This window comes from Periplaneta americana, chromosome 16 (assembly GCF_040183065.1).
Source record: "Periplaneta americana isolate PAMFEO1 chromosome 16, P.americana_PAMFEO1_priV1, whole genome shotgun sequence".
Taxonomy (NCBI): Eukaryota; Metazoa; Arthropoda; class Insecta; order Blattodea; family Blattidae; genus Periplaneta; species Periplaneta americana.
This window is the reverse complement of record NC_091132.1, coordinates 133,847,144-133,919,232: the sequence shown is the minus strand read 5'-3', so window position 1 is coordinate 133,919,232 and position 72,089 is coordinate 133,847,144.

The window sequence follows — 72,089 nt, the reverse complement described above, 5'->3', positions numbered from 1 at the left end:
CGCATTGAACATTTCTAATTTAGGGAAATTGAGTTTGTCTGTTTTCTCGAGGTTCTTTTGTGTCATCTTGAGCTGTGGCCTTGCGCAATAGTAATGAAATGCTGAGAGATTTCGACATTTGATGTCATTTTGATTAAGATCTGAATATGTATATTCAACGATAAAGGTACATCTTGATGTCGACCTGGTTGGCAAGTTGGTATAGCGCTGGCCTTCTATGCCCAAGGTTGCGAGTTCGATCCCGGGCCAGGTCGATGGCATTTAAGTGTGCGTAAATGCGACAGGCTGATGTCAGTAGATTTACTGGCATGTAAAAGAACTCCTGCGGGACAAAATTCCGGCACATCCGGCGACGCTGATATAACCTCTGCAGTTGCGAGCGTCGTTAAATAAAACATAACATCTACATCTACATCTTGATTACACAACTTTTAACACTATATCACTTTGGAAAACGTATTATATGTGTTTCGTGTGTTAAATTTTATGTTACCTTGTTAACATTTTCGGCCTGCTATTGGCCATCATCAGAACTGGTTGTTGTTGGTCTTGGGGCCTTTTGTTTTGTTTCCTGTGGGGGTATATTTGTGTAGTGTAATGTGGAATCAAAGAGTGTGTATTCTGAAATTGAGTTGTGTGTTGAGAATTTCATTTGGATGTGTTTTTGTGTGTTTATACCCATATATCATATTATTGTAGTGTGTTTAGTTAATTTCTAGCTCTTTGGTTGGATGTGTAGAATTTTTATGTCCGTGTTGATGTCTCTGTATGTGTGGTTAGCATTTGTGATGTGTTCTGCATATGTGGAAATTAAATTACAACATCGCATACAGAGTAAATAATACTCTACAAAAACATCTTAACACACATACAACACACAGAAACAAATACAACCACACAGGCGTATACAAACTCAAATGTAACGCCTGCAACTTCTACATAGGACAGACAGGCAGATCATTTCAAACACGTTGCAAAGAACACATCACAAATGCTAACCACACATACAGATAAATCAACACAGACATGGAAATTCTACACGTCCAACCAAAAAGCCAGAAACTAAACACACTAGAACAATATTAAATATACAAAAACACATCCAAATGAAATTCTCAACAAACAACTCAATTTCAGAACACACACACTCTTTGATCCCACATTACATTACACAAACACATCCCCACAGGAAACAAAACATAAGGCTCCAAGACCAACAGCAACCAGTTCTGATGATGGCCAATAGCAGGCCGAAACATGTTAACAAGGTAACATAAAATTTAACACGCGAAAGACATATACTGTAATACGTTTTCCAGAGATAAAAATACTTCAATAACAGTGAGTAATAAAATGAATCATGGCGTATCTCCGTGTAAAGAACACTCTTATAGTTTCATGTGCTCAGTTCTAGCGAGAAATAAATATATGTAGATGCAATAAAGCTTCTAAAACTTTTTCGTTGACTTATGCGTGACTTTAACATCCTAGATACATTGAAAAATACTATCATTATGTCATAAGATTTGTAGATCTTCATACATGTTTGTATGGCTACCATGGGCGGCCGGGTAGCTCAGTTGGTAGAGCAGCTGTCTACGGACTGGAAGGTCCGGGGTTCGATTCCAGGTGGTGACAGGATTTTTTCTCGTTGCCAAACTTTCAGAACGGCCGCGAGGTTCACTCAGCCTCCTATAAAATTGAGTACCGGTTCTTTCCGGGGGCAAAAGGCGGTCAGAGCGTGGTGCCGAACACACCACCTCATTCTAGTGCCGAGGTCATGGAAAGCATGGGGCTCTACCTCCATGCCCCCCCCCCCAAGTGCCTTCATGGCATGTTACGGGGATACCTTTACCTTTACCTTTTTTACCAGATTTATACTGATTAGACAGTAACAGCTAATAAGCCAGATATTCCAGTTCATCATTAGGTACAAATTCATGTGATATACACGATGTTTCTATTCCATGCTGTTAAGTGTGTGAGGAAAATGAAAATCTTCTTGAATGTAAGAAATGGACCTCAACTTGCAGTTAAGATGGGTTGAATGTGGTACGTAAACGTGATTGTCATTTATAAATATTATACCGAAGGTTAGCAAAAAAAATTTGAACCTCTAAAATAAGAAAATTATGGGAATCACAAGGCATTATGATCAGTTCACATAGAGCATAGATTATATTCTCAGGAAAGTGTTGTAAAAATGAATTTTCGAATGTAGACCTACTCTATGGAAACTAGATGAGTCGATAGGCCTATATTTTGTGAAATTAAGATGCAAAGATGATGATTCAATTCAATTTATTTTGGCCATTAGACATGCAGTTTTAGGCTTCGTCAGACTACATTGAAAAACCTATAAATACATTTTTAAAAACACTAAGAAAAGAAACAGTAAAATTTAAATAATATAGTGAAAACATGAAATAATTTGAAACTTTTAAATTAAAGAAAACTAACTAAATTGCAATTAAACTTATTTATTAAAAAACAATTTCATACAAATTTGTGTTGAAAAACTCAGCAACAGAATAAAAAGGATTATTTAATAACCAATTGCAAAATCTAGTTTTGAAGCTATTGATTGGTAATTTATAATATTGTCTGGGGAGCTTATTATATAATTTCATCCCCATAATTAAAAAGTTTGTGTTGCTCTTGTGTAGCTTCCAAGACGTTAAGTCCATTGAGACCATGTCCATATGACTTATGTTCTCTAATATTTTTGTCCATTTCATTTATGTCCACATTTTATGTGCGTCCATTTTTTTTGGGTCCATAACTGTTATGTCTACATTTATTTAAGTCCACTTTCATTTAAGTCCACTTTAATTTATGTGCACTTTTATTTATGTCCACTTTTATTTAAGTCAATCCCTTTTGTATCACTAGAAGATGTTCAGGCTGTTTTTGATAGCCTTATAGATAATATTGAGCCTGATATAATGGATTTAGCATTGTACATGAAAAGAACTTACATCCGAGGAACACCTGCTCGAGGATGAAGAATAAGAGCAATACCACCTAGATTTGCACCTGAAATATGGGACACTTATAACCAGGTTTTGGCAGGACAACATCGAACAACTAACGTAGTCGAGGGCTGGCACAACCGCTTTCAGAAACACATCGTCATACATCACGCGTCGGTCTAGAAAATCATGGAATTTTTCAAGAAAGACCAAAGGAATAATGTATTATAATAGCTAATCCATTTGTTTGGCGGGCATTTGAATGTGCGACTCTCTATTAAAAGATCGTACCTAAAAAATTTAAGTCGCGTAGAAGAGATTGTTCGGAATTACATCAGAACTTACTTCAAAACTATTAGTTATCATCTGAAGCTATATGAAGATGAACAGGCAGAAGAGATTGAGTATGGAATTGAAGTAAATTTGTAGATGGAGATAATATATTGTAAAATCATGTAGTGGACGTAAAAATGTGGACATAAAATTTGTGCAATTGGATTAAAATTAAGTGGACATACACTTCACTGGACATATATTTATGGACATAGTGTAATGGACTTTTATGTAATGGACGTAATAAAATGGACATTAAAATTGTGGACATTATAAAACGGACCTAACGTCTGTGTTTCCTTGTGTAATCTACAATATGGAATATTAATTTGTTCACTATTTCTAATTTCATGATCATGTATATTGGCCACTAAGGAGTAACTGTCGATGTTTTGTCGAGTGTAAAGTACTAGATCACATATAAACAAATTTAAGATTGTTAAAATCCATGATTGTCTGAAAATTGGCCGACATGTTCCATATAGTTTGATTTACATAACATTCTAATGGCTTTCTTTTGTAAAATCAAGACACTTCCAATTTTGGTTCTATTTCCCCAGATGATGATGATGATAATAATAATAATAATAATAATAATAATAATAATAATAATAATAATAATAATAACAGCATTTTATCTACTCCGTGGCAGATTAGGGTTAGCAGTGTTTCATAAATATGCACATAGTTTTAATGATATCTCACAGCTTAATGTGTCACATCTCCATTCGACCGCAACACACAAGCTGCAAGCTGCCTGTGTGTTAGTAATTGATAGTTGGTTTAACGCCTTTGTGCTCTGGAGCTAATCTGTATAAGGTGATGATGGAAGTAACACTCGGTTTCTAAGAGGGATTTAGGTACCGCAATTAAACGGCACGAACAGCTTTAAACCAGCCATTCATAAATTGTGAACAGTTATTGCTAATGAAATGGTTTCCATTCTATTTTTTTCTTTCCTTCTTCAAATTTTTCTTTAATTCATTTCTTCATTCCTTTCTTTAGCCTATTACTTTCATTTCCTTATTTATTCCTTTTTCCTTTCCTTACAATTTTCTATCGTTTTATTTTTTCTCTATTCCTTCTCTTCTTCTGTTCTCTCCTCCTTATATTTTTTCTAATTATTTGTTTTTCCTTTGGTTTTATTAATGTTTTACCACAGTCTAATATATACAGTCACGAAGCTCAAAACGTAGTAAATATGCATCCATAGATAGTTGCTAACCAATAAGATCGCTAATATCGCCTCATTACAGACAATGCGAAATAGTACCGGTACAGTCTATTGTTCCTAGCACCCTCATAACTTAAACTTCGTGACTGTAATATACTAGACCAGGAGTCGTCATCTGAGTGCACTATGGTGCAGGCACAGTTTGCTCGCTAGCTCATTTCTATCCCTTAGACATCAACTGTGCACAGGAGTTGGGGGGAAGGATTCAGGCGTCCATTCACTTGTTCAACCCTTTTAATCACTCTCTAATAATTATAATGAAAATAAAGACGGAAGAAGCATGTACTCAATTTATTTTAAGAGGAACTGTGTAATAAATAAATCACTTTTCACTTTAAGACAAGAAACAAGTTGTATGTTTCCGTTGTGTATTGTAAATGTTTTGAAAGTAAATATATATATATATATATATATATATATATATAATATTAAAATAATTGAGAACTTACAGACCTATAATGCATTTTCATTGTTACAATAGTACATTATGCAACGAGCGTATAATGGTAGTAATTAAGACGCGAGTATGTCTGTTTATGAAACGAGCGCAAGCGAGTTTCATAATTTTCATACGAGCGTCTTAATTACCATTATAGGCAAGTTTCATACGACTTTTTATGCTCGAACATATTTCTAACTTGAAATTATTCATAAGTATTCATGTTATAGTTATCTAAGTGAAGAGCGAAACTGACCTTCTAAATTGTGAGATGTGCGCAGACGCGAAAGTATTGATTTTTTCCGAGGGACGACTGTCATTGACCTTGATATAATCTAGAGAATAACATAAACATTAGTATTGATATAACCTGGAAATTGATTTAGAATTGAAAAACGAGATGACAAATTGAATTTGTTTGAATATTATTTACAATTAACGCTAATTATTATAGTACCAGAACATAACCTTGTGCGACAATATTGGATTTCCAGCCTCCGTGATGTTTCGCTAATTGTCTTTCGATTGCATATCCGAGAATAATCGATACTTGCGGTTTTATAATGGTACAATGGTGATTTCTCATTGGCTGAACAACTGAACTATAATGAATAGGTGTACTTTAATGAGGTGCATTAAAGGGCTACTACCAGGTGTATAATTACTAGCTACATTTCGGCATGGTCGAGCATAAAATATTAAACAAATCGAATCCATTAGTAGTATTTAAATCATGTCGTCCTATTCCTTTGTTCAAGTGTCGTCAATAAAATAAAATTAATTATCCATTTTTTATCTGACACTATATATCACAAAACCAATTATTATTTGTTATTATATATAACATATGAAACATATTACAAGACTGAAGTAGGCCTAAATTATTTTATTACAATGTAAATAACAAATGATAAAAATTATTTTCGCTGATCTTTAGCATTGGTTTTCCTGGATTTTTTAATTCGTTTTTCTCTCACTAACTGGTCAAAGTTAGGTGTCAATCCTCGTGTAGAACACAATCGAAGAAGACATTGTAAATTATGGTCAGAAAGTTTGGTTCTGTAATGGCTTGGCTCGACGCACAGCACACTAGTACCTCCTCAGCTAGCGTTTCGGCGCTCCGAACTAATATGCAGGCCAGTTGACGATGGCTGTGCTAGACTGTGGTTTTACTATATTGTATTGCCTTATTCGTTCTTCTATACTTTTCTTATTTCTTTATTCCAATTTCTTGATTTCATATTCTTCTTTTATTCTTTCTTCTTTTACTAGTTCTCTTGCTTTCTTCCTTTTACTCTTATTTCTCATTTTCTTTGTGACCTTTTTCTTTGTCTCTTACTGTCGTTTTTTCTTTCATCTTCATTCCTTTCTCGTACCGTGTTTTAAAAACATATTGCAACTGCCTACACTACATAATTGAGCTTTCGTTAGTTCTTTTTCTACAATCATTGAAGGAGAGAAGGTCGAATTTTGGTAGATGAAATGAAAGTGTCCTAGGATAAAACTTTTCAAATATCTTTGTCCATCACAAATTGCCCTTTTGATTCACCGAAACTTGAACTCGAGATTCCAACGTCGATAACAGATACAGTAGCAAGTTCTGTTAGCTGTGGGTCGTTACGTATTTCACATGTACCCTAAACTATTGTACTTCACTGCTTCGTTTTGCAGTTTGTTTCATAAATTAACGGCAGTTCTGATAAAACATGCAAAACATTGAATTATGATTTATACTAAGCGAGTTAGCGTCTGGTTTCATTTTGAATTGCGTGGGCTTTGGTACTCGGACGCAATTTTTATTTCATACTGCTGGCTATTGTCACCGGCGATACAGCAGCTGGAGTTATTGTACGAAATGAAAGGAAGTCCCATTACAGCCGGGATGAAATTTGTATTATAAATGCCGTGTTAATTAAAACACACATAAACATACAATTTGTTCGATTGAGACCCACAGCTGCATGGTGCAACAAAACCCGGTCGCCATGTTGCCATATCTAACAATGACTAATGACGGTTCCAATTTAATAAAGACCACGTCTTTCTCTAAATATGATGAACAATGAGGAGAATCCCTTGTTTGTACACTATGCATTTTCTGTAAATTGTTACTGGTAGAGCTCGTATAAATACCACTGAATTGTGTTTTCCGTCTCTCTTAGCAATGACCTCCACGTGTAATATGGAGTGAACATGTTTTTTTTTTCGGGTTACATAATAGCTAATTGGATAGTTCCAGTGACTACTCATTCTGTCAGTGAGTTTTTTGATGTCTCCTATAGCATAATAGTACATTATGCAACGAGCCTATAATGATAGTAATTAAGACGCAAGTATGTTTGTTTATGAAACGAGCGCAAGCGAGTTTCATAATTTTCATACGAGCGTCTTAATTACCATTATAGGCAAGTTTCATGCGACTTTTTATGCTCGACCATATTTCTAACTTGAAATTATTCAGAAGTATTTATGCCTACTTTATTTGTATCTGACAGAAGATCGGAAGTGACCTTGTTCATAGCTCGTGAATTGTGAGATGTGCGCAGACGCGAAAGTATTGATTTTTTCCGAGGAACAATAATGTCATTGACCTTGATGTAATGCAGAGAATGTATAACCTGGAAATTGATTTAGAATTGAAAAACGAGATGACAAATTGAATTTATTTGAATATTATTTACAAAAAACGCTAATTGTTATAGTAACAGAACATAACCTTCTGCGACAGTATTGGATTTCCAGCCTCCGTGACGTTTCCCTCGTCTTTCGATTGCATATCCGAGAATAATCGAAAACCTGAACTTTAATGAATAGGTGTACTTTAATGACATGCATTAAAGGACTGCTACCAGGTGTATAATTACTACATTTCGGCATGGTCGAGCATAAACGTAAATAACCGTCATAAGTTCTGTTATGCCTTCATGGGTGAAGAAAGAATAATACTGAAACTGATCAGGAACAGAAAAATAAATTGGCTGGGCCATTGGCTAAGAAGAAACTGCCTATTGAAGGATGCACTGCAAGGAATGGTGAGACTATCAGACGATAGACAACATTAGGATACATAGATCGTATATGGACACTAAGAGGAAGATGGAAAATCTATACTAATAATATATCTGTAGCCGAAATTTTTCTGGTAATTTTCGATTTTCTAAATATAATTGGTCCTAACTATATAATTAACCGCCCTGAAACCGAAAATCGCTTTTTTGAAATTTTTGTTTGTATGTCTGTCTGTCTGTCTGTCTGGATGTTTGTTACCTTTTCACGTGATAATAGCTGAACCGATTTATATGAAAAGTGGAATATAAATTAAGTTCGTTGTAACTTAGAATTTAGGCTATATGGCATTCAAAATATTTTATTTAAAAGGGGGGCTATAAGGGGGCTTGAATTAAATAAATCGAAATATCTCCCTTATTATTAATTTTCGTGAAAAATATTACATAACAAAAGTTTCTTTAAAACTAATTTCCGATAAGTTTTATTCCATGCAAAATTTTGATAGGGCTGATATTTAATGAGATAAATGAGTTTCAAAATTACAATAACAACGCCATCTAAGGCGGTGTAATGAAATAAAAAAACAAATGACTTCGTCTATAAGGGGCCTTGGACAACAATAATCGAAAGCTTTGAAACATAGCCTACAGATAATGTTTCTGTGTTTGTATGAAGTAAAATCGGAAGCTAAATTATTCGATTTGTATAATTAATTATTCATTTACCATTGGAAAGTGTAGTTTCTCTAGATGGACATAATGCTATGATGTTATTACAGTAACTTCTGAGTGAATCGAGGACAGGTAAGATTAAAATAGCTTCTTATGCACAGAAAACTTGATAGGCATTCGTTTCCTGTATTTCCTAAAATAATTTTAATGACCAAATGAGTGGTCTCTGGATCAAAATGATCGTATTTTAATTTTTTAAATACAATTTAAATTAAGTAACATAATAAACGATTTATCCTTCTATCAAACACGAATGTTCCCTGGATCAAATGTCCTATTTTAATTATGTAATTACTTTATATTTATTTCTCACGGGTGCAGCGGAGCGCACGGGTACGGATAGTAAGAAATATATTAGAGAATGCTGGATTTGTTGCCCTTGGATAGAACACTATGAATGAATGAATGAATGAATGAATGAATGAATGAATGAATGAATGAATGAATGAATGAATAATCATTGATTTTTCTGTCAAGCATGACTTTACGTTGATGCTACTAATTCTTCCTATTCAATATGATACCACAGTTTAGTATATACAGACACGAAGCTTGAGTTGTGAGGGCGCTAGGAACAATAGACTGTGCCGGTACTATTTCGCATTGTCTGTAATGAGGCGATATTACCGATCCTAGTGGTTAGCAACTATCTATGGATGCATATTTACTTCGTATTGAGCTTCGTGACTGTATATACTAGAATGTGATGATACTTTGTGCTCCATAATACTACAGTCACGAATAAAATTGTATTTTATTCTTGAAGTGAAGCGCCATTGTGCGTCTTTAATTTCAAATTGTGACACATTTAAAGAATTATGTTAATTCGAAGTAAATTAACCGAAATAAATAAATGTGAACAAAATTCGTCCAATAGTTTACGAACAATCTCTATACACAGACAGAGGATCCAAATCGAATTAAGAGCCTTAAAATTCTGTAGTGTCCCTAAAATACGAAATAATTTTTTTTTTTTTTTTTTTACGAAAAGGTGATATTTCCTATTTAAAGGAAGTGCAGGGACATCATTTTATTTTTACTAAAATTTTTAATATTAACCTAGCTATACCTTTTGATTAACGGTTGAGAACCGGAAACACCGTCTGCTACCCTTTCCAAGGCTGGAGTTCGAAGACATTGGCATAAAATACTAGAGGGAAGAAATGTAGTTCATCCATTTACGTAAACTAATAAATATCGCAATTTTGCGTATGATAATTTTCATTAGGTTTTTTTTTAATCAAAATACAGTACAGTATTAACAATAAGTGTTTTTACTCACGAACCGAGTTAATCCATGCGAACGAATTCATTATGCAGTGTATATTATACTGTCTACAGCACATTAGCGTACAATATAGAGAGTGAATTTAAATTGAAAAATAATTACAATATGGATATTTAAACTCATTTTGGAAAATGTTGACCATTCATTTTGATACAGGATTCAGTTCTTTTGTCCATATTATAGCACTATAAACTATTGCATCTAATTCCAATTACCAGTTTCGTCCTTCGTACTAGTTAAAATAATTCTGTACCTACTCTATAAAAGAGTACCTTACGTACTGTAAATTCAATCTTCATTTCTGCCCGACCCGCACAGATAAAATTATTCAGACATACTATCTATTGTCCGTCCAAGTGGTTATTGTCGCAGGATCGTAGAAAGTGGGGAAATCAGGTGACAGTTAATTACTTAACGAGGCCCTTTTATTTAAGTTATTTTAAACAGTTGTATAATATTACGTAGATGTCCAATTCCTAACAGAAATTAATGTTTTCAGAAAAGATCCAAGACAGCCCAGCCACTAGCCTTTACAGAGGGGCGAGCAGAAGCAGGTGCGGGAAATCGGGATGCGACATAGGCAAACGGACGACAGTACCGGTACCTGTGCGAAAATATTCAATATTGAAAGCTCTTTCGTCACTGGAAAACGCGAACATATTTCAGGAAGTACTATAGTCACTAACTCAGTACTCTGTACTGTATGCGGCCTTGGTTCTATGTGGAGGACAGTTGAAACTTCGTTAGTAGATGGTAGTGGGAGTGGAGTGCATTCAAAAACTCAGGTAAAATAAAAATTGAAGTAAAAATAAAATGATGTCCCCGTATAAAGAGAAAGCAAAAATTTCAAAACTAAGCTAATTAGAAGAAAATGCATAACACATAATAAAGTACGTTCATAAAGCATTTAAATACTCATATTTTGTCCTGGAACGCAAGGTGTTAAAATGTTATGAACTTATGAGACTTCCTGATGACTTGGTTAGCATGAAAGTTATTTAAGGCAACACAGGACAAACTGAACAGAAGTGGAAGAGAAATAAATCTTCACTTCTTCCCTCGGGATCGAAAGTGGGTTCACTAGCTTTATAGCCGGAACCGCTACCATTTGAACCACAACGTTAAACATTAAAAACATCTCGCTGTTAAATATACAAGTTTAGTGAAACGGACAGGCGTCATGAAAATGGCAGAGGAGCAACTCTGTAACGATCGACAGTACATTCTTGTGTAATGGCTTTCATTGAGAATGGTTATAATAAACATAAATGCTTATGAAATGAATAGTATGCAATATTTCGGGGGACCAGCTGAATTCGCCAAATGTTTATAAAGTTGAATGGTAAATTCGTGGCATTTCAGAGATCATCGGGCCATCAATAACGTGTCGAAACAATTCAGAGAATTTAAAGTGCTCGCATTAAGTACTGAGGATGAACAGTATACAATATTGTTAGGGTTATAATATTTATTTATTGATATTAGGCCAGTTTATTGGTTACAGTAACTGTGTCATATAGTTTTAATCATCTTCCATCATACTGTAGTTGAAGAAATAGTGGAAGGCTTACATCATCTTTGATATCGAAGCACGTTTCCTCCCGACTATTCTGCTTCCTAGCATTTTTATTCTACCATTGCTTCACTGTCGTCATTCGAGTTATTGTATGCGACGTGAGTACAGTATATTGTTAAAAGAGGACGTTAAATAAAGAAGTAGAATTGACACTATTATCTTAAGTTTCTGAACAAGCTTATCATTTGTAATTGAAAAGGGACGTTATTCTTATCATTTCGAATATCTTATTGTAGTTTAAATGGGACGTTAATATTATCGTTTCTAAATATCATCTGTAGTTTAACAGAATTGTTAAGCCTAATTTAACGTTCCTGAATATCATTAGTTTAAAAGGGACGTTAATCTTATCGATTCTGGATAGCACCTGTTGTTTGAAAGGGAAGTTAAAACTTATCGTTTGAGATTATCAGCTGTAGTTTAAAAGGGACGTTGATGTTATCGCTTCTAAATACAGTCAACTCCGGATTTAGTGAACTTTTGCGGACTTGCATATTTCGTTCACTATATCCGAGGTTCACTAAATCCAAAGTGTCTCTCCCCTAACCTTAAAAAAAAAAAAAAGGAATGAATGAAATTGTGAACACGAAAATGAAATAGTGTACAGTAATAAAATATTTCATTTTTGTGGAATCTATTACACTGCATACCGTACTGTATACTGTTATTAACAGTTGCTTTACTTAAACTATGCTGTCGACTCATGTCCGCTTGCGAAAGACCACTTTCAATGTCACTTATAATATTCGCCTTATCTTTCAAAGAAAACACTTTACGCTGAGACATTTTTATATAGTACATTCACTGTTCGAACACTAGAATCAGACTGATCAGGTAGAAATGACAAACGCTGTTATGGTGTGACTGCGTACTCTGCTTTGGAATTTCTCGGGTCACTTAATGGAAACTGGGAGGAGATTGATGGAGTTTGAAAGCCATCAGAATCTGACCTTCATTTATGCCCTGGACATAATGTCCGTCCTCTTTTAATTAAAGAAGTCAATTTCATTTTTCGTTGTTTCGATGCTATCTGTCATAATGGAAATTTTCTGAGAACAAAAGGCGACACTTTGACGGTGAAAGATTAAAAATAACAGTAGAGTAGTGTGACTGAGAACAGAATGGCAACCTTCGACGGTGGAGTGAGGCAAGGTCGTCATGCGTTGCCTGGATTTAGAGTACAGCTCATTGCCTAGGAATCACTAATCCTACCTTTGTCCTTTGACTAAAGGAGAAACTTAGAATGTTGTTCTCAACACATTCTTTCAATTTTATACAAGAAAGTCTGACTTCAAGTAAGAATTTGTCAGATACAACTCTTGTAACTTCAATTTTTAATGTTCACTATAACCGAAGCGACGGTTCACGAAACACGGAAATATTAATGTAGACCTACTTTTTAATATATACGGGTCGGGATCAATGATTTAGGTTCAATATAGCCCAATGTTCACTATAACCAAGCTCACTATATCCAGAGTTGACTGTATAACCTGTAATTTAAAACCGACATTAATTTTAGGCGCTTCTGTATATTTGTATTTTAAAACGGACTTTGAAACATATAGTTTCTGAATATCATCTGTAGTTTAGAAGAGCCATTAATGCTATTTCTTTCTGAATATATTCTGTAATTTAAAAGGGATAGTAATGTTATGGTTTCTGAATATCATCTGCAGTTTGAAAAAGACGTTAATATTATCGTTCCTGAATATCATTTGTAGTTTAAAAGGGACGTTAAATCTTGCTGTTTTTTTAATATTATCTGTAGTTTGAAAGGAATGTTTATCTTATCATCTCTGAATATAGTTTGCTGCAATGTAAGAAGAATTTCTGAATATCAACTGTAGTATAAAAGGACCGTTAATATGATCGTTTTTGAATATCATCTCTAGTTTAAAGGTGACGTTAATCTTATTGTTTTGGAATATCAACTGTAGTATAAAAGGACCGTTAAGATGATCGTTTTTAAATATCATCTTTAGTTTAAAGGTGACGTTAATCTTATTGTTTCTGAATATCATATGTAGTATAAAAGGACCGTTAATATGATCGTTTTTGAATATCATCTCTAGTTTAAAGGTGACGTTAATCTTATTGTTTCTAAATATCATACTTGGTATAAAAGGACCGTTAATATGATCGTTTTTGAATATCATCTTTAGTTTAAAGGTGACGTTAATCTTATTGTTTCTGAATATCATATGTATTATAAAAGGACTGTTAACATGATCGTTTTTTAATATCATCTTTAGTTTAAAGGTGACGTTAATCTTATTGTTTCTGAATATCATATGTATTATAAAAGGACTGTTAACATGATCGTTTTTTAATATCATCTTTAGTTTAAAGGTGACGTTAATCTTATTGTTTCTGAATATCATATGTATTATAAAAGGACTGTTAATATGATCGTTTCTGAATATCATCTCTAGTTTAAAGGTGACATTAATCTTATTGTTTCTGAATATCAACTGTAATTTAAAAGGACCATTAATATGATCGTTTCTGAATATTATATTTAGTTTAAAGGTGACGTTAATCTTATTGTTTCTGAATATCATAAGTAGTTTAAAGATGACGTTAATTTTACCGTTACAGAATACTGTAGTATGTTTAGCTTAGAAGGGGCATTAATCTTATCGTGTCTGAATACCATCAGTAGTTTAAACGCCAACATTAAAATAAAAAAAAGATTGGACACCTTCTGTGTTTGAAAATATGTATTTATTTTAAATTACAGTTGTCAATATCACCATATTGTCTGTGAACAGTTCCAGTAAACCGAAAAGGACATTCCATATTGAATTATAAGTACAATTATAGCCTCAGTCTCACTCTCATTATAGCTCATGTATAGCTTTAGATTAAATGGAACTCATCTCACAGAATCTATAAGCACAAAGTTTCTTGGCTTAGAGTTGAATAATCACCTGAACTGGGAAAAACACATAGAATAATATATCTGACTGCCACTTTACCGGAAGAATGGAAAAATAGTGTAATTATTCCCATATATAAAACAGGAGATAAACAGAATGTTGAAAACTATAGAGGGATTAGTATCCTCAACACATGTTATAAGATATTTAGTAGGATTTTAAATGAAAAATTAAAAAAACATGCTGAAACTTTCCTTCTGGAGTGTCAAAATGGCTTTAGAAAAGGAAGATCATGTGTAGATCCATTATTTAGTATGAAACTATTGTTAGAAAAAAGAAGAGAATTTAATTTAGAAACCCATATAGCTTTTATTGATTTTGTGAAAGCTTTTGATAAAGTCCGAAGAGACCTTTTATTCGACATATTACAAGAAAAAAATATTCCAAATTTGCTATTGCAAAACATAATAGAAATCTACACAGACAGCAAAATAAGTGTCAAAATAAATAACTGTATATCCGAAAGAAAATTAGTTAATAATGGAGTTCGACAAGGTTGTCCACTATCACCAACTTTATTTAATATTTATATAAATGAAATTATTTTAAAATGGAACCAAATCTACACATCAGGAATCAAAATAACCAGTGCTCTAACATTAAATAGCTTACTCTATGCCGATGATTAAGTCATAATTTCCAATTCAGAGGATAATTTACAAAGAGGATTGTATACATTAAATAAAATATTACAAGATTTTGGGATGGAAATTTCAGCACAAAAATCAAAAGTAATGGCATTTTTAGGACAAGACCCAGTCAGAAGTAAGATAATACACAATAACCAATGCCTCGAACAAGTACAAAATTTCAATTATCTGGGTTGTGAAATATCTTATCAAAATGAAAAAGATGTGAACAAGAAAATTACCAAATTTACACAAATTCTAGGAATAATAAACAATGCATTAAAAGCTAAATTAGTACAAAAATCTACAAGAATAAAAATATATAATACACTAGCATTACCCACCCTTTTATACGGAAGCGAGATTTGTTCATTAAAGAAAAAAGACATGAACAGAATCAAAGCAACGGAAATGAAATTTTTGAGGACAGCAGGATATACTCTTTTAGACCGAAAAAGGAATGAAGAAATTTTAGAACAATTAGAAGTAGAGTCAGTAGAAGAAAAAATCAGCAGATACAAATTCAATTGGCTAGATCATGTAAGAAGAATGGAAAATTCAAGAATCCCAAAAATTATGATGCAATATAAACCTAGAGGACATCGTCGACCAGGAAGACCTTTAAGAAGACTGCTAGATGGGGCCGAAACAGGTCTACAGAGGCCTAATTCGTGAAGGATGATGATGATGATGATGAATATATTACTCCTAAATTGAGCTCTGCGTGTTATACATTAAGATTCTTATCTTCTATTGGTGATATAAACACACTAAAATATCATACTTTGCATACTTTCATTCTATAATGAAATAGGGATTAATATTTTGGAGCAACTCTTCTGAAGCTACACACATTTTTGTTTTACAAAAGAAAACTATAACGATAATGGCTAGTGTGCATAAAGGACATCATGTAAAAATATTTTCCAACATTTAAAAATCTTGACCTTATCTTGTGAGTACATTATTTCTCTAATTTATTTATTTATTTAGTCTACACTGTGGAGTAACGGTTAGAGCGTCTGGCCGCGAAACCAGGTGGCCCAGGTTCGAATCCCGGTGGGGATAAGTTACCTGGTTGAAGTTTTTACCGGGGTTTTCCCTCAACCCAATTTGAGAAAATGCTGGGTAACTTTCAGTGCTGGACCCAGGACTCATTTCACCGGCATTATCATCTTCACCTCATTCAGACGCTAAATAACCTGACATGTTGATACAGCGTCGTAAAATAACCTACTTAAATATTTATTTATTTACTTATTTATTTATTCACTTATTCATTTATTAATTTATTCATTTATTCATTTATTTATTCATTTCATTTATTCATTGATTCATTGATTTATTCATTCATTGATTCATTCATTCATTCATTCATTCATTCATTTATTGTTTGTTTGTATTTAAAACGAAGATACATTTAGTAGTAATCAAGACATTCATAATTTTAATACAAGACATAATTTCTTAGTTGCTTTGTAGGCCTACAGATTTTTTTTAATGTTTAACTAAAAATTACATTATTCTTATGCACTTATCACAACAATTGTTACAAACTACTTAACTTCTAGCAACTTGATTTTTTACAGTTCAATTTTGCATATTAATGTATAATCTTAAGTAGCTTACTAGAGCGAAGTGATTTGTAAGAATTGTTGTAATATGTGAATGAGAAGAATGTAATTTTGTAGTTAAAAATCTAAAAACATTCTGTACGAAGCAACTATGGAAATCACCGCAGATTTTTAGTTTCAGAATTTTAGTCAATTAAAGAAATGATATTTCTGAATAGTTCATTCTCAATCTGTAATATTCTTTTACCCCTAAAACTAAAGAAAAAGGTATTTTACAGATCATTTGAAATTATTAGTGTAACTCTGAAAATACTGAGAATAAGATCCATGTGTATATGACATTTCTTGGTCAAAATTACTTCGGAAATATGCTCCGTAAATGGCGGTAACTCCTCGCTAATCATCCGTAATATGAACTAATTAAAAGATTCTTATGATTAAATTGTGAAAAAACCGTGCTTGTATTTATTTTAGTTGTAAGATAAGTAGTTAACTTTAGAATATTCACTAGTACCTGTTCTACTCAAGAACAATCTTACTTAACACTTAAAGAAGACAATATATTTTTGTAATGAGAGTTACTTCACGTGAAAGCGATTTTATTAATGGTTCAATTGTAAATGTCCTAAACATTAAATTGTATATTAAGGGGACACTCAACTTAAAAATTGGAGAAAAAGTGTCATGGAAATGAAAAATTAAATTTCTACACTAATTTACGTGACAGAACTAAATCAATACGCAGAATTCTTCCCCTATTCATTGAGAAGTCACATTCAAATGCACAAAGCCAAAAAATAAAGAATGATAATTAAAAGTGATATTTCAATTAATGATTGATTAAAAATTGAAATATTTATATTTTGAAAATTATTGGATCTAATGAGCTGAGATTTTGCATGTTACTTTCTATGTGTATATTAAACTTTTTCTCCAAATTTGAAAAAGATTGGTCAAATAAGAAAAAAGTTCCAAAATATAGTTGAGTGTCCCCTTAATTCATTAATATTTGCACATACTTACTCATTTCTTAAAGTTCAGATAAATTTTTCTCAGAGTGAGATTTTGTAAACAAAGCTCGTATTTCATCCAACACCTCAATTATCATCTTTTTGTCTCTAAATTGCTTCTGTATCTTAAAAGAACTGCATTTACTGTTATCATCCTGTCGTCTCTGAACAGTCTGTGTGTTTTAAAAGGGACAATTACAATTATCGCCGCATTGTCTCCGAACATCCTCTGTAGTTTGAAAGCGACGTTAACAAAGTACTGTATTGCAGTTATTTATAATTTCATCATCCCTAAACTCTGCACTTGTATATTCAGGAGTGAATTTCAAGTGATGTTCAAAACTAGTTCAAATAATCGTGTAAACCTCCCTTGGACATCAGAAAGACTATAAATTACATTACATGAGTCTCGTCAGATAGAATATGTAATCCACACAAACACACATACAGAATTAGCTACAGACGTACAGAGAGACAGAAATGTAACAGGCACAAGAATGATCAGATAGACTGCTAGATAAGGGAACAAATAAAATAATGGAACGTACTTGGGGAGAAGTATAGCCTTTCCCACACACACAATTATAACTAGAGACGAGAATTTCATGCACTATAAAATCCCAAAATATGCATGCATTCATGCACTATCAAACTATGAAACATGCACGAACAAGCGGAAAATACATTAAAATATACACTTTCATTTTTGTTCCACATTTCTTATTTAACTTCACTTTTTTTTTTTTTTTTTTTTTTTTTTTTTTGGCACAGTTAACAACTATAGTTTGACAACTTCAAGTGAAACCCCGTAAAACACATCAACTTCTGGAATCTCTTTCTTTCTTCTCTTTCCCTCGCTCCTCGTCATTCAGTCACCAATCACCACGTAAATATCTGAGAGGGTGTGAGTGGGCATCGCGACCAATAGAAGAACCACTCTCCAGTATTACCACAATAACGGATTCTTCATTTTTGCCTCGGCTGTCGGCTAGGAAGGTTCCATTATGCTAGCATTGCAGGCAACTAGTCAACCTTTTAATGCTTTTGTTAGCAGGTTTGACAAACTGTGAGTGGACCTGCAAGTACATAGTGCATAGTGCTCTCTCCCTTCCCCCCGCGCTTTCTCACTTGCTCCTCCCCAAGACAGCCAGCGCTCACGTAGTAACTCGGTCAGGGTTTCAGTTCGATTTGTCAATCTATAACATCATTTCTAAATTGGTTTCTGTATGGTTTCTGTGCTTGTCAGTCAATATGTTTTTGCAGGCAGAGAATGACCTCTCTACATCGCAAGAAGGTATGGATGCAATCTTGAATAAAACTTTCTCTGTTATTTAATTCTTTCTTTTTTTCTTTACCTTCTTCACTCCTGATTCCTGAAGCTAAACTAAGGAACATAAAAATCGAAACTGAGGTGTCCACTCAAAACCATTAAAACAGGCATTTAAACTGAATATAATGTATATTATATGCATTATTAAGCTAAAAATTGCTTAAATATGCATTATGAATGTTTTTATCCCCAAAAAGGACAAAACATGCAAATATGCATGATAAAAGTACACATATTTGGAACCGGAAAGTAATGAAATGGATAAATACTAAGTTTGAACTATACGATGTTCCTATAAAAACATGCATTTGCATGGAATTCTCATCTCTAATTATAACTTATAGGATAACTGACAGTAGACATTATAGGAGGTGGTAATATGGACTGTTCTGAACGAAAAAGTTCATATAATCATGTGTCCAATTTACAGTGAGTGGGCCTTCTATGCCCGAGGTTACGGGTTTGATCCCGGCCCAAGTCGATGGCATTAAAGTGTGCTTAAATGCGATAGGTTCATGTCAGTAGATTTACTGGCATGTAAAAGAACTCCTGCGAGACAAAATTTCAGCACACCGGCGATGCTGATTTAACCTCGGTAATTGCGAGCGTTGTTAAATAAAGTAGGCCTATACTTTACAGTGAGTGTGGAGATACAAGTGGATTTTACAGAACCCGGAGGTTCATTTCCGCCCTCACATAAACCCGCCATCGGTCCCTATTCTGAGCAAGATCAATCCAGTCCTTACTATCATATCCCAACTCTCTCAAATCCATTTTAATATTATCCTCTCATCTATATCTCGGCCTCTCCAAAGGTCTGTTTCTCTTCAGGTCTTCCAACTAACACTATACGCATTTTTGGATTCATCCATATGTGCTGCATGTCCTGCCCATCTCAAACGTCTGGAGTTCCTAATTATGTTAAGTGAAGAATATAATGCCTGCAGTTCTGCGTTGTATAATTTTCTCTATTCTCCTGTAACTTCAACCATCCTAGCCCCAAATATTTTCCTAAGCACCTTATTCTCGAACACTCTTAACCTCTGTCTCTCTCTCAACGTGTGAGTCCAAGTTTCACAACCATAAAGAACAACCGGTAATATAACTGTTTTATAAATTCTAGCTCTCATTTTTTTGAAGATACAATAGATGACAAAAGCTTCTCAGCGTAATAATAGCAAGTCTTTCCCATATTTAATCTGCGTTTAATTTTCTCCAGAATGTCATTTATATTTGTTCCCGTGGCTCCATGATATTTGAATTTTTTCACATCTTCAAAGGTCCAATTTTTTATATTTCCATTTCGTATTATGTTCTGCTCACGAGACATAATCATATACTTTGCCTTTTCGGGATTTACTTCCAAGCCTATCTCTTTACTTGCTTCGAGTTAAATTCCGGCGTTTTCCCTAATAGTTTGTGGATATTCTCCTAACATATTCACTTCATCAGCGTAAACAAACAGTTGATGTAACCCGTTCAGCTCCAAACTCTCTCTGTTTTCCTGGACTTTCCTAGTGGCATATTCTAGAGCAAAGTTAAAAAGCAAAAGTGATAGTGCATTTCCTTGCTTTAGTCCGCAATGAATTGGAAAAGCGTCAGGCAGAAACTGGCCTATAAGGACTCTGTTGTATGTTTCACTGTGACACATTTTAATTAATCGAACTAGTTTCTTGGGAATACCAAATTCAATAAGAATATTATATGAAACGTCTCCTCTTAAACGAGTCATATGCCTTTTTGAAATCTATGAATAACTGATGTAGTGTGCCCTTGTACTCTCATTTTTTCTCCGATATCTGTCAAATGCAAAAAATCTTATCAATAGTCGATCAATTACGCCTAAAACCACATTGATGATCCCCAATAATATCATCAATATATTATGGAGTTAATCTTCTCAAAAGAATATTGGACAAAATTTTTTACTACGCCAACAAAAGTGATATTCCTCGAAAGTTTATTTCCCCTTCTTAAAGATAGGTACGATTATGGACGCCTTCCTTGTTCTGTTACAATTTCCTTTTCACAAATATCAAGTACAAGCTTATAAATTTTACTAGATAATGCGTTTCGATCGTCTTGTATTAATTCTGCTGGAATTTGTTCAGTATTTGGAGTCTTGCATTTTTTTTTAAGATTTTCTATCGCAATTTCGACTTCAGAAAGAGTGAGTTCGGGTATAAATTACTCAGCAGTTTGTATTTGAATATCTTTCCGATCATTTCTATTGAATGTATGTAGAGTAGTGACAAAAAAAAAAAAACCGGACCGACTCTTGTAGCTGATTTCAGAGTCAGATTGGAATTTTTCTAGTCACAAAACACATCCATCTTGTATAATTAATTATAACAGTGAAATTTATTGCATCTGTTCGATTCTTACCGTCTTTTGTTTCCTTCAGTGCCTCAAACTTACAGACGAAAAACTTTGAGAGTTTTATTTTAATCTGGCATCAATATTACATTTTTACCTGTATTCGGCAAAGATAACTGCGTATTTTTACACTAAATAGCAGTACATACCTCTGGCTTCACTATCCATATGAAATTACTACAGTTTGACACAATACACAGCACAGGATTCTTTTGTATCAGCTACAAGGGTCGGTCCTGTTTTTTTTGCCACTACTGTACATTTAATAGTTGCCCAACATAATTTTTCCATCTGTTCAGGATGGAATGAAAGTCTACAAGCAAGTCACCATCCTCATCCTTGACCATGGATGATGATGATGATAATAATAATAATAATAATAATAATAATAATAATAATAATAATAATAATAATGTATGCATGTATACAATATTTGCATAGTATATAGTTATTGCATGCATACGTATATTATGTGTACGCATATTGGGTGTATAAATATGTGTATGTACTCAACTTGCATTGCAATCGACAATGGAATTCCCTGTCACAAAGTATTAGGGGCTGCAAGACAATAAACACTTTTAAAAACAGCTTAAAAGATAACCTTCTTAGCATTTCACTCCAATCATACTGACTTAAACTATCACTGTCTACATTGTTACTCCTTCCTTTAGACATGCATCCTGATAGTGCTGTATTTTCAAAATTGTCTCGTAATAATCTCTATCATCTAATATTATTACAAATATATTAACATCCTATGTATTTTAGCTTAATTCTGCTACATAGTTTGTATTTCAGTGTTTAATTAATAGTTCATAGTATTTTGTTGTTTAATTCGTAAACAACTCTTGTATACATGTAACTCTTATCTAAATAAAATTGTTGAATTCTTTGTAAGTTCATACATATGTATGTATACTTTTTGCTGGTTGAGTGGAAGAGAAGGCCTTATGGCCTTAACTCTGCCAGCTAAAATAAATAATAATAATAATTATTATTATTATTTTTATTATTATTTTTATTATTATTATTATTATTATTATTATTATTATTATTATTATTATTATTACATACTTGATGGCCATTCAAATTATATAGATAGTATGTGAATATATATTAAATGTCTTAAATTTGTTGAGTATTATTTCCTATATAGAATATTGAAGTCAAAATAACTAGGACTTAAATGTTTAGGAGGATTGTAGGAACTGAAAAAGTGTGCTAGTTTCTAGAAACGTGTCATCCACATGCTGGAATATGACCTTTGTGTTTGCGTGACTTTTCATGGTAGAGCGCCGTTATATTTGTGTCGGATTCCCGGCTCATCAAGGTGTTAGAATTCTCACGCCACTGATAAATAAATCAATACAATCTGTGTATGATGAACTTGATCCGTTTCAACAATCCATGGCCGTGCCACAGATTTTTAAATATTGATTCGTCATGGGATAAAGCTATCTGTAGCTAATTACGTGGTATGTGTTTTGTTTTTCAATTTGCAGGGTCTTAAACTAGTTTGGCCTGTACAAACAAAAACACGAGGTAATTTGGACAGGTCGCGGATGCTCGTATTTTAAATGCTGGATGGGGCATTAGTCCAATGAGATCGCTCGTCAGGGTTGGGAGGTGATTGCACAAAGTCCCCCTCTAATCACACCATACCACGTGATATTCATTTGGGAGAGGGTCAATTCCGCTACGGGAAGCCCTAACTTCAGTTGTACAACGTTAGTGATCATCCAGAAATGCTTTTTTCATATTATATTCTCTGTAACGATTAAGTCGCAGTTGTGGCGTTACTTGGAAGCGACAGTTATGGGATTTCAGTCATACCTCTTAGGATACTTTAGGTGTCTTTATATTATATTGTCGTTTTGCCTTGTCTTATCTTATACCTTACCTTACATTCCACAAAATAATGTTTGATTGTTTTTATCAACAGTAATCTCAATAGAAGTTTTGATTTATCTAGAGAAAATCAAAACTCGAGTGGGATTTAATTGACTATTACACGATTAAAAGAAAGTATATAAAGATTAGAAGTAACTAAGTAGTCTGTTTTCTTGTTATCAGTTGTGCCAACTATGGAATCTTCATTGAACTCTGTGTACGGTTACTAGTCAAGAAGACTTTGTTGATTCAGTTTCATTTTATTAAAACATTTGCATTCCACTTCAATCATCCGGATCCCAGTAATCAACATCACTTGACAGATGATTGTCAATAAATCTTAGTGTTAAACAATCTCTGATACGTGACTATCCATAATATCATACAGAAGAAGCATACAAACATAACCTAAATAATATAAACAAGTGTTAGAAAAGTTTTAATTAGGGATGATGAAATAAACAAGAAACGTTTTAATTAATGATGATGAAATAAAAAATAAACACGAATAATTTTAAAAGGAACAATTATTGAAAGTACAATTTTCAAATTTGAATGTTTTAGTGGTTGGTGGTTCAGTTGATGTTATATTGGACGTGTGCGTAAAAGAAGTGAACTCGTTCATGTAGGCTACATGGTGTATCCCTCAACTTATTCAGGATTTCCGAATGGTGCTTTTCATATGTGACCAGTGATCTTTATTAATTCTTGTTCTTGAATGCCAATGCGAGTCGTATTTGAAAGTGCTGTGCATCGACTGGAGTGGTTTGTAATTTTCTGTTTTTTGACGTCCAGACCAGTGTAGTTTGAAATGTTGGCAAACAAAGAAACAAATGCTAGGGTAGTGATAAAAATAAACAAATGCTAGGGACGCGATAAAATTAAACAAATGCTAGGGACGCAGTAAAATTTAAAAAATGCTAGGGACGCGATAAAATTGTGCGTTAAGCAGCCATGATGGTTGAAAGACGTCCTTTCGTACCGTTTTATTGGTCAAAAGTAGTGTGACGTAGTAAAAGTGTAATAGTCATCATAATCACAGTCATAAATCAATGATGATCAATGATCATTATCATCAATAATACATCAACGTGTAAGCTTACACCACATTTGTTTGTTCTGCCTTATACACTTCAAGTTTTTTCGGTATTCCTTTCATTCTTTATCATGTCAATTTATATTTGTTAGTTTATAGGTCTCTGGCATATGTAAAATGTATTACTTCCACCTTCTCCTATAGACTGAACAACAAATTTTTACTTTTTGTTTTGCTCCGAAATAAAAATAGGTAAATATTACTAATATGTGTGCCCTAAATCTGAATTTAAAATCCAAATTGCTTCATCACGTACCATTTTCCGAGGAAAATGAATTCAATTTTTTAATGACAAAACTTGTTTGTTTTTAATTTTTCGCTGCTACTGATAAAATTACAACACACTAGGAATACAAAATTCCTCATAATACTTGAACAAATGTGTACTGGATACAAAAATGATGTAAATTGGTTTAAAACACAACGACAATAAAAAGATTTCATGCATATAATAAGAAAAATCTCTGAATTTGAACTTACATTTAAAATAATTTTCTGGATGACATCTTTTTATAACTAGACCAGGGACTGTATTTTACAAGGAACCAACAATAGTATGTAAGCATGCTGGATGATGATCTTCCTTTACATCCCCTTTCCATTTCACATATTTCTTGATGAAATCTTTCCCCATGCTCGTCATTTACCGCTCCAAAGTTAGGGGGAAAGAAATCCAAATGAGAATGTAAAAAGCGCATTTTGAAAGACATATTACACCCCATTTTGTCATATGCACTTAACATGATTTCCACAACAATTTCTATGTAGTTGTCTGCCCTAGAATTTCCAAGGGAATTTGAGCAAACGTCTTTGAAAGCGCGCCATGCCATTCTTTCTGTAACGGAAAGTTTTTCCTCAAAGAAAGGGTCAGCCATAACTTTGTGAATTTGTGGACCGATGAAAATGCCCGCTTTTTAATTTTCCTTCACTCAAACTGGTAAACTTTTCCTTTAAATAGTGAAAACCACACCCTTGTTTGTACATTGCATAGACCTCACTTTGAACTGTTATGAAATTTACTTAATAGAAGGGAACATATCTGTTTATTTATTAGAAGTACAAAATAATGTGCCAACAACCATAATAAACCGTAAATAAGTCATAAACTCATAAAATAGCTTTTGTTTTGGTTTATAACCCCAACCCGCGCCAGATGTTTCCTGGGGGAGCGCTTATCGAAAAGTGATATCATACTATATTTTGAAAACCTTACGTGATACGAAGAAAAGAGATGCATTTTCGGATTCAGCGCACATCAAACGATAAGGGACACATTGTTTTAAGTCGGAGCAAAATTCTTGTTGTTCAGTGTAATTAAAGAATATTCAATTCTTATTGAGTGTTCTTATAATGAAATGTTAGGCTGAAGCATAAGTTAGTAGCATTCTTGTTCATCACAACACTGCGTTGTTAGGAGATTGTTTAGCGTTTGTCATTTGATATTTGTTATTTTAGAGTGTTGTGCTTGTAAACACGTCTTGAATTTTGCAGATTTGAAGGAAATTTGTGGTATTTATGAGTTAGAGAAGGAGTGTCATGTGGCAAAAAAAAAACACTACCTATATATTCTTCTGTTTCAGTTTAAAAGACGAACAGAGACAGCGGAGGTGATTCGAAACGTTTGTGCCGTGTACAGAGAGAATGCATAGGAGAAAGCTTTGTAGGAAAATTTTTCTGTCGTTTCAAACACACAAAACACTGTACAAGCATTAGTGTCCATCCAAATTAGATCATGTTGTGCTAGTGGTTGGATAAAGGCGTCGTCTACTACGAATTGCTTCCTAGGAATGTAAACATAACTGCTAACATTTGTCAACAACTCAGACGTTTTGCAGCCGCAATTGAAGAAAAATGACCTGGAAGACTGCATGAAGTGCTGTTCCAACATGATAATGCACGCCCGCACTCCGCTAATATAACGAAAGCAGCTATCCAGGAGATTGGTTGGGAGATGACTCCACATTCCTCATATTCTCCCGACCTTGCGCCTTCAGATTTCCACCTTTTCTGTCGTCTATCCAGCTGTTTTCAGTGGAACTCCTTTGATAACGAAGATGCTTCACAATATTAGCTTGACTCCAACCAGGAGATTTCTTCATACGCGGAATCGAAAAACTTCCCTAGCATTGATATAGAGCAGGGATGAGACGATATTAGCTCGCAATTACGTTAGAAGAGCTCGACCTTGATCACGAGCGCATAGGGCATCCACTACATAGCGTCCCAACGTAGACATCAGGAATGTACATGCACATGCATCGAATAAAGGCAGTAATTATTACAATGACTTGCGTTACTAAATTTCTGGCTAGGTAATAATTATTTAATGTATATGTACATATATAAACAAATAGCAAAGGACCACAGAATAAAAAGAGAAGGAGAAAAAGTTAATTGTTTGTAAATCATTTTCTTCTTAAAAGCAGTTATTTATTCTGAAAATACTTCACTTCATTGGTTAGGAGGAGCTAATAGAGTCTACCTGCTTGACATGTGTGATCTGTAAGTACTTTTGAGTATTTGTTTAAAAAATAATGAGGACAATATTGATTGAAATAGAGTATATTGATTGTGTGATTGTGAAAATGTAGTTCACACTCTCTAGGCGTGGTTATATAACGTGTTTTCTCACAGTGATTTGTGAGATGCACATAACTCGAAAAAAAAAAAAACAAAAAAACAAACAAAAAAAAAACAAAAACAAATTCACTACTTTATGCTATTGAAGAGCCATCATAATTTTTGGGGTCAATCATTTAAGGGGAGACGTATGATTTTTAAAACTTCAACTATTTTCTGTCAAAATTTGTGAAATTTAAATGCACAAATAGATGTACAATTCTATCTCCTGTACAAAATTTGGTGCCATTAGGTGTCATATTTTTGAGATAATATTTTTTTAAATATATTTCATATTCATGTCACTAGAAAGGCTCCTTGCGTCAAAGTTTTCAAAATGTTTAGTTCATATTTGTTCAAAATCTTGAAAATAGTTATGGGAATAAAAATAATTAGTTTTTTGAGCTCAGTCTAGATAGACACAATAAATTTTTAAAATTTATAAATTTACTATTACAGTATATTTAATCTAAGTGCAATATGAATATTCCTCGGAGAAACTTAATATTAATATTTCATATAAATGCTAATTAAATGTTATTTGTCAACATTTAATTTACTTCTGGAAGAAGTTGCAAACCAATCTGACAATAACTGTTATGTAAGGAGCTTTTATGCAACAGACTGCTTAAAATTTTAAAGTTGAGAGAACAGCATTAAATAGACAAAAAAAAAAAAAAAAAAAAAAAAATTTCTCTCAACTCACGCACCGTATCTTCAGACACTTTTGATTTTATTGTTAGATCATTTAAAACAGTCTCAAATATAATTACTATCGTAAAAACAAAAACATGTGGATTTTCTTAATTTTTCAGCGTTATTTCACCATAGAGTTCTCTTAAATGGTAGTTGCACCTGTAATGTCTTGTCTGAAATCAATTTATCTCTTCTCCAGAATAATGTCTATATCTGTGTTGTGTTCTGTTTCATAATGACGTTTTACATTTTTTACAAAAAACATTTTTTTTGTTTACTTATTCAGCACTGTACTTCACCGCCATTTTCATTATATAAAAATTGAACCTTCTACTTATCATTAATATCTTCATTGTAATCTCGCTTGCGATCTGTCATGGTCTGCAACGTTGTATGTGCTGTACACCCTTGTGCTCAGGTAGAAAAGCTCCGCGCTTATGGAGGGAGCTTAAAAAGCTCGCGCTTGGAATCAGTAGTAAGCATCGCATCCCTGATATAGAGTGACATAGATAATACAGGAGTATATATATCACTGATTAATTTTTGTCTTCTATTCATCTCAAATGAAAACTTTTGTCACAACAAGAAAAGCTGCGAACTTTTGCATCAACCCAATTTTTTAAAATATACATCTAAATTGTACCTATTTCAAAATTCAAATTCTGAGCTTTCCTGTTTGAGCATCATAATATTTCACTTTGTAGTATTAGAATTAGCCATTATTTTGTACAATTCTGAAACCGTTAGATTCAAAGATATAAAGTTACTCTGATTGATACTCCGTCAATATTGAAACTTGTGGCTTTTCCTTGCCATGCTTCGGTAGAATGCAGTGTATTATGGCCTAGATGATGTAATTACTCACTTCCTGAATAAATTATGTTATTGATTTTTATTTTCTGTTAAAAACAAGATTTCGGGGCGTTCGAGCTGTGCTGAGATATTTTTAGTGTTTCAAAACTCTTGGCAAGTTCTGTCCTCCGGATTATATCGTCCCAGATCAATGATCGTTTGTTATATCTTCCTTTGTAATAGTCATGAATGCGCATGAGAGATATAAATGTAGGTGACCAGACGTCCCAATTTGGCCGAGATAGTTCCAGTTTTCAGAGCCATGTTCCTTTGTCCCTGCCAGGTTCGGCAGGGACGCTTGAATGTTCCGGTTTTCCCAAATGAAATGAAATGGCCAATGATTTGAGGTTGTAAAATAATGTAATTGCTTAACTTCCAATACTAGTGAAAAGTTATGAGTGAGTAGATTATAGGCAGAGTTAGGACGTTAGGTTAGGTTAAGTTCGTGGGTAGAAAAAAAATCATGTCATGACGTAGGTAGGCCTACCATTTCGTTTTGTACGCTTGAAACTCTTCGAAATTGTCTGCAAAATATCATAATCTGTGTGTAGTGAATCGTAATAGCTTGTATAGTTACTGAGGATCGTAATACCACAGTCTAGTATATACAGTGACGAAGCTCAATACGTAGTAAATATGCATCCATAGATAGTTGCTAACCACTAGGATCGCTAATATCGGCTCATTACAGACAATGCGAAAAAGTACCGGCACAGTCTATTGTTCCTAGCACCCTCACAACTCAAGCTTCGTGACTGTATATACTAGACTGTGGTAATATTATGACTGTCTATGAGTATGTTCATATCTAACACCCTAACACTATGTCTGTTAGTTTAATATTGTATTCTATATTATTTTATGTGTATTATCAGTTATACAGTGTCTTTGAATGTAGAGTGCTACTAATTATTTACTTTCTTTAATTCAATCTGTCGTTAGCTTCAATAATATAGTGCACAATTATTATTTAAAATTGTTGAATTGCACGATGTAGAACATAGATTATAATTATATTCTAATAATTGTTGACAATTGACGTGTCCAAACAACACATTTATAAATGAACGTAATAAAAATTATTTTTCTCACGTAACAACATTTCTCACATTTCATCAATTAACTGAATTACAGAAATGAGGCAATAGTAAAATTCCTATCATGTTAGATGTGCCACTCTTGCATTTAATAACATAACACGGACATTGCTGAATCAGTTTTACAATAAAAATATCCTAAAATTTTCATGGCTCATAAGTTGATATTCCTTGAAGTACAAAAACATAGGCCTAAAGGAAGCAAAAAACAGTTACGGCCGTGCGTAGAATAATATTAAATCAGCAAAATAAAATTACCGAAATAGGATTCTTGCGATAGGTATCCATTTGGTCCCGGCTTCGACTCTGAGGAATATGGTTACCTTAAGAGGGGAGGTACATCATTGGCCTGCAAAAATTTAGTGAAATTATTTTTTTATATATCTAAGCTACTATAAATCTAAATGAACGAATCTTTTCATGCTTAATATACTGTGCATACATTGCACTTTATAAAACACTATTCAGAATATTAAAATAGCTAATAATTACCTGTAAAATAATATCAAATTTGCATGCTTTTTTACAACCATAAAGCATTTACACAATAAAATATACAAAATTAATTAAATATCTGCATGCTTCTTTTACTGGAATGTTTCAAGGAGAGTGAGTAGTGATGCTTGTGCGATGAAAGAATTTTAGTACAAGTGTTTAGTTTAATATTTCTAGACTTTTAGGGTGCTATGCATAGACATTTCGCTAGCCCGCGCTACGAGCGTGCTACTAACCCCGGTTATCGACTGATTACTTGTACAGGATTCATATCATATCATATCGCTAACACTGGTTTATGAATACGAAAAACGTTAGTTCGCTGATCATCCACCGGAAGCCCGCGCTAAGAATGTCTATGAATATGGCCCTTAATGTTCACAGTGGAATAAACATTTATATGGTTATATAATAAATCATTCTAAATTCAGTGGTATAAAAGACATTTAATTAGTAACTTACCCAAATGCAAAAGAGAGGCCTAACTCAGGGCTGGGCACATTACGTGATTCTGAGAAATGAGCGCTGTGTGCTTTAAAGAGCGGGTCTTGCGAGCGGTGTGACGTATGCATAGTGTACGTCATTCAATGTCGGTGCAGTGGTGATTCTGCTGTATGATGGCGAACTTTGAAGACGGAGCTTCCGCTCATACACTAAAGCGTCCCGCTACTCCCAATGCTTTTAATGTATCATGGGAGGAGGAGTTGTTTTTCGTAGAGAGTAGTGGATTAGCAAAGTGTTTAATTTGTCATAAAACACTCCAACTGATTAAGAAGTTCAATATCCAATGACATTATTCATTACAACATGCTACTGAATATGACAAATATGTTGGTAATGAACGCCATAAATTAATACAACTTAAACAAAATGTTTATATATCATGAACTGTAATATACTATACTATGATATATCATAATATTTGTATAATTTAAAATTATATATTACTAAATGTATTATAATAACTTATAATGCAATATAAATATCGAATAGATACTCTAATATAATGTACCTGAGAAACATTTTCTTTAAGTTGTATTAATTTATGGTCATATCATATCATATCATATCATATCATATCATATCATATCATATCATATCATATCATATCATATCATATCATATCCTATCATATCATATCATATCATATCATATCATATCATATCATATCATATCATATCATATCATATCATATCATATCATATCATATCATATCATATCATATCATATCATATCATATCATATCATATCATATCATATCATATCATATCATATCATATCATATCATATCATATCATATCATATATTAACAGGATGACAATAATGCACTTAGTGAATCGGCTATGAGAATTAACTACAAAAATTTGCCACGAAATTTCAAAGGAATTGAAAACATTCAACGAAGGTGAATTCATCAAGCGATGTTTAATTATATTGCCAGATGAACTCTGTCCACAGCAAGTAGGGGAAGTGGAAGCAATACGCCTGTCTCGTAGAACCGTGGTGAGGATTTTGCAGTATGTGCTTATGGGTTATGTGAATAAGCCTAATGATTTGTGTGTGTGCATAGAGCGAAGTTTATTTCATCAAATTAATAAGAGTGTTATAAATTTTGTGATGTACAATAGATTGATGTAGGCCTAATATCCTTATAAACTATTATGTACTGACAGACTGAATGATTAGAACAGCTGTGTCTCTTGTTACATTAATGCAGGGAAGATAGCTGTAATGTGAGTCCGCCACTGCGTGAGCGTTCTGCTCTGGCTTGGAATTGAAGTGCCTTGCGGAGCGAGAGCGGCTCTGGCCGGCTAGACTGAGCCGCTCTCATGCCCGGCCCTGGCCTAACTGATAACCTGTTTTACCACTTCGCTGAATGTACCTCAATCTTTGTTGGACATTACTTACTACAATCTTGACTCATATATAGGCTTTACCTTGTATTTTTTAAGTTATCAAGTGATGTACAGTATAATATGAATTCTAAAGCAAAATTTAGGTAAATATTTCGCTCGTAGTAAAACAGAAAAAACATTATACTTCGATTACATTTTTTTTCCAGTTGTTCAATGAATATATATTTTTTCCTCATGGTATATGTGTGATATTAATAAACCCGTAGATATGCGTTGTAGATGTTGGGCTGTAGAAAACATTGTAAAAATGTCATGCAAATAGATCTAGTAGTTTCAGAGAAAAATGCAATTTAGTTTGAAAAATATTAACTTACGGAAAGCAGAATTTAATAGTAAAAAAGAATGTATGAATTACATGCACCACCAAATTTAAAGGGGCCCTTTAAAGGGATTATCAATAGAGATACCCCCAATATTGATGGGTTCAGAACCATAATGGGCCAAGCGCCATTTACTAAAACCGTAGAAAACAAGGGTTAAAATGAAGTTATTATCATAATTCAATGGAAACATATAGCAAGTAATAGCCTATAAAATATACACATGCAAACTAAATGTTATGTCAATCTTCTTTAAACTATGGTATAAACCTAACTTTAACCCTTGGTTTTTTCGTTTTTAATAAATGGCGCTTGGCCCACTATGGCTATTAACCCTTCATATGTATTGTTTTAAAGAGCAAGTTTTGTGCCTTGTTTAAACACAAAATAAAGAATCGGGTTTTTTTACCCTTAATCACTACCCACTCCCATTAAATACCTACATGAACAACATAGTCTAGGATCTTTTACCTATTCCTTCAAGAAATATTTTTTTCTTAATCGTTACCTTCAATATCAAATTTTCTAAAATTTTTTGATTAAGAAAATAAATATTTTATGAAGAAACAGGTAAAATATCCTAGACTATGTTGTTGATGTAGGCCTTTAAAACATTCCAGTAAAAGGATCATGCAGATATTTAATTCATTGTAGATTTTATTATGTAAATGCTTTACGGTTGTAAAAAATACGTAAATTTGATATTAATTTTACAGGTAATTATTAGATATTTCAATTTTCTGAATAGTGTTTCACAAAATGTAATGTAATATATTATGTATATTAAGCATGAAAAATTGTGTTCATTTATCTTTTGTAGTAGCTAAGATATAAAAAATTATGAATTTCACTAAATCTTTGCAGGCCAATGGTGTACCTTCCCCCCTTAATGTAGAGCTTCAGGCTTTCATGACCACGGCACTGGAATGACATATGTTCGGCAAGACATTCCAACAACGTTTTATCCCCGGGAAAGATCCGGTGGGCCTAACCAATAGCTGATAAGAGACTGATTGAACCTCAGTTCCATTCCACCAGAGTGCTGTATTGGAGTTAAATCGCTCGCTTGAACTCGGTCGAGTGTCACACCCTCGAGTGAGATACAATCGGTCGTGATACGCTCGTAATAAATAGAAGCACAGAACAAGGTCATCTCACCGACATGTCTTATCTTGTATGGCAGGCGACAGATAAGATACATATATGTTTTGCTCACACGGTAAAAATAAGGCTTTATTTTCTGCGTTTATGACAAACATTTAATGGAACAGTCAATGGAACGTACCAAAACAGGAACATGAAGTTATAAATAAAATAGTATGAAAAACTCGATATACATTTATTATTGCTGATTAATAATTATTAAATATTTGATTTACCACATATATAATATGATAGGTCCATACATAGTGTTCCGCCTATATACTGCGACAATGTAGAAACGTTTTACAAAATATTATTGATATAGCAGTAGATTAATAACAATATTAGTACAGAGATAACGTCACAGAAAATATAACAAAACGAATAATCATGCTGCACAAATGTTACATACGCAAAAATTGATACACTAATTATTAGACATTATTATTATTATTATTATTATTATTATTATTATTATTATTATTATTATTATTATTATTATTATTACTACTACTACTACTACTACTACTACTACTACTACTACTACTACTACTACTACTACTACTACTACTACTACTACTACTACTACTACTAGAAAACTTGATACGGTTCTTGCATTATCGTGATTGTGTTTTTCGTTTATAATAATTACATTTACATCCAATAACATCTATCAGATGTGGCAAAAACAAAATCACTCCTGTAGTTGTAATTGTACTATGGAGAGGTTAGTTAAACACTGCCAAGTTTTGAAATGATAAACATCTATGATGTTACTACACAGTTTATCACTGTAACAAGAACGAATGCCTAACGCTCGGCTTATACCGTTCGAGGATTTATCGCTCGCAACAATTTTACTCATCATGCATGTGCGCTACCTATCGGATTATGCTATGAACTACTTGGCGCTCGAGCGAAAACGTTCGATGCAGACCTCTGACCCCCATTATCTGGGATTGAACTCTGAACCTTCCAATCCGTAGAATGCTCCTTTATCAACTGAGCTACAATTTTTTATTCTATGAATGAAATTGTACTTTCTATAATACTTTCATTTGTGTTTCATAGTGACAGAAGTTACAAAAGAAAATTTTAACTAATAAAATTAGATCTTTTGTAATTAATATAGGTCTTATTGTATTCTCTCTGTTCTGGTGTAAGTATATTTATATTATTTAAGCTATCATTCCGGATTCACTTCAGTTTTACACTGTATTTGCTTTTTATATGCTTTCCTACAGCCGACACTGCAGCGAACGACGAACAGCAGTTCTTTAAAACTAGTGTTCACATCTCCCGAGCGCCGCCGTCCCGTATTCTTTACGATATGTTGACAATTTCAGGAAGGCAATAAAATTGTGGTATACTTCTCTATTTACATTTCAGAAATCGAACTTTTCCATTTGGCCAACGCCCATGGTTATGATAAGAAGTTGAGTTCATATCCTTTCCTGTGGCGTTGTGCCAAATGATTCAAGAATTCTTTGTCAAAGTCTATACCGAGCTATAACCCTGCAAGAGAACTGGAATCCCACTTTATTTATGGCTAAATTATCAAGCGTTGTTAAACTGTTTGTCACTCTTGAACAGTAAAATTACTGTAATATTTCCATATATTCTAGCTTTAACTTACTGCTACTACTTCTGGCCACAGAATCAGTGGACCTGTGTTCGATTTTTGGTGTGGAAATGGAGATTTATTGGAGTCATCTCGTTTCTGACCTCAGAATTTCCTAGACTCCTCTTATTTCTGCATGTATGAGGTCTATGCGGTAAACAAATGACGATCGCAAAGCATGTTTTATAGCACCGTAAAGAATTTGCAGTTTGAAATGTTGGCAAACAAAGTAGCAATGGTAGGGAGGTGATAAAACAGAAGAAAGTACTGGGTGTTCAGTTCAAAATGTGTCATGGCTCGCTGCATGCCGTCACGTGGCTAATCGACGAGTCTAGAGAATTCAATCTTCCTACATTTCCGCAGAGGTGTATTACTTATCTGCCAGAGAAGTTGCCTAGCAAGTACGGCGTTCATTCAGAAGAGTACTTACCGATACGTACGGTAACGCCGGTAGTGGCAGGAATGTGAACTATTTCGAAACATGTACTGTTTTTCTTACTGTCGGGATATGGAAAGAGGGTTAAGACGATTACTTACGCATTTGTTGACATTAACTTCGACGGTCAACATGGACCAGGAGCATTTGATTTGTATTGTGGAATGTTGCCGTACGCAACCGATGATAACAAATACCCTGCGTACGACTTGGCCGCGCAAAACACAGTTCGAAAAAGGTTATGGTAGCACACAGACCGTACAGACCGCCATCTGTTGCTACGACGTTCAAGTTATACCGTACACGTTCTCAAGTTCAGATTGAACGCCTTGATTAATAGACAACTTCTCTGACACAAAAGCTGAAACTCGCTTCAAATCGCTGACTCATCAACAATGACGTCATGACACACTTTGAATTGAACACTCAGTATATGAAGATTAGAAGAACTAAAGTACTCTTAATATAATAAAATATATATTAATGGACTTATTGAAATTTTATTCCACTAATGTTACTTTCACCAAAACATTTGAATGGAGCAGCTATTTTCAATCGACTATCTATGCGGGACACAAAATGGCGATCGCAAAGTATGTTTTATAATACCGCAAACAGTAAATAATTTGCAGTTTTAAATGTTTGCAAATAAAGAAACAAATGCTAGGGAAGTGATAAAAATAACCAAATGCTAGGGAAGCGATAAAAATAAACAAATGCTAGGAAAGCGATAAAAATAAACAAATGCTAGGGAAGTGATAAAATTGTCCGATAAGCAGCCATGATTGGTTGAAAAACGTCCTTTCGTACCGTTTTATTGGTCAAAAGTAGTATGACATAATAAAAGTGTAATTGTCATTTTAATTTTCGATTTCCCCTCCCCCCCTAGAGCGTTCGCCAAGAAACATGTTTCGCTCAGGTTAACTGACGTCGGCCGTTATATACAGATCGAAAGCGACTGCCAAGGAAATAGTGAGCAGGCTACATTTTTTTCCTATGCATCGAGCGTGGGAAGGTTTTGCATTGCCTAGTATGAACAGATAACAGGTTGAAAGGACGTCGAGTTTAGAGCATTATTACAGTTTACTTCCAGTCAGTGCAGTGCACATTAGAATTGAGAGTTTTCGTTCATGATACATATTACTAAGAAATCACACAAAAAGTGTCTAGAGTTGAGTTTAACGATAGATACGAAATTCAGTGTGTCTAGAAATCATTTCAAAAAATATGTAATGTGCATTAGAGAGGATGGCCGACAGTTCCAGCACTTATTGTTATGTAAGCCAATCTCATTTCTCCAACATTTCAATTTCCACTTTAAAACTGCAGCATTTGTCATTGGTTTCCTTTATTATTCAAGAATAAGAAATCTCTCAAACCATCTCCAAATATGTCGCTCTTTACGGATGAACTTCTGTTGAAACACTGTAGACTACTGGACTGTACCCGAGCACGAGCATATGCTCATTTCGGATATCTATTCATATGTATTAATTTCAAATGTAAATTGTGAATAAATTTGAATTTGAAATTTGAAAAAAAAAAATGCACTGACAGGCACAAGAAACGCAATATTTCAATTTTTAAAAATTGAGTTTTGTTTTTATATTTCTGAATATTATCTTATTCTTTTATGGTGCAATATTAAAATATAGTCATATTTAAAATTATGTTTATGAAAAAGTTGATTTTTTACAAAAAAAAAAGACATAAGTAACACAATTTTTTTACACTGTTTCGTTCCGAAAACTCATTCATTATTACTAGGGGGCGAATGTTAATGTCCTAAAAATCTACTTAAAATGCTCAATAAAATGAACTTAAAATAATATGAAAATGATATAAAATTAAAAGAAAATTACATTTATATATTATTCACCGTAGGCCTACTCGCACCACAACTTCTTAAAAATTCTTCACCTTATTTCAATGACTGCCCTGCAAATGTCGAAGAGAGGAGGCAACTTTCTGGAATTTGATTAAGATAAAAGAAAAGAGCATGCAACAAAATTAAAGTTTTAAGGGAAAACTATAGATTTTAATGAGGTTTTACAGTGTGTTTCAGTCAGGGATGGTCCGTGTCAGTACCTTCATTCTCCGTCTCCTCCTCCTTTCGCTCTTCACTTTTGTTGCCAGATCTTCCAGATCGGGGGAGTGTAAATGACAAAACAAATTGTGGGCGCAGCATGCATTCTTGCAATCTTTGTGTTAAAATATTGTCTACTGTAGTACATCCCTTCCGAACCATATTGGGAACACGACGTCCTATTGTACAGGAAACGGTGAAAATTTCCGCCCTTCCAAACATAAATTCTAAAGACACCCAACAAAAGAACAGTAGCGGTCAAAGCCCTCACTTAAACTTAGTTGTTGTGAAGCATTTTATATTACTTCTGTTGTGTGAAGTGAAGCCTTCAGTGAAATAAGGGATGAACTTACAGTCTGTTCCAAACTATAAAACTCAAACTTCACTGTTATTCACTTATTCAGTAGGTAATTGCTAGTAGGGCCTACTACTGATCTGTTTGCTTAGAAAAAGATTTAACAGGCCTATATGTAAAGGAGGAAGTAAAATGCATTGAAAACTATCTAAAAGTTCTTCAAAATATTAAAAATGACCAAAAAATTCCGTAAAAAATGTAAAAATGACCTATTAGTTCAAAAACGTAAAAAAATGCAATATAAGAAATTAATTTTTTGCTTCGATATTAACATAGAAATGTTTTCTATATTAATAGGCATCGTCCTAATGTGAAAAATAAGAAGGTGACTTTTCATCAACATCCGCCCCCTAATTATTACCCACTCTAACACTTGTTTTTTGTATACTGCACTCCACTGACACTTTCTTCTGACTTTCAGAATGGTGTATTCTCGCATTAATTACGTCATTCAACTTTTCCGAGATGCTTTTGGTCAGGAGAATATTGCAGAAACATTCCTGAGAGGTTGAATGGCGTAATTAATGCGAGAATATTGCAACTTTGATCGAGAGGATCCCTGAGAGATTGAATGACGTAATTAATGCTAGAATACACGCTTCTGAAAGTGAGAAGAAAGTGTCAGAGAAATGCACTAAACAAAAATCAAGCGTTAGAGTGGATAGTGAATGAGTTTTCCGAACAAAACAGTGTAATCATCTTGTATTATCCTTCTTGCAAAAATTCAATAACATTTTTATAAAAATATTATTTTTAAAATAATATACACAATTTTAAATTGTACTATAAGATATTTTGTATTCGACAGATAATGGAGAAAAAATGGGAGTATAAGGGTACAGTGCATCAGTTATTCATAGATTTCAAAAGAGCATATGACTCGGTTAAGAGAAAAGTTTTATATGATATTCTTATTGAATTTGGTATTACCAAGAAACTAGTTCGATTAATTAAAATGTGTCTCAGTGAAACGTACAGCAGAGTTCCTATAGGTCAGTTTCTGTCAGATGCGTGTCCAATTCACTGTGGGCTAAAGCAAGGAGATGCACATTACTTTTTAACTTTGCTCTAGAGTATGCCATTAGGAAAGTCCAGGATAATAGAGAGGGTTTGGAATTGAACGGGTTACATCAGCTGCTTGTCTATGCGGATGACGTGAATATGTTAGGAGAAAATGCACAAACGATTAGGGAAAACACGGGAATTTTACTGGAAGCAAGTAAAGAGATAGGTTTGGAAGTAAATCCCGAAAAGACAAAGTATATGATTATGTCTCGTGACGAGAATATTGTACGAAATGGAAATATAAAAATTGGAAATTTATCTTTTGAAGAGGTGGAGAAGTTCAAATATCTGGGAGCAACAGTAACAAATATAAATTATACTCGGGAGGAAATTAAACACAGAATAAATATGGGAAATGCCTATTATTATTCGGTTGAGAAGCTTTTATCATCCAGACTACTGTCAAAAAATCTGAAAGTTAGAATTTATAAAACAGTTATATTACCGGTTGTTCTGCATGGTTGTGAAACTTGGACTCTCACTTTGAGAGAGGAACAGAGATTAAGGGTGTTTGAGAATAAGGTGCTTAGGAAAATATTTGGGGCTAAGAGGGATGAAGTTACAGGAGAATGGAGAAAGTTACACAGCACAGAACTGCACGCATTGTATTCTTCACCTGACATAATTAGGAACATTAAATTCAGACGTTTGAGATAGGCAGGGTATGTAGCACGTATGGGCGAATCCAGAAATGCATATAGAGTGTTAGTTGGGAGGCCGGAGGGAAAAAGATCTTTAGGGAGGCCGAGACGTAGATGGGAAGATAATATTAAAATGGATTTGAGGGAGGTGGGATATGATGATAGAGACTGGATTAATCTTGCTCAGGATAGGGACCAATGGCGGGCTTATGTGAGGGCGGCAATGAACCTCGGGGTTCCTTAAAAGCCAGTAAGTAAGTAACTGTAACTCAATAATGCAACATAAAAGAATGAGATAATATTCAGAAATATAAAATACATCTTAATTTTAAAAAAAGCTGAAGGTTTGAGTTTATTGTGCCTGTCAGTGTATTATAATCTTTTGGAAAAAATGTCCTACAAGTCGACAATGAGATAGATAGGCATGGGAAGAGCCAGTTTTTAAGAAGGCGGGTAGAGGGGGATTGTATTTTAAAGTTATTTATGTATTATTATGACATTTTATAGTTTTAAGCGTAACTTAATTTTGATAGCTATTTGTAGCTGAATTTCAGGACTTTTATAGCAGACTCTCGTTGAGTTGTTAACCCTAACAGACTTTCATTTCGCGTTGCGCGTCCTGCATTAAGAAAGATTACATTAATATTCTTTTCAAGAAATGTTCATATTTACCAAAGTTTTACCTCTCAGCCTTAAAAAGAACCTGATCCAAACTTTAGTGATGCCCCACTTAGATTATTGAGATTCTCTGTTCACGAATCTAAATACTGATCTTGCCCATAGACTACAGCGTGTTTCGTTTGTAACATTAGAAAATTCGATCATGTAACGCCGTCACTAGAATTGTTGTCTTGGAGTCCACTTAAATAAAGAAGATTCTTCAACTCTCTCTTATAACTATTTAAAATCACTCACACCTCCACACCCTCTTACCTAGCATCTCGTTTTGTTTACCTTTCACTATCTCGAACCCGGAACATGTACCTTCTCTCTATTCCTCTGCACAGAACATCCTTCTACTCATCATCTTTCAGCATATCTATTCCACGCCTCTGGAACTCTCTTCCTGACCATGTCAGAGACTGTCGGACAATATCAAAATTCAAATTTAAATGAAAAAAAATCACATTCTATTTCATGGAATTGCTTTTTGAACACCTGTCAGGTTGCGCAACTTCGGCTTAACCCATGACATATAGTAAATATTGTACCTATGCTGTTGTAAAATTGACAATTAATATGTAATGTATTAATATTATTATTATTATTATTATTATTATTATTATTATTGTCATTAATCAGTTATCACTATCGTCATTGCTATCTCTGTTTTTCTTTCTTTTTTTCCTTCTATTAGCTCGATGAGAGCTCTATAGTGTTCTTTTGACCTTGTTGACCCTCTATAGAGCTTTAATTTAATTTGTATTATTTTCATCATAGTCTGTATTTTTTTTTGTATTTATATGTGCTGTCTGGTGAGATGGAAGAGAAGGCCTTATGGCCTTAATCCTATCGGATTAAATAAATATTATTATTATTATTGTTATTATTGCTATTGTTATTATTATTATTATTATTATTATTATTATTATTATTATTATTATTATTATTACTTACTGGCTTTTAAGGAACCCGAAGGTTCATTGCCACCCTTACATAAGCCCGCCATAGGTCCCTATCCTTAGCAAGATCAATCCAGTCTCTATCATCATATCCCACCTCCTTCAAATCGATTTTAATATTATCTTCCCATCTACGTCTTGGCCTCCCCAAAGGCCTTTTTCCCTCCTGCCTCCCAACTAACACTCTATATGCATTTCTGGATTCGCCCATACGTGCTACATGTCCTGTCCATCTCAAACGTCTAGATTTAATGTTCCTAATTATGTCAGGTGAAGAATACAATGCGTGCAGCTCTGTGTTGTGTAACTTTCTCCATTCTCCTGTAACTTCATTCCTCTTAGCCCCAAATATTTTCCTAAGCACCTTATTCTCAAACACCCTTAGCCTATGTTCCTGTCTCAAAGTGAGAGTCCAAGTTTCACAACCATAAAGAACAACCGGTAATATGACTGTTTTATAAATTCTAACTTTCAGATTTTTTGACAGCAGACTGGATGATAAAAGCTTCTCAACCGAATAATAACAGGCATTTACCATATTTATTCTGTGTTTAATTTCCTCCCGAGTACCATTTATATTTGTTACTGTTGCTCCCAAGTATTTGAATTTTTCCATCTCTTCAAAGGATAAAATTCCAATTTGTATTTTTCCATTTCGTACAATATTCTCGTTACGAGACATAATCATATACTTTGTCTTTTCGGGATTTACTTCCAAACCTATCTGTTTACTTGCTTCAAGTATTATTATTATTATTATTATTATTATTATTATTATTATTATTATTATTATTATTATATTGTTTCATTACTTGGGGTAAGGGTTTCATATTTCGCCAAAATTTTCTCCATCCTAACATTTTTTAAAGCCTGTGTGATGTATCTTGTCTCACTGTGAAAAGAGAGAGAAAGGAGATATGTCTTACTTCGTCTGTATTGTTATGGCGATGGAGGAAGTTGAGCTATGCCGTCCATCCCTCCACTGGCGGAAGGGGGTAGTTGATACATTCTGTAGCACAAAATAAAATAACAAAATATCTCTCTTCGTACTGTGTAGTTCCGTCACTGAGTTTGTCTTTCAAGAAACTGAGTTCCGGTAGCCTGTACAATGACAAGATTTTGAAAGAAATTCTGAAAATTTATAACCCTCCTATAATCTCCACTCTCATTTGAAGGGACTTGGTTTTATTGCTACTGAGACAAGATAAACCAAAGCAGGTATAGTTATAATATGTTGAACAATTTTGTCTTCACCTTCGCCTGAACTCAGGGTCTTCTAGTACAGTGTTGGTCGCATTTGCTAGTTCGGCTTCAGGAATAATTGTAAATATGTTGATCCTACTCCACCACATTTAGGAAACCAGCTTGCTCATCCAGATTCGGACTGCTTGTTTGAGTAATCTGAAATTGTATTACAGCGGCCGGTGTGTTGACACGTTTCTGTCAAGCTCACAAAGGTGGGCATGCTACCGGCTCTGCGAACCCTCATAAAACTGCCTGGGATTAAAGACCTGACGTGTCATGTTGGATTTGTGGTGAAAGAAATACTACTGTTGCAGGTTTCCCCTGGATTTCTATATCCTATCCCCTGCACTACAATAAAAGCTATATAGTGTATATCCTTGGTCTTTCCCCCTCGTCCGGAGCTCCACTCTGGTCCCCTCCCCTTCCTGGCCCAGCGATACTTCATTCAGTTATCTGACGGGCTTCACACTGAAAGGATGGAGATTCGATCCCTGACAGCGTGAGATTTGTGGTGGCAATACAATTGTGGCAAGCTCTCTCCGAATCTTAAGCTTTACCAACCATTTTTACTCCATAATATTGTTCTATTATTACCATTTCTTTTCATCGTTTCCAATTAGAAACATAGGGCCGTATTCATAGACATTCTTAGCGCGGGCTTTCGGTGGATGATCAGCGAAATAACGTTTTTCGTATTCATAAACCAGTGTCAGCGATATGATATGAATTCTGTTTAGCACGCTCGTAGCCCAGGCTAGCGAAATGTCTATGAATAGCACCCATAGTTACAATTATGCTTAATTTAATTGGTGATGTGCTCTGGCTTTTCATTCTACTATACTGCCTTTCCGTTCATAATAGATCCTACCTATTATATTTATTTACTTTCTAGGCCTATGTTTATTTATTCATACAATTTTGTTTTGCGATCTTGGATCTTTTAACAATATACCCGATATATTCAATCTTTCGTAGGTCAGGCAAGCAGATTTAGCTGTTTGTAACGATCTAAACGAATAGGCATAACTTCTTACTCTCTTTTTTTGTTCATCTGAAGACGAAAGTAAAGCTAATCTTCCAAATGTTGTGATTTCTAGGGATAGGATTTTGATGACCTATAAATCATGAAAAAATGTCCTAAAACAATGCATTTATGACCTACAAATCTTGAAAAAAATGCCCTTATAAATGCCCTAAAATTAATCTTACATAATTGGCTTAGTAGGAAAAGAGATTTTGTACTACTTAATATGTAGACTAGTAATTAAATTAAATTCTAGTACCAACATTTAAGTTTTTTTTTTATTTTACATGACTTTTTCTAAGTGATACACTTTAATTAATTATTTTACGTGATGTAGTTTTTATGTAGTCCACCACAAGGCCACTCTTATCCGGAATTTGCAGGTATAAAGGAGTCTATATTGAAGGTGTAGTTGGAGTGTACTACGTTAAAATGGCAATATTTGTATAGAAAACTATTAAGGGTGCTATGCATAGACATTCCACTAGCCCGCGCTACGAGCGTGCTAAACTAACCCCGGCTATCGACTGATTACTTGTACAGGATTCATATCATATAATGTCGCTAACACTAGTTTATGAATACGGAAAACGTTAGTTCGCTGATCATTCACCGGAAGCCCGCGCTAAGAATGCCTATGAATATGGACCTAAAATATTATACAAAATAACGGGTATTAGCTACCAGCGTAGCTTGGTCGGTTAAGGCGCTTGACTGCCGATCCGAAGTTGCGTTCGAGTGCGGGTTCGATTCCCGCTTGGGCTGATTATCTGGTATTTCCCAAACGTTAGGACAAATGTCAGGTAATCTATGGCGAACCCTCTACCTCAGCTCGCCAAATATATCGCTATCACCAATTCCATCGACGCTAAATAACCTCGTAGTTGATACAGCGCCATTAAATAACAAAGTAAAAAATAATGGGGATTTATGGCCAAAATTAAATGAAAATGCCTAAAAAATGTCCGAAAAAAACAAAAGATGCTCTTATGAGTTGAAACAGGCAAAAAATGCAAAAAAATGCCCTAACAAATATGTCTTAAAACACTCAGTTTATCACATAACATATAAATATTAAAGCACCTTATGTTTCTGGCTTACTAGAAAAAAGATGCAATTTCATCAAAATCCTAGCCCTAGTGATTTCCTTCTTCATAATCAGCAATGGAAAAAGACCAATGTACACCTCTTCAAAACAATTCGCCATTGCTTCCTCTCTGATTTTATTTTTTAAATCTTCTTTGAACTAGCATTTCGGAATAACTTAAAGTTTACTCAAAATCTGTTCAGACACTCTTATGTTCGTTACGAAAAGCTGAGAAAGGTAGCCATAATAGACTATCAGCCACTGTTAAGTTCGTTGCGGTGAAATCTTCCATGTCTCCAACGATGCTAATAACTTCTGTTTGAGTTTGTCTCTCCTATATATTGGAGAAATTCAATTTCATATAACCGTTACAAAATCAAATATTTTTCATTACAAACCAATCAAAGTGAAAGTAGAGTACCGTATATAATATCACCAACATCTCTGTAACATTCATCTTTATTGACTTCAGTATTGCTTTTGATGCAATATGTAGAAATAGAATTATTGAATGTTTAAAATTTTATAAAGTACCTAACAAAATGATACGATTAATAGCCCTAACATTAAGAAACACTGAGGCAAAAATAAAGGTGACCAACAAGATAAGTGAAAAGTTCAGTATACGAAGCGGTGTCAAACAAGGCGATCCTCTTTCAGCTACATTATTTAGTTTGGTTATAGACTTTATATTGAAGAAACTGGAGATGAGGGGAAACATTACAACAAAATTAAGGCAATGTATAGCTTATGCTGATGACATAATAATAACTGCAAGAACAAAATCGGCTTTGATAGAAACATTTAACAATTTAAAAGAACAGGCAGTGAAATTTGAATTGATAATTAATAAGAAGAAAAAATTCTTAAAATGTAGCACAAAAAGAGAAACATTAGGAGATCTTAAAATAAATGATATAATGATTCAACAAGTTCCAAGTTTCAAATACCTTGGATCAACTGTTAATAACAACAACACCATTGAGGAAGAAATAAGAGAAAGAATTGTAATGGGAAACAAAGCATACTATGCCAACCTGCAGTTATTTAGAAGTAAATTGATATCTAAACAGTCCAAATTTAAGCTATACTATACTACAGTAAGACCTGTAGTAACTTATGCCAGCGAAACATGGGTCCTCAAAAACTCCATAAAACACAGTCTACTAATTTTTGAAAGAGCAATAGCCTACTAAGGAAAATTTTTGGTCCAACTGAAATGAATGATGATACATAGAGAATTAAATATAACAGTGAACTGAATGAGCTGATAAAGAATAGGAACACAATAAATCATATAAAATCGCTAAGATTAGGATGGTTTGGTCATATAAATAGAATGGACTTGTCAAACAAATACATAAATGGAAACCAATAGTTAACAGAAAGCAGGGTAGACCAAAAAATTAATGGGAGGATGATGTCCTGAATGATTTGAAATTGATGAAGGTGGAAAACTGGACAAATATAGTTGGAAGCCGTAAGGAATGGAAGAAAGTTGTTGAGAAGGCCAAAACATTCACCTGAGAGTTGTAGAGCCTGAAGAAGAAGAAGAAGAAGAAGAAGAAGAAGAAGAAGAAGAAGAAGAAGAAGATCCCTGTAACATTGTCGTGGTAGTATTTCTTCCCCACAGAAATCCTACTATCCTTGGTTCGATTTCCGGCAGAGAGGTAGAATTCCAATTCTCTGTTATCAAAAGTGAGTACATGTCTCTGTATTTGATTGTTTCTTGTGTGTAATATTTAGCGTTGGTCATGCTCCATGCTAACTAAAAGATAAAGAAATTCCGGCACTTGTGAATATCTGTTGGTTAGAATGTAAATGTGCGCGTTAAGCAATAGGGAAACCACAGTAACTAGCAATTGTAAATAGAGATGATAAATAGTAATAAAGTTAAAAATTCGTAACATTGTAGGCCTAATATACTTTATATTACCATTGTAATGTAGGTATATTACTTTAATCTACTTTGTATATAACCTATAAAAAGTATGTTGTGGACATTTATACAAAATAAAATTATATAAAAAATAATGATGGGGACATAACTTTTCGAAATACACTGCCGAGCAGAAAAAAAAAAACGCAACACTTGAATAAGTTTGGAATATGAAACCATAATTATATGATATGATATATTTATTCCACCAGCTTGCGTCAGTAGTACCATCACTCCCTTGGGTACATAATATTCTGCTTACTCTTTTTTAAACATCCAGCTATTACATATAAATGACCTGATCAGTTTTCTGTTACGTCACTCACTTCTGTTTCTCTCTCTTCTTTTTATATTTACCCTCCCTTTCCTAGTTATCTGTCTTATTCTAACTAATCTCATTTAATATTTGAGGAGAAAAATTCGCTCCGGCGCCGGGGATCGAACCCGGGTCCTTGGTTCTACGTACCAAACGCTCTGACCACTGAGCTACGCCGAATTCAATTCACAGCACCGGATCGAACCTTTCTCCTTCTGTAGGACAAATTAATAAATCCATAATATTCTCATAGCTAGCAGTGCATCATAACTGCGGAATCCCGGCCAAGTAAGTCCCTCAACTGAGTGCGCTCCTAGTATAATGGCAGTTGACATTAGACATATGTCAACATATATGCTTAACTTGGAGTCAGGCAAAAAGGGAAACACTGAAGGAGGAAGGTTCGATCCGGTGCTGTGAATTGAATTCGGCGTACCTCAGTGGTCAGAGCGCTTGGTACGTAAAACCAAGGACCCGGGTTCGATCCCCCGGAGCCAGTTTTTCTCCTCAAATATTAATTGTCAACATTACAGAGATTATTCTGTAGGACAAATTAATAAATCCATAATAATCTCATTTAACTAAACATTCACTTCTCTCAACCTCCTATTACTTGTTCCCAACATTGTTTACGTTAGTTGAACCTTTTCATAATTTTTAACTTATTCACTTGAATCACTAACATTCACTGACCACTTATTCCCATTGATCTACTCTGTATATTTTCAGACGAAGTAGTTTCTACAGATATGAAACCATAATACAAATTATAACATTGCTGTGTGCTTCTATGGACCTGTTTGTATTAGGAAAATGTAAATTCATATTTTGGAAAGGAAAGTATATCCTTGGGTGGTTTGTGACACCCTCTTTGCCACTTCCTGTCTCTTACTCTATACGTATTGCTGTGCCATTAAAATTTACAACCCTAAACACAAGCAGGAAAAAAAAAAACAAAGTTACAACACTATTGTTTTCTTTTTTTGCTTATAATAGAATTCAAGTTTTTAACACATAAAAATTCATTCCCTAGTGATTACCTAGTTCATTTCCTTTCCGACCCTTTTTCCATCTGTGAGGCAGACTCATCTTAACAAAAATATCTCCCTTTCACAAATTTCGCCAACACTAGGTAGTCGCTCAATTGATAGAACATCTTTAAATAACCGATTAAAGAAACATATAATTACTATTTAGCTACCGAGCGGGGTGCTGCCTTAGCCTACTTCGTGTAATATTTGTAGTACATTTTATTGACGTATGAGCCAAGTGAATCAATTACCTCTGTCTTCAATAAAAATATCCGTTCTATTTGTTATAGCTAAGTCAGTTCCAGAAGGCCTATATCTTGTGCTGAGCATTCTTTAGGACATTTCCTGCGATTTACTGTATTTGTAAAATAGTATGCATACAAAATTAAAATATATTTTTGTTTAATTTCCGAAGACTTTTTTTTTTCCAATTATCTTGCACTTGACAGTGCATTCCCTTCTTCTAAGGCACATGAAACCACCTCGGACACATGCTGTTGTTTATTTGAAGATTACATCTTCTGAATCACTGTTCAAAACATACAGAGGTGAGCCTGCCTGGAGAGAAATAAAAAATAGGTTGCAGCCGCCAAATTACTCTTAAAGGAACGACCACTCTTATAAATTGAGGGAAAGAAGACAGAGGACGGACACTGGAAAGTTTTCTTTCCTCAATCGTACTATCAGGGACTGGAATGCTTTACCTGCAGACTTACTAAAGGCTTTACCAACAACCAAAAATGTATTTAAAAATAGGCTTAAGGACTTTACTAATAGACGATAATTATACACAGTATTTAAAGAGTGTAATTGATATTTTGTTATTGAAGTGTTCTATCAGTGAAGAATTATGTTGTCTCAGTGAAGTGTGTTGTGTCAGTGAAGTGTGTTGAGTAAGTGAAACGTGTTCCTGTCAGTGAAGCTTTATAGTTTATAGTGGCAGTGCAAAGTATTTGAACAGTGAAATGTTTTTGAAGTGTTAGTGAAATCAGGATAGAATCAGTGAAATGTGTCGTAGTTCCAGTGCAGTGAGTGAGTTGACAGCGAAATGAGTGTAGTGTTGAAAGGTACTTGTGCAGATATGAACATATCATACTCCTGGGTTTCAGTTCGAACATAGGTTTAAGGTACAAATTAGATTTACTTTAAATGTTATTTTAACTGATTGTGCTTCATTTAATTTAGGATGTTCCCTGTTATTATTATTATTATTATTATTATTATTATTATTGTTAGTATTAATTATTAGTATTATTATTGTATTTTTTATTAATTGTGTTTATTACTGTCTTTATTGAGTGTAATTAGTTACCACTGCCACCGGGTATATACCCATTGCAGTGTGAATGAATAAATAAATAAATAAATACATACATACATACATACATACATACATACATACGAATTTATCATTTCTTCTTTTATACCTGTCTCACGAAACGTTATCGTACAAACATCTGCATTCTCGTTGAATAGGACTAGTTACTTACTTACTTACTTACTTACTTACTTACTTACTGGCTTTTAAGGAACCCGGAAGTTCATTGCCGCCCTCACATAAGCCCGCCATTGGTCCCTATCCAGAGCGAGATTAATCCAGTCTCTACCATCATATCCCACCTCCCTTAAATCTACTTTAATATTATCTTCCCACCTACGTCTCGGCCTCCCCAAAGGTCTTTTTCCCTCCGGCCTCCCAACTAACACTCTATATGCATTTCTGGAGTCGCTCGTACGTGCTACATGTCCTGCCCATCTCAAACGTCTGGATTTTATGTCCCTAATTATGTCAGGTGAAGTATAAAATGCGTGCAGCTCTGCGTTGTGTAACTTTCTCCATTCTCCTGTAACTTCATCCCTCTTAGCCCCAAATATTTTCCTAACCACCTTATTCTCAAACACCCTTAATCTCTGTTCCTCTCTCAAAGTTAGAGTCCAAGTTTCACAACCATACAGAACACCCGGTAATATAACTGTTTTATAAATTCTAACTTTCAGATTTTTTGACAGAAGACTAGATAACAAAAGCTTCTCAACGGAATAATAACACGCATTTCCCATATTTATTCTGCGTTTAATTTCCTCCCGAGTGTCATTTATAGTTGTTACTGTTGCTCCAAGATATTTCAATTTTTCCACCTCTTCGAAGGATAAATCTCCAATTTTTATAGTTCCATTTCGTAGAATATTCTGGTCACGAGACATAATCATATACTTAGTCTTTTCGGGATTTACTTCCAATCCTATTGCTTTACTTGCTTCAACTAGAATTTCCGCGTTTTCTCTAATCGTTTGTGGACTACTTTGTACGTAAACATTAATTTTTTGGATAGGTTAAGGGTGTTTGAGAATAAGGTGCTTAGGAAAATATTTGAGGCTAAGAGGGATGAAGTTACAGGAGAAAGTTACACAACACAGAACTACACGCATTATATTCTTCACCTGACATAATTAGGAACATTAAATCCATACGGTTGAGATGGGTAGGGAATGTAGCACGTATGGGCGAATCCAGAAATGCATATAGAGTGTTAGTTGGGAGGCCGGAGGGAAAAAGACCTTTAGGGAGGCCGAGACGTAGATGGGAAGATAATATTAAAATGGATTTGAGGGAGGTGGGATATGATGATAGAGACTGGATTAATCTTGCTCAGGATAGGGACAATGGCGGGCTTATGTGAGGGCGGCAATGAACCTCCGGGTTCCTTAAAAGCCGGTAAGTAAGAACAGAATTGATCTGTTATGGTAATAATAATAATAATAATAATAATAATAATAATAATAATAATGATTTATTTTAGCTGGCAGAGTTAAGGCCGTAAGGCCTTCCTTGGTAATAGTGATTGTTAGAGGAGAAAAATTCTCTCCGGCGCCGGCGATTCTTCGCCCAACAGTATATACTGTGGAATCTAGGCCACCAAGTCACTCAATTGAGTGCGCTCGTTGTATCATGACACTTGACTTAATATATGTCAACATATGTCGAACATTGAGTAAGGCCACATAGGGAAAACACTAGAGGAGGGAGATTCGATCCGGTGCTGTGGAAAGAACTTCGGCGTAGCTCATTGGTTAGAGCTCTTGATACGTAGAACCAAGGACCGAGGTTCGGTCCCCGGCGCCGGAGCGAATTTTTCTCTTCTAACAATCACAGGACTACTTTGGTTTTACGTGGTACCCTCTCAATCAGAAACAGGATTTTTCTTTGTGCCACAAATCTATGTCATAGGATAGGCCTACTCGGTTTTAGTTCCCTTCCAAAGGAGGACAGAGTAAGGATTTTTTTTTATAATTGAATGGTGAATTTGCAAAACGACTTAAGTTCCTAGAAGTAGTTTTGAGAGAATTAAAGAAAACTGATTTTAGGCTCGCTGAACCATATATTGTTACAATATAATTTTTTATATGTAAGAGAAATAGTTTTATTATAAAAATCCATACTTCTGTATTCTTCTTCAGGTCGTAAAAAATTTAATTATCTTCAGAACTTAAGTTGTCCTTCAAATTAACTTCAATCCTGCATTGTAATTATTATTAGGTTACTGACACACGAACATGTTTAACTAAAATTTATACCAAAATCATAAAATAACCTTATTGCAATTGTTGAACAATTTGTTAATCGGGTCATTCCATATCAAATCAACAAGGCACTCAACTCGACCGACTCAGATTTCTTTCAAAATTTGAGGGTTTGTTTGACCTGCCGCGCTAACTAAAACTGCCGAGTTTCATATGTCCTGTGCTGTTCATTTTCTGTCAGTGTCGTTTCAAACATGAAGAAAAATCACATTTTTGTAAGCACGCCGCTTCAATTAAAATTATATATCTCAACAACGTCTCCAGATAAATTTATAAAAATTGGGTGATATATTCTTAATATGTGATAGTTTTTATTACTTATATTGTTTTCTGCATGTATTCAATTACACTAAAAAAACATGGTGAAACAATTTTCATATATTCATATTTAAAAATGCAGGGGTTCTATTTTAATGAAAAAAATATATAGTACGCCTCAATTAGTGATATAATGAACTGATAAGTTTCAACTTGGAATCTTCATAGGTTATAAAGATAAAAATTATTATGTCACAGCAAGCGTAAGCTAACCGTATAAGTCGCGATAATTGTGTCCCACACATTCGTTGTATTTAATTATATTTGATCATATTTTTGAATGTCGCTATGTAATTTAACATGTAGTACATAATTCGAATTTTTTAAATTATTACCTGAAATAAATTATTGTCACATAGATTTTGTTAAACCTGAAGTTCTGTAAGAAATGCTTACCTTTCATTGCTGAGATGAAATAGCTTGATCATCTTTCCAGACAGGATGCTGCGTTGTTTCAACTGCATTTTAAAACTGCTTAGCAAGTATAATACCCATCCTAAACAGCAGGACTGTATGAAACTTGTGTTCCAGGCACTGCGGTGGATTTTTCAAATCGAAGAGCAAGCATTTTTTCCTCTTCAGTATAGCCTTTTTTAGTCACATAAACGGTATTAATGTTTGGGAGATGATGCCTTGTCCAGTCGTACAATTCCCTAGGTGTAGTTATTTGTTTATCGGATGGTCTCTGCAAACTAGCACAAGCCGCAAACCTTTTAAGTGTCCCACCTACAACGTCGCATGCTCTTTTGCCATGCGGTATGCAAAAATAATGCAATTCTGTTGGAAATCCAAAATCTTCTTCATGTAATGTGAGGTTCAGGAAATGTTTTTCTATTTTTATACTGAGCAGATAATCCACCGGAGAAATACATAATTTTTGTGGTGAATTACAGATGTTTGTTTTAATGACTCCATTAGTTATGTTTGAAACAGATGTACAGCTGTAGTGTCATATTTCGGGCAGTGTGAAATTATTGCCAGATTTTTAATAGAGACTGTATCGGATGACGATTCGTTATGATGTATTACGAAAGTATGAATGGTTGTCTGCACATTAGTCCTCTGATATGACTGAATTTCATCTTAGATTACGAAATAATAGTTTTCAGCGAAGTCGCATAACACAATAAGCAAGCATGGCTGTAGAAATGATTTCATATCACGTAGAAACTTACTTTGTTCAGATGATATAAATGAGTGAGTCAGTAAATCACCAAGTTTCTCCAAGAGACAGTCGAAAAATTTGTCTGTGGGTTACATTATAGTCTCAAGCGTTGATCGGTCAGTCGTCATCCACTGCTTGTAGGTCACTGATTCACTGCAGTTTTATACGAAACATTTCTCTAAACCCTCTCTTATTTTGAATGGTTCAGGACATTCTGTACATTTCCTGAACAAGCAATTTATATGAGGAGGATTGCACACCATAGTAGCCAAGAAATGTTAAGTTGGAAAGTATAAAGAAAAATTTTCTTGAAATCCATGTAGATCTGAAACTTTCATAAATTGCTTCCGGCATAAGTTTTACATTCTGATAGTACACAAACACAGACAGTATAGTCCACTAACTCCAGCTAGAAACAATTTCTTGGTCAGGGTTAGAATTTTTAAACACTGCATATAATTAATTTCTGCTCATGTGATTTACTCTCTGATTCTTTAATCACAACAAATATTTCTTACCAGGCATCATTCTGCTTATCTCGTCAGAACAACAGAATTCTTTAACTTTACCGGCAACAGCCGCGAGCAAGGGTTTTCCAGGTTTTGGATTTGGTGAACACAAAATCCCCTTTCCCTTTGCCAGGACTTTGGCTTTCCGAATTATGTATTCGAAAGCTGAAAGAAACTCTTTTTTATATTATTAACGCTGCAGCTTTTAGGTAGTAGTGTTAAAATGGTGATTTTCTCACTTTTACCTGAATTTTGAAAATTTTCCTGCAACTGAGACAAAATTTCAGAATCAGAAAGGTCCTGGTTCCGGCATCTTTATATCGAAGACTTTGTCTTTTACAATATTTTCAAATTTCTGTCTCTTATATTTCTCTTGTTGTAGCCTTTCTTGTTTAATAAGGAACACACCTTGGTCAAAAAGACTTGTATTTAATGAACTTACATTTGCTGTAGAGTCGACGTATTCTTCATTACTAGAGTCATTACGAGGATTCTGCGTAATAGCATAATATTATATTTTTATTTCTTTGCGACACATAGCGCACACCTTTTGTTCCTGTTTTAAATCAGGAAATACATTAAGCATCCACGATATAACACTTCTTAAATTTTTCCTCTAATTACAGTGCCCTAATTTCTCGAAGGGATTGCAGCAACGACACTGCACTTGAAACAGATTGCACGTTTTGTATAAATTGAATGACAGCCTGACAGATCGATGACGCAGCTTATCAGACAAGTAGGAACTCGTGCGCATACAGTGTTGGTGTAAGACGGGGTTAAGTGCTACAAACCAATACATTGATATATTTTTTTTACTGATATTCCTGAAACGTTTCCAAAATGAAACTTACACCAGGGGGAGAATACTCTTACCTCTATAACATACATTTTTCGCGAAGTAATTTATGTCCCGCATTTATAGATATTCAATGTTAAAATGTGTTTCACGTGACAATTCAATAAAGAATTCATTACTTTGATGCAAACCTATTTTTATTGAAACGTATGATCCCTTAGCTTTAAAATAAGCCCAAGTTTAAGATTCTACCTCAATTAGAAGAGAAGTTATGAATTATTTTTGTTGACATAGTATGCGACATTTTTACATTTTTTCTCGTATTGACAGAATTGCTGTAGGGATATCGTGCATTATTGAGGGCTAAAATTTTACATAATTACTTAACTTAAGGTTCTTTACCATCGTACCAAATTTAATGAAAATCTGAGGTGGTCGGGTTGAAAAGTCCACTTTTTTGTGTTGATTTGACATGGAATGCCCCAATCACAAGAGCACAGACAACTCTTAGGAGTGTTATAACGAGACCGCAGCTTAGTTTCATCTTTCAATTCTTTGTTGTCTCTCATGCTATGATGTTTTCGTAAAATGTATTCACGTCTTCTTCTTCACGAATGTACTTAAGCATTTTACGAATATCTTGGCTTTTGGTTTCATTGATCGGGGCTAAACCACTGTGTTGGAAAGTGTGGAGAAAGAATGATGCTGAAAATGATCAAGAAGTAGAAAGGGAATTGGTTGTGTCACTGGCTGAATAGAACTGCCTACTGAAGGATACACTAGAAGAAATGGTAAACGTGAGATAAGTTCGGAAAGAATTACCAACGACAACTGACAAAAAACAATTTTTTAACTGAGTGTAAGATTAAAATTACATATTATGTAAGTTCCTTCAGTACTTGACAGGAAAAACAACTTAAGTCCACGACTAAAGGCGTTTTACCCCTTAACCAAATGTTCTACTGCTAATAAAAACTATACAAACGTCGTGGATTAAAGTCATTCTGCTACTAAACGATCCCTCTTGTACACAGCAACATAATCATGCTCTCAACTCAAAACCCCCAAAATGTGGACTTAAGTTGTTTTGCAAATTCACCATTCAATTCTAAAAATGCAAGGCTCTCGGCAGGGTTCTAACACGCGAAAAGCTTGGTACCATCCACTGGCTGGATTCGAAGCCAAAACCGCAGCGCCTTACTCACTTACTATAAAATGTATCAGTTATATGAACAACAAATTAAATATGTATTTTCTGTATAGTATATATACATAGAATGACGCCTTCTATAGCGTTCAGTTAAACATTGAAGTTAAAAGCGGTAAAGGCCGTCAAAACATTGTTGTGTGCGAATGTACAGCGCAACAAGCACTTGAAGCCCTTCACAGAATGTAATTAAATTCGCCGGGTTTGAACTTTAAACTCTGGTTCACAACATGCATTGGGTCGAGTATTTTGTAATAGACCGTGTTCGGCAGCGAATCAACAATTACACTAGAAAATGTTTATCGATGTTTGGTCTAGTCAACCAAAATGTTATCATTAGCTATTACCCATCCTCCAAGAAGAAAAATTATTCCTGTTGTTCCCGAACTGAATCCTGATGCATGTGCATGATGCTATATTATAACATCCTAGATTTTGTGTTATATTATGCAAGGCAACAGCAAAGCATAGGCCTAAGTGGTTATTTGATCGATGAAAATATTTAATCGATTAACTATTTGACTTTAATCGATAGATCAATCGAGTTTTGATCAATTTAAAAAAAAATGTTTTAATATACTGTAATACATAATTATTGTTAAATTTAACTTGTGTTCGGTGATAAGCATTAAATGTTGTATGTCTGTATATATTATATCGTTATATTACAAAACAACTATTTTAATTATTTACTAACATATTTATTATGTAGGCTTATAATATATTGTGTAAATTTCTCCGGGAAATTTTGAGACAAGCAAAAATAACAAAAAGTATGAAGACTCACCTAGTTAATACTGCTTCATCCATGATTTTAAACATATGAGTACATTCACATGCTTCGAATTAAGTGCCTATCTACGTTTAGTAACAATGTTTCCTGTATCACTAAACACGAAAAAACTTTTTTTCTTTCAAGCACTTCTCCATGATCGCTCAATTTAAATCCAAACGTTTCACCGAGTTTACCTCTCAAATTTTCATATGACATAGAGTTTACACTTTTCACAGACCACAGAAAACCGACTTCTTTTTATCAAACTAAACACGCAACCTTCATATAGGGTACAAGCTCAGTACATAAACTGCAACTGCAAAAGTATAGCGATCGAAACAGAAGACTGGCCTCTATTACAATCGAATTATCAGATTTTAGAAAGAGAAGAAGTACACACAGTGTAGACATGGCTATTTTATAAGGAATGAGGGGCACGAATCCCAGGAAAATATGTATTTCATATGCTAGGAAGATGAGCTGACAACAAGGTGGAAATTTTCTTGGAAAACCGTAAAACTTAATTAGGTTTTCGCATTATGTTTCAACTTTCAATAGAGGTAGACTAGGTCACTGTCCTCATATCTCCATCCCGTTCTGAAGTGTTTGTGCAAAGATTTTCCCTACGCTACCTGCTTTGCAGTTAGAAAAATAACAGTACTATTGTGCTTTTAAGTAAGCAGTTTCCAAGAGAGGAATATTGTCGGAATTTTTAGTATGAGTTTGTATCAACAAAATAATAATTAATATCAACTACAACAGATTAATTTTAATCGACTCGATTATTGGATTAAATATTTTTGATCGATTAATCTTACAACAGAAATTGATCGATTAATCGATTAAATCCTACAACACTAGTTACCTCTAATCCTGAGAATAGGAAGGCCTGTACGAGATAGTATAACGGTTGCAGAATACCATATAGTCATACCTGCAACAAACAGTAGAGTTGCATTTTGTGAAAACTAAAAAAGATCACAACTTCTAATATAGGATGAACAATCCAGCGCACCCGCTTCCATTACTTGCATGTCTTGGGCGAGTCAAGCCGATAACCGCAACTGGTATCAGAAAGTCCGCAGTAAATCTACCTGCAGTTTGTCGCGCAAGTTATTACTAATAAATAGAGCCTACAATTTTAGGTGCGAAAAGTTAAGAGTGATACTGAGTGTGGATGAATAGATGTGCTGCCCGTGAGAAGGGTTTTAAGCCTAGTTCACAGGAGTCCGATATGTAATGTAGACAACAGAGTCACAAGGACTGGATAATGAATCTTGTAAACCGTGGACTAATTTGTAAGTGGTAGTTAAGAGGATTAGAGACCTTTAACGGTAGCAAAAGGAAAATACTGACTGACAAGAATGGCATGTCAAAGAAGTGGGGGCATGGCTTCTATTTCATAAACTATACCGAGGAATAATATTAACTTTGAGCACCTAAAATTCCGGGCTCTATAATAAACACTTAAAATAAACTTTAATATACTCTTAAAATAAACGTTAAAAATAAAGTGAAAGTAATTTTCTCACCCAAATCTAGCAAGAGTTTTAACTTCAGTAACTTTGTAGCAGTTCGAACAGAGCCATAAGAAATTCCATTTGCCGAGAAAGACATCGAAGTGATTTTCTAGAAGAATTTTCCAATGCCATGTCCAGTGTTATCTAGAGTTTATTCTGTGGGTACTGTACATGGCTGTCTATCCTCCACAAAAAGAATACTTCCCGTTTCACGGAATTTATTTACCAGTTTTTCAATCGAACTTCGATTTAGAACTTGAACAGCAGAGAATTCTGTACGCACGTATGAATCATACAGTACATGAATGCTCCTTTGGAAATACAGGGTGAATCAAAAGTCTGGAACCATATAAATATCTTCCATTTTCGATTACCAGTATTTGTAAGACCAAATTCTCTACCAGTGACATATTCGATTCTAGTCCTCGGCTATCTCAACTTTGAATGCAACTTTGAAATTTTAAATGGAAAGGAGGTCATGTAGGTAACCAAATCATGTGAAATTTTCTGAGAAAAACAATGGTGCAATCCGTTTTGAGACATCTCTAATCGTTTTCAAGTTATTTAAAGATAACTGTCATAATGACACTGCATCTACAGATATTTTGTAACATGATCCAGTACTAAGGAGGCTTTGGAAAAGGTATTTTTATGCAATTCTGGTAATTAACTTTTCCTGCTTTACTGTTTGGTTAACCTGTGACAGTTTCAAAGCATTGTTGTGATTATTTGAAGCTTTCCTGTAACAAATTTCTTGATTTTCGTGATGGCATTATCGAAAGAGAAAAGAATTGATATCATTCTTCATTCTGGTAGGTTAGCCACAGAAATGTTGCAGCAGACTGAACGAACAGTTCTCTGGACATTGGATTGGTCGGCGTGGACCAGTAGAATGACCGGCCAGGTCTCCAGATTTAACATCCCTTGATTTTTTTTTTCTTTTCGTGTTACATAAAGAGCTTGATATATGAAGAGAAAATTGAGAATGTAGATAGAACATTTTGTAGCATTTCCGGGATGACTTTAGCACATGCTTCAATGATACGGTTCTTTAAAAGAATAATACAAATAGAGAATGAACCATTCAGAAGTATAATTTATTTAATTGGGAAGTATCATGACGATAAAAATGTGCTGTGAATTCATTGGTTGCTTCGTACAGACATCTTTTCCTATTTTTAACTAGAAAATTACATTATTCTTACGCACTTATCACAACAGTTATTACAAATCACGCCACTTCCACCGACTTAATTATTTGCAATTCAATTTTGCATCCTAATTTACAGTCTTAGAGAGTTTACAACACATTTTAAAAATTTCGCCGTACGCTTGAGTACACTTGGCCGCACGCTTGTGAATGGCACTCGTCGCGCTACGTAACTGCATACGGCTATCTTTGATTTCCGTAGCGCTCGCGCTGGCTGCTGACTGCACGCTGACCAAGATCACGCGTTCACAGCAATGCGTTCCAATAACGAAATGTGATTCTGTAAATATTGAAAATAGGACCCATGTTTATATGACAATTTTTGCTCAGAATGTCGTCGGAAATAAGCTCCATAAAGGACGGAAAATGCTCGTGAATCATCCTGTATAAGTTTAGATAATTAATAATATTGTTAGATTTTACTGTAATAATTCTGTGAAAAATAAATAAACTACATTTATGGGTGCACATGATCTGTGGTATTTAATTTTTCACGTTATATTTAAAATCTTAAAGAAGAAATCACTCTAGTTGATTTGGGGGGAATCGCCATTTTGTTTTAATTTTATTGAAAAGAATGACACACTTCTAATAAATGCTTTGTTGTTTAGTCAACTGCCCGAAGACAGATTTGAACCTCATAAGTGACAAAAAATAATATTACTCATGAGGCAACTAAGCTGACTAGTAATATATTACACTAATCAGACTTCAGATGCATACAAACAATTGTTCTTCCTGTGACACATATCATCAAGTGAGATGCACTGCCTGATAATAGATGTATATATCAGCCAGAACCGCAGTCAGTGGTATTATGCATTGCTCCAGGATAAACTAATAATTATTGAATATGGTCAAAATGTGTCATGGACAAACAAACAGATAGAGGCCATGCCAAAAGCTGCGTTTTCGATATTACAGATTCTGAAAACATATTATTTATTTCAGTATCTCGAAATACATTTTTTCCAGTGTCACTATAGATAGGCCTAGTGTTTTTAATTTCCGCATAAATTAATGGAGAATTAAAATATGTATAGCTATTGACCAGATATTTTGTATTCGACAGATAATGGAGAAAAAATGGGAGTTTAAGGGTACAGTGCATTAGTTATTCATAGATTTCAAAAAGGCATATGACTCGGTTAAGGGAGAAGTTTTATATGATATGCTTATTGAATTTGGTATTCCTAAGAAACTAGTTCGATTAATTAAAATGAGTCTCAGTGAAACGTACAGCAGAGTTCGTATAGGTCAGTTTCTGTCAGATGCGTTTCCAATTCACTATGGGCTAAAGCAAGGAGATGCATTATCACCTTTACTTTTTAACTTTGCTCTAGAGTATCCCATTAGGAAAGTCCAAGATAACAGAGAGGGCTTGGAATTGAACGGGTTACATCAGCTGCTTGTCTATGAGGATGACGTGAATATGTTAGGAGAAAATCCACAAACGATTAGGGAAAACACGGGAATTTTACTTGAAGCAAGTAATGCGATAGGTTTGGAAGTAAATCCCCAAAAGACAAAGTATATGATTATGTCTTGTGACGAGAATATTGTAGGAAATGGAAATATAAAAATTGGAAATTTATCTTTTGAAGAGGTGTGGAGAAGTTCAAATATCTTGGAGCAACAGTAACAAATATAAATTATACTCGGGAGGAAATTAAACACAGAATAAATATGGGAAATGCCTGTTATTATTCGGTTGAGAAGCTTTTATCATCCAGTCTGCTGTCAAAAAATCTGAAAGTTAGAATTTATAAAACAGTTATATTACCGGTTGTTCTGTATGGTTGTGAAACTTGAACTCTCACTGTGAGAGAGGAACATAGGTTAAGGGTGTTTGAGAATAAGGTGCTTAGATAAATATTTGGGGCTAAAAGGAATGAAGTTACAGGAGAATGGAGAAATTTACACAACACAGAACTGCGCGCATTGTATTCTTCACCTGACATAATTAGGAACATTAAATCCAGACGTCTGAGAAGGGCAGGGCATGTAGCATGTATGGGCGAATCCAGAAATGCATATAGAGTGTTAGTTGGGAGGCCGGAGGGAAAAGACCTATAGGGAGGCCGAGACGTAGATGGGAAGATAATATTAAAGATGGATATGAGGGAGGTGGTATATGATGGTAGAGAATTGATTAATCTTCCTCAGGATAGGGACCAATGACGAGCTTATGTGAGGGCGGCAATGAACCTCCGGGTTCCTTAAAAGCCAGTAAGTAAGTAAGTAAGTAAGTAAGTAATTATAGCTACTGTATGTGTTCTCATTCTTAGTGAAACTGAACAAATATCATGCAGTAACTTTGACGTACCTTTCTGGTTGATACATTCATGGATGTGAAGCTTGCAAGAATAATTAATATTACGACTTGTACTCACTAATGTTATCAGCTTGTTATGCAAGTAAGCAGTTCGATATAATCAAGGGTTCTTATTAGTCTGTTCTTATCATGAATACTAAACATAAATTTGCAACGTTTCCTTCATATGAGGTAGTATGTTACAAATTACGATGTTACTAGAAGTTATTTCCATTTAACAATGCAAGTAATATCTTAGGAAATACAAGTCAGCTTAATCGCCTCATAATAATGATAATAATAATACTAACAAAATTATTATAATGATATAATTGTATGATTATAACAATTCATAATAATAAAGCAAATGCAAAGGAAGACCCGTTGACATTGTAGTAGTTATTTACAATAAAAGTGCTAAAAACAAAACAAGAGAAGCCCATGTAATAACCTCATTCTCCAAAATTATTCGGCCTAAGTAGCCTACCTATCCAGTTAAAATTTATGGACTGTTAAACCCGCACTCCAGCATTGAGCTATCTGAGGGGCTCGCTAGCATTCATTCTGAATCTCGATCATGGAAGCCTTACCAATCCATTAAGCGCAGGGGTAGGTGTCACAAGATTTTAGAGGTATAAGTGAAAAAAGCGCCGTAGTATCGTTGTTTTTCCCTCCACTCAAAATGTTACACATAACTGTATGCCTGTATTTTTTTTGCAGAAATTGAGGAATTTCTCTTTGACCTTTTCACCTATAAAATGTGTATTATCAAGTTTCTTGAACGGAATATTTGCAGAAATCATCGTATTACATAAATCTACATTAAATTCAGATCGTGTATGTTTTTCATTATTTGATGTCGAAGACGTTTGTACGTTTTCGGTATGTTTCTTGCTGTTATAATAGGCCTACCTAAATTGCACTGTTAATTATTGTTTTTAAATATTTGCAAAAATTAAGTAAACTCTACAACTCCACTAAAGTTACTGCATTTGTGATGCATGTAACATTAAGGAAACCGTTTGTTTTAAGTTCGCATTTATAGACTGGGGGGGGAAAAAAAGACAGACGTATATCACGGCCTGCTGGAATATAGTAAACATAGAAAACATTTTAAAGGAACAATGTTGAAGATAGATATTTTTGTTTTGCAAATTTGCCGTCATTGAACAGAAACTAAGATGGAGATTTCATTGCAACTAATTAGAAATTCCTCTTTCAAGTATGTAATAAACGATCTTCGCACAAAATAATGTACGATACACGAGCGATATGTTTTCTTTCAATTCTCGGAAATTAAAAAAGCTCAACTACGTTTCGCTTTTTCAAACTTTTCCTTTAACGTGAAAACTTCAACATACCGCTCTTGTAACGCATATTACTATCCCCTTGAGGAATCAAAATCTCTCTTCAGTATTTATTACTTAGACTGTTTAATTCCAAATCCTTCGACTTAAGTATTTTAAATCACTTTTGTGCGAGAGCGTCCGTATTTGCTTGCTTTCCGCACAAAACCAATACGCGGTAAGTGTAAAATACCACATTCAGTATTCCCAACGTTACACACATAACAATTTCCCTCTTCTTACCGCTTAAGCGCCATATTCATTTTACTGCTTTAGGCTTTTAACATATTATTTTTAGAGACGTTTAACATAGTAATAATTATAAATTGGAAACTTACCACTGCAATTTCACCTAAATTGCACTGTTAATTATTGTTTTTAAATATTTGCAAAAATTAAGTAAACTCTACAACACCACAAAAGTTACTGCATTTGTAATGCAAGTAACATTAAGGAAGCCGTGAAAAAATCAACAAGATTCCAGATGCCGATGTTATTACTGCAATATGTTATATAAATAATATTGTTAAAATATTAAAATGAAACATAAATCATTACATAACCTTACCGTTTGTTTTAAGTTCGCATTTATAGACTGGGGGAAAAAAAAGACAGACGTATATCACGGCCTGCTGGAGTATAGTAAACACAGAAAACATTTTATAGCAACAATGTTGAAGATAGATATATTTGTTTTCCAAAGTTGCCGTCATTGAACAGAAACCAAGATGGAGATTTCATTGCAACTAATTAGAAATTCCTCTTTCAGGTATGTAATAAACGATTTTCGCACAAAATAATGTACGATACACGAGCGGTATGTTTGTTTTCATGTTCTCGGAAATTAAAAAAGCTCAACTACGTTTCGCTTTTTCAATCTTTTCCTCGAACATGAAAACATCAACATACGGCTCTTGTAACGCATATTACTATTACACAACACTAGCACTTGCACAAAGGCAATAAACAGTAGGCCTATTGTAAACACCTGGCTTCCTTCCCCATACGACTAGAAGTTGACACTGAAGGTCATTTGTTGGTTCCTACTTGTACTGCCGCCCTCTCGTGGTGCATTATGTTATTGCTCTTGTACCTGTGACGTCATCCATACTTCAGACCAAACTAACCTGTATCGCGTGGTAACGCACATTTTTCCACCCTCTAGTTATCATTATGATGACCAATATCTTGTTGCATATATCAAGGCAATATATGTAAGAGCCGTCTAGCAAGAGATAGAAGAAGAGGGGTACCTCCAAGATTTCCTCCCGCACTTTGGAATGTCTATGATAAAGAGGTAAACAGAGCGCAGAGTACTAATCGGGATGCTAGCACTCCCATTTCTTTTTTTTTAGATTATTAGTACACATCACTCAAACAATCGGACATTTTTAGAACACATTCAAAAGTTCATTCGGAAATCTAAACGGAAATTCTAGAGCAATCCGTGGGACACTTACATATCCTATAGGCCTACCGTACTTTATTAGAAAAGGTACATCCTGTGGTAACGGTAAATAGAATAAATTGAGGGTAGTTATAGAAATATTGTAAACATAACAATTTTAATCTGTATTTGAGATTCGTGAGTTACAAAATTATTTTGCATTTTAGTCGACCTGGTTGGCGAGTTGGTATAGCGCTGGTCTTCTATGCCCAAGGTCGCGGGTTCGATCCTGGGCCAGGTCGATTGCATTTAAGTGTGCTTAAATGCTATAGGCTCATGTCAGTAGATTTACTGTCGTGTAAAGGAACTCGTACGGGACAAAGTTCCGACACATCAGTCGACGCTAATATAACCTCTGCAGTTGCGAGCGTCGTTAAATAAAACATACCATTTTTATTGTATTCGATAGAACACAAAAAGGAAGAGAATATTAATAAAACTAGGCAAATCTTGTGACCAAGAGGAATAATGGAATATTAATAAAGTTATTATTGTTATTATTATTACTTACTTACTTACTGGCTTTTAAGGAACCCGGAGGTTCATTGCCGCCCTCACATAAGCCCGCCATAGGTCCCTATCCTGAGCAAGACCAATCCAGTCCACCTCCCTCAAATCCATTTTAATATTATCTTCCCATCTACGTCTCGGCATCCCCAAAGGTCTTTTTCCCTCCGGCCTCCCAACTAACACTCTATATGCATTTCTGGATTCGCCCATACGTGCTACATGCCCTGCCCATCTCAAACGTCTGGATTTAATGTTCCTAATTATGTCAGGTGAAGAATACAATGCGTGCAGCTCTGCGTTGTGTAACTTTCCCCATTCTCCTGTAACTTCATCCCTCTTAGCCCCAAATATTTTCCTAAGAACCTTATTCTCAAACACCCTTAACCTATGTTCCTCTCTCAAAGTGAGAGTCCAAGTTTCACAACCAAAAAGAACAACCGCTAATATAACTGTTTTATAAATTCTAACTTTCAGATTTTTTGACAGTAGTCTGGATGATAAAAGCTACTCAACCGAATAATAACAGGCATTTCCCATATTTATTCTGTGTTTAATTTCCTCCCGAGTATCATTTATATTTGTTACTGTTGCTCCAAGATATTTGAACTTCTCCACCTCTTCAAAAGATAAATTTCCAATTTTTATATTTCCATTTCGTACAACATTCTCGTCACGAGACATAATCATATAGTTTATCTTTTCGGGATTTACTTCCAAACCTATCTCTTTACTTGCTTCAAGTAACATTCCCGTGTTTTCCCTAATCGTTTGTAGATTTTCTCCTAACATATTCACGTCATCCGCATAGACAAGCAGCTGATGTAACCCGTTCAATTCCAAACCCTCTCTGTTATCTTGGACTTTCCTAATGGCATACTATAGTCTAGAGCAAAGTTAGAACGTAAAGGTGATAGTGCATCTCCTTGCTTTAGCCCACAGTGAACTGGAAACGCATCTGACAGAAACTGACCTATACGAACTCTGCTGTACGTTTTACTGAGACACATATTATTATTATTATTATTATTATTATTATTATTATTATTATTATTCATTGTGCTCTGCCCAAGGACAGTTCTTTCACTGCGAACCCAGGATTCTCCAGTCTTTTTTACTTTCCGCCTTCGTTTTAATCTCTGCATATGATACGTGTATCTTTATGTTGCCAATGTTGTCCTTCATCTGATATCTTCTTCTGCTCGGAACTTTTCTTTCGTTCACCATTTCTTCCAGTGCATCCTTCAGTAGGCAGTTTCTTCTTAGCAGTGACTCAGCTAATTTCTTTTTACCTTCCTGATCAGTTTAAGCATTATCCATTCTTTCTTGAAAATCTCCATTTCTTATATTGTCTGTCCATTTCACAAGCGCCATATCCACATTTCAAATTCTTCTGTTCGCTTCTCTTCACATCTGATATCTACTAATTTCTTATTTTTTGTAACTATGTTAAATAGTTTCCTGCGAATTCTAAACAGCTCAATATTCATACTTAAATATGCTTCATGTTATCTGTCACTGTGCAGTATGTTTTGAATTAGCATACAGACTGCTTTAACTGTTGCTAATTAAGGCTAATTGGTGTTGTTACAGCATAATATTGACTTGTATAATTGTAACAAGAGCTTAAATAATCGTTTCCATACTAGCGCACTGCTGCTACACCATACACGATTGTTTACCAAGACACGTTCAACGGAGAGAGCTCCAGTAAACTCGCTTTAACTTAGATGCGCTGAAAATATATCTATACTTAGATTTGTCTGCTTTCACTATAATACAGTACAACGGTGTACTTCATGTTTACTAAAGGAATGTCTATCTTCATGTCTAGGACGATCTAATTTGAAATTTAGTACAAACACTCTTGTTTATTGTTAGATTGGTAATACGCTTTCTCAACCCCTTCACTTTAAAAAAAAAAGCGTTCGAGATGCAGAAATACATTTGTCTGTGGAATGCAAATTAATTGAGACAAAAGTAAAAAACATAATTATTTTCCTTACCCCGTTTACATTTTATACACAACCTAAGGAGAAATACACTATCTACCAAAAAAGTAATTGGGCACTATTTTTGCCCCTTTAGAACCTCGTGGTACCACCTCTTGTTGCTATAACAGCAGCCACCCTGTCAGGCATGCTCTCCACTAGTTTGTGTAGGATATCCACTGGAATGCGTCGCCATTCTTCTTGCAACATGGCACTCAGTTGGGCAATGGAAGTTGGCCGCATCTCCCGAGATCTCAATCACCGGAATTCGTCCCAAAGATGCTCAATGGGATTGATATCAGGACTCTGTGTAGGCCAGTCCAACCGGTGAACATTATTGTCTGCATACCACTGCATAGTAGCCGCTGAAACATGGGGCCAACTTCCATTGTCCAACTGAGTGCCATGCTACATGAGGAATGGCGACGCATTCCAGTGGATATCCTATACAAATTAGTGGAGAGCATGTCTGATAGGGTGGCTGCTGTCATAGCAACAAGAGGTGGTACCACGAGGTTCTAAAGGGGCAAAAACAGTGCCCAATTACTTTTTGGTATCCCTTTAGCGTCTGTAATTTTTTTGACATATTTATGAATTGAATTTACAAATTTCTGGCACATTTTTCATTTTGAGTGCACCACTACTTTACACCGTGCAATATTATGAACCATTCCATGGCTGCATACTATCTTCTTTCCCACATATTCTCTATGGGGTTGGACCTGATGAGTTTTCTGGCAAACTCAGTATCTTCACATTTGTTTAAATGTTGGTTACTTTTCGGTAAATTGCGAATGGGTCGATGTTCTGTTGAAAGATACTACTATCTCCTTTTTAAACTTTATCTTCAAATAGGATGAAAACCTTCTAACATCTTGGAAGAGCGATGAAAGTCTGAAATTCTTGCCAGCTCACCGTTTAATCCAGGGCTGGGCACCAAGAGCGGATTCTACTCTCTCACGGGGAGCCATATGACTTCTCTTCAACCCTTTTCTTCTCCGTCGAACACCGTGCAGCGTTGGTGCCGTGACGGGTGAATACTAACCGTCCCTTTTGGAGTCTGGATTCGTTTCCGGTGTCCAGCTCTGGTTTAATCCATACGTTTTGAATCTAAAAATATGTAAGGAAAATATTTTTCTCTATTTAGTTTATATTTCAGAATTTTTCAGATGTAGCTTTCAATCTATTATTTGTACAGTAGTGGCAAAAAAACCGGACCGACCCTTGTAGCTGATTTCAGAGCCTTGTTCACTCCAGAGCGCGATAGACTGGTAACTAAGACTTTAGTGCTTCGAATCCTGCCTGAGAAGGAAACTTTTTTGTTCCTTATTCAAATTTATTCCTAATACTTTTCGACTGCAGCGATATTTTACTACTTAATTAACTTAATATTCCCAGAACATGAATTTTACCAGCAATCAAAAAGTATTGGGAATAAATTTGAATAAAGAACAAAAAAAGTTTCCTTCCCAGGAAGGACTCGAATCACGAAAGTCTTAGTTACCAGTCTATCGTGCTCTGTGTGAACAAGGCTCTGAAATCAGCTACAAGCGTCGGTCCGGTTTTTTTTTTTGCCACTACTGTACATGGTCCAGCCACTGCTTCGAATATTTGTTTATCATATATAAATCTTTCTCATCTTCTAAACTGGATTTTTTTCAATAATATTTCTAGCCTATATAGTTTTTTAACCTTCTTTTATGTCCCAGTATAAATATAATAAATTCCCTCGTTTCATTTGCCAGTAATTTATTTTAATATTAGTAGTGTTAATCAGTTATTTATGTAACATACAGCAGGGTACTAGGACTTTTGTTTATCGAAATCAAATTATGGTTCATTTAACGACGCTCGCAACTGCAGAGGTTATATTAGCGTCGCCGGTGTGCCGGAATTTTGTCCCGCAGGAGTTCTTTTACATGCCAGCAAATCTACTGACATGAGTCTGTCGCATTTAAACACAGTTAAATGCTATCGACATCGGCCGGGATAGAAATCGGAACCTCGAGCATAGAAGGTCAGCGCTATACCAACTGCGCTACCGAGGGCGACTGTATATACTAGACTGTGCTATAACTGTGTTTATGTTGCGAAGAATAGTTTGGGATTACGAACAGTGCCATGTAGGCCTAGTCAGATTTTACTTGGTAGTTATACTCGTATAATAAACATCATACCATGTTTTCTGTCATTAGGGTAATAATAATATTTACTTACTGGCTTTTAAGGAACCCGGAAGTTCATTGCCGCCCTCACATAAGCCCGCCATTGATCCCTATCCTGAGAAGATTAATCCAGTCTCTACAATAATATCCCACCTCCCTCAAATCCATTTTAATATTATCGTCCCATCTACCTCTCGGCCTCCCCAAAGGTCTTTTTTTCCGCCGGCCTCCCAACTAACACTCTATATGCATTATCTGGATTCGCCCATACGTGCTACATGCCCTGCCCATCTCAAACGTCTGAATTTAATGTTCCTAATTATGTCAGGTGAAGAATACAATGCGTGCAGCTCTGCTTTGTGTAACTTTCTCCATTCTCCTGTAACTTCATCCCTCTTAGCCCCAAATATTTTCCTAAGAACCTTATTCTCAAACACCCTTAATCTCTGTTCCTCTCTCAAAGGGAGAGTCCAAGTTTCACAACCATACAGAACAACCGGTAATATAACTGTTTTATAAATTCTAACTTTCAGACTTTTTGACAGCAGACTAGATGACAAAAGCTTCTCAACCGAATAATAACAAGCATTTCCCATGTTTATTCTCCATTTAATTTCCTCCCGAGTGTCATTTATATTTGTTACTGTTGCTCCAAAACATTTGAATTTTTCCACCTCTTCGAAGGATAAATCTCCAATTCTTATAGTTACATTTCGTACAATATTCTGGTCACGAGACATAATCATATACTTAGTCTTTTCGGGATTTACTTCCAACCCTATCGCTTTACTTGCTTCAAGTAGAATTTCCGTGTTTTCCCTAATCGTTTGTGGATTTTCTCCTAACATGTTCACGTCATCCGCATAGACAAGAAGCTGATGTAACCCATTCAATTCCAAACCCTCTGTGTTATCCTGAACTTTCCTAATGGCATTATCTTTAAGCAAAGTTAAAAAGTAGAGGTGACAATGCATCTCCCTGCTTTAGCCCGCGGTGAATTGGAAAAGCATCAGATAGAAACTGGCCTATACGGACTCTGCTGTAAGTTTCACTGAGACACATTTTAATTAATCGAACTAGTTCTTAGGAATACCAAATTCAATAAGAATATTATATAAAACTTCTCTCTTAACCGAGTCGTACGCCTTTTTGAAATCTATGAATAACTGATGTACTGTACCCTTATACTCCCATTTTTTCTCCAATATCTGTCGAATACAAAAAATCTTATCAATAGTCGATCTATTACGTTAAAACCACACTGATGATCCCCAATAATTTCATCTACATATGGAGTTAATCTTCTCAAAAGGATATTCGACAAGGGTAATAATAATAATAATAATAATAATAATAATAATAATAATAATAATAATAATAATCTTCACCTGACATAATTCACCAGACGTTTAGAAATGAGCAGGACTTATAGCACGTATGGGCGAATCCAGAAATGCATATAGTGTGTTAGTTAGGAGGCCGGAGGGAAAAAGACCTTTGGGGAGGCCGAGACGTAGATGGGAAGATAATATTAAAATGGATTTGATGGAGGTGGGATATGATGACAGAGACTAGATTAATCTTGCACGGGATAGGGACCAATGGCGGGCTTATGTGAGGGCGGCAATGAACCTCCGGGTTCCTTAAAAGTAAGTAAGTAGTAGTAGTAATAATAATAATAATAATAATAATAATAATAATAATAATAATAATAATCATCATCATCTTCATCACGGTATAAGCCTTGTGGCTCGTTCTGTCTTCAAGAAAACTGATCCGACCATCTCCTCCGCGGCCTGCCGACATTTCTTCTACCTACAGGTTTATACTTGTTTATTATTTGTGGTATACGATATTCATCCATTCTTTGTATATGATCTTGCCATCTTTGTCTGTATACAATGATTGTTTCATTTAGACTCTGAATTTCCAATTCTTTTCTAATATCTTCATTCCTTTTTTTGTCTATGAGTTTATAACCTGTCACCTGTCTCAAAAATTTCATCTCAGCAACCTCTATTTTCTTCTGTTGTGAGATAATCAAGACCCAACTTTCACACCCATACAGCAAGGTAGGGATCGCCATTACTTTGTAAAGTTTTAACAGTGTTGCTCTATTACAATTTTTAAAAGTTATTTTTATTGTACCACATAGTGTTTGGAATTTGTTTGATTTATTTTGCACATCTCTATTGTCGGTATATGACACAATGTAACCAAGATAATTAAAATCACTTTGTTGTTGGATGGGCTTATTATTTATGCAAATTTTTGCTCTCAACAGATCTCTTCCTTTAAGAGCAATTATTTTTATTTTTTCATATGAGATTTGAAGATTATATTCACTTGTAATGTTATTTAATTCATGTATGGCTCTTTGTAAATTATCTTCCGAATGTGCAATTAAGATCTGGTCGTCAGCAAACAACAGTGTATCAATGTTTCTCCCTTTTATTTTAAAATGTGTTTTAAGCATAGTCTACCATCGTATAACTGCGTCATTAATATAGATATATTAAATAATAATAGTAATAATAATAATAATGATAATAATAATAATAATAATAATAATAATAATAATAGAAGTGTCAGTAAAACCGAAAATTCTCGTACAAATTCAAAATTACTTTGTGTATCATATTATGTATCATAAGACTTTCCCGACATCAACCCCAGATCCTTTAGTGAGATGAGATTAACTGGCTGAACTGCATACAGTCAGACTGAGAGGAACTGACCTGAATATAGAAATTGAGGACCAATTCCGTAGTCATAGGCGTCTTCGTATATTACAATTCTCTTCAATCGACTTTCTTTTATTTGTTTGGAGGCTCAGGATAAAAATCTCATTTATCACACGCACTGTGAACGTCTTCGAAATAGGCTTCTGTGATTTACAGCACCGTCAGTTACATCTCAACTTTTGCAACTTTTGACCGAGTTTCTTTTCAATTGATTAGTGGGGAAGTTTGTTCAGTTTTCCTGCGAGTTCCGGGAAAACTTCCCTTTGTCTGCCAAGTAGTCATTTTGCCGGCCACAATCGATTAAGATCAACCGTTCCAAATGAAACAACCATACCGTAAACCTTTGTTACTTTCCAAAGGAAGGATTTTCCTCTAAGGAGATTAGTCATGTGACCAATTGACGGATATCCCTTTGCCGTTCAAAGACTCTTTCCGTCTGGTTACACGCGATA